A 72,089-nucleotide genomic window follows, 5' to 3' on the forward strand; every position below is an offset into this window, starting at 1 on the left:
GCTCTTTGACAGACGTGGCAAGTCCCAAACAATTGATGCACGCGTCTGTGCCGATTTGGGAAACAACAGTACAATGCTATTTTTTGTTTACATTTCTCAAGTCTCACATGCCCCCGCGCTAAGTGTATGTACCAGATGGGGTATCCTTCACGGGCTTTTGGTGTAAAAAGACGCCACGACTCGATTTCGGCATTAATACGATAGTACAAAACATTATTGTACAGCCTGTAAAATTTCGCTATCTTGTGGCTGGGCAGATGTTCAATGATCTGAATTATCTTTTTCCGTCTGAGGTCTGCGTTCTGTAAAGCACTCGTGTTTTTACACATATCAAGATAATACTTTCCACACGCTGTGTCTTTCATTACGTATATCTTACAGCCACTTGCTTGTTCTACTAGTTCAGCAAATTCGGATAGCCCTTGAGGCAAACTGCATCCGCTACGATATTTTCACTACCTTTAATGTAAACAATTTCAAAATTGGTGCTGGAAGAGGCAATATCTAGTTAACCTTTGATGAACCAAATTACAGATTAGCAGAAAACTCAAAGCTTTGTGGTCACAGAAAACTTAGGTGACGAACATAGCTTCCGTAATAGAACTTACGAAAAGACCACACGACAGCAAGTGCGTCTACTTCTGTTTCTCTTATCTTTCACTCTCAGACAACACTCTGCTCTCAAAACTAATGAAATTTATTTCTGTCTTCCCTTCATTCTTTATTATTTGAAAGAGACATGAACTGAGTCCTGAGCAGGACGCGTCTCACTCAGTACAGAAGACCTTAGTCCTGTCTGGATGGTGAAGTATATTGGAAGGTACTAACACTTTCTTTAAGTTATTAAAAGCTTTCTAGCACTTTCCTGACCATACCCTGGGAGTATTTTTCTTCGAAAAATTTAATATTTCCTGATTATCCAGCAGGTGTTTAGAAACAAATATCCTGAAAAATGACAGGAGACCATAACATCACTTTAATGGTCTTTTAATGTTACGAGGACGAAAGATTTTTATTGAACGTATTTTGTCCGTATCGGGTACATCAACAGAAGAAGATATGACATGGCCTAAAAATTTTATTTCTTCCTTGACAAATTTGGATTTGTCAACATTAGCAGTGACAATTTATTCCGAAGATTTCAAAAGCACTTTTTTCAACCAAAACACTTGCTTTTCCCATGTAGACGTAGCAATCAATGAAGCGTCAACATCTACTGTGACTTCGTCTAACAAATCACAAGATTCAAATAGTGTCAAGAGTTGCAATAAACACACCAGAACTAACGTTAATCCATAAGTTAGCACTTTGTACTGATACGAACGTCCGGATAAAAACGAACACCATACTTTCGTGATTCTTCCGACAACGGGATCCGCCGAAACGACAATCACAGATCGAACGTGGACATGTATGTTACTCCATGGAATCTCTGAAGTTGTTCTTTGAGAGGCTCTGGTCTGGTAGTAACACTTATTATGATCACATTTATACTGCGAGCGTCCAGAACCAAACCCACGCCTCCTCCTCCTTTAATTACTGTTACAGGGGAGTGCTGTATGGCGACATTGAAGTTCCTATGATGTTCCATGCTCGTATTCATCGTTATTCCTGTTTCACTGCTCCTGCTTCGCTCCCAGAATGGATTAGCCTTGTCGTGTAAAAGATTCATTTCGAACGGCGTTCATATTTATATATACGAGGGTTGTCCAGTAATTGAGTTCCAATCGGTCGCGAAATGGACACCACAGTGAAAACCGAATGAAGCTTTGCACACATGTGTCGGGTAGTGCCTATAGTATGACCGTCTATCGCATCAAGACGTTTTCAGTTGTGAGAGCACTCTGAGCGCGTAATGGAACCTAGAACAACGATGTCTCCCGCCAAGTAGGAGGGCCCGGTGAAAGGCTTCGCCTTAATGTATGCAGCCCACCTAACACAACTGCCACGCACTTCCTTCTTCACAGCCATTGTCAGCCGCACTCTGCAGGGGCAGTGAAGATGCTCCTGCAGCTTTTTCGATGGGAAGTGTTCTACACTCACAAAACAGCCCTAATTGGCTCGTCCCGAGTATCATCTCTGTTCACATGAAACGCTGGATATGAAGACAACACTTGGGCGCAGGTTACGTGCTATAGACCAGCACAGAGAATTATCGGAAGGCAAAGGCGGCTGCCTTCTATGACTGTGTTGGAAATTGGGTATAACGCTCTGACAAATGTCTAAGTCTGAGCGGCGACTATGTAGAGAAGTACCTGGAAGGTGCAGCTAAATGTGCAAAGAAAACAGTTTTGATTTTCACTGTGGTTTCCATTTAGCAACCGATCTGGACAACCCTCGTATATATGTTTTGATGACTCCAGGTCTATGGAAAAATACATTTATAAACGATAATAATAATTGAGACAGCTCAAATTTCAGCTGTTCGCTAAGGTATTGAGGTTCTTGTGCCTTAGCAAGAATCATGTAAATCTGAGTTTACATCGGTTGACACCAGTGCGCCATTACCATAGTCAATAAGATCACTGTCCGCTCACAGCACTTATTTCAGGTTCTGCCAAAATTGAAATAACTTGCCTTAGTGGGTACCAAATTCGAAATAATTCCTTCCCCCCCCCCCCCATCCAACCCCCTCCACCTCCCAGCCCCCCGACATCCACATTTAAATGCCATGCTCCACTTCTGAAGTCGACTTTAGCATTCCATCTTAGTAGAAATAACGTACCGAACAAACCGACCACAGACAAACCCTTAACTAAGGAAAATTTGCATTCTATCGCTGCAGATTCAAAAAACACGTTGACCTGTGCCTGCTGTTCAAACTTTGTGCCTGTGTCTTCTGAAACAATTTAGCACTGGCGCCAAGTCGGAGTCCTTTTTATTTCAGGTGTCTTACTGAAAAAATGTGAGATAAGAACATTTAATTTCGACACCGTGTCAACAACTATAGTGGCTGGCATTCCTCCCACTACAGCATGTACTGTTGCCTGCACTTGTTGTTCATAATATTCCACAGTTACATACGACCATTACATAATTCGTCTCTAATGTCCATCCCTTCATTGTAACGAACCATGTTCGTTACAGCGTTATTCGTTTCGCCCTTTCCCATTCCGTCACCGATATCCGGGAGCAGGATAGGACCGCCTCTAGTTTAACGCCTAATTCGTGGGTTGAGGTCTCTCTTCCGTTACCTCAGTTCAACATACTGGTTGAGTGTGTTGTTGTTTTTGTTCTTGTTGTCGATTTTGCCAGTCGAGAGGTGACTGAGAATAGTTTGTTGGTGGGGCCTCCAAAAATCTGGCTTCCACTGATTCCGTTACTGTATTGTTGTTGTCCCCAGTATCCCTGATTATAGGTAGGTATACTATTTTGATATCCAGGATGATACTGGCTATGATTATTTTTGTCTCTGCGTGCAAAACCATTACGGTTTTCGTGATGATTTCGTTGTTCGACCTGTTGTTTTAGGTCTGTTACTTGGGGATCACCTCTCGCAGCCATTCGGGTAGTTCATCTGACCACATCTGTCTTATTTGACAAAGTTAAGTGCGAACATTTTCGCCTCCATTTATTGCTTCTAATACTACTTCAGCATTCAGGCCTAGACCGCTCCACAAATATCTTTTGCCCTTTCTTTCCATAATGTCCGTGTCAGAAATAGTCTTACTAAATTTTTCAGCTTGAGCAGACATGCTTTGAGATATTGTCTGAGTTTGCTCAAGTGACAGTTTGTTAACTTAATAGGTACGATTCGTTTTTAACCTTTTTCACATCATCCGATAACTGAGGGATAATATTTGGTATTTTACGTTAAACTCGAAATTTGAGTTTTTACTCCGTCTAATGTTATAGTCATGTGCGAGCTTTTACTATGGCATCGAATTTTTCGTCCATTCCTACTGACTGTTGCTTGGAAAACTGAACAAAATTTTCTTTCCGTTTATCTGACTGTTGCTTGGAAATTGGAGCAAAATTTTCTTTCATTTTATCTGATTGCTTCACAACTAAAATTCGTTGTTACTCACATAATCAATTCATGAAGTGATATTATGACTGTGTTGGTGGCACAACTTCCTCGCAAATTTGCCGTTGTATGCTTATTTCCTTCAATACGTCGATTACATTTGGGAGGCCAGATTCTGAGACTTCAATATCGGAATGTGCATTTTCTTTATTGGGCTCGATTGCATTGTCACCATCGCCTACAATTTGCTTTTGTGTGTCGGGATCCGTCTTCATTTTCACCTCTTTCCTGATTTTTGCCATATTATTAAAAATTGATCACTGAATTTCAGTATTATTTGCAAAATGATAAAGCACTAATAACTGAATCCTCTGTAGACTTAAAAGCCTATGCACCGGAACAATATTACGTAATCTAATACGACAACATGATGTTTTGATTTAAAAGACATAAGAATTGCTAGCAATCAGTCTTGCCGCTGCCTTGCTTTATGGCGGCCATGTTGGACAGCTTCAATTTTGACAACGCTTGCTATTATAAGGCAATAAATTGATTTTCATAACCTTTAAAAAAGATGCACTCATATTAATTAATTGAAGTTTGAGAGGTCGAACACGTTAAGCGGGCTAGCTGCGCTGCAGTCCCTTTTCTTTATAGTTCGTTGTCCTATTGATAATAAATTTTCCTTCAGATACGACTCTGTCTGAGATTTTTCTTCCTTCAAATTGGATACATGAAAATGAAAGTACAACATATAGTAGATATACAAAAGTTTTATATCACTCTCCACGTTCGTGCCACATTGGGCGTTTTGCTCCGATTAAATAACGGAGCACCAAAGTTTGTAAAAATAAAGTTGTGAAATGAATCAAATTTCTCTCTTATTGAGCAATGGAGCAACTGTCATTGTTGATGGTGGCGCGTATTCTTCCCACTACATCTGACATGCATCTAAAAAATAATCCAATGATTTCAGAATCAAATTGGCTCCTGAAGATTGTACAGTAAACGAGCCGTAGTAGTATACCGTTGCCATCAGTTTTGTGAACCTGTATCGGACAAAAGCAAGAGCCGCAGTTTCAAAGTTCGGGCACAATGGGCAGATCATATGTAATTCGCACTTCTTCGAAATGCTCGCAAGTCACAGTTAAATGATTCGCAAATAATTCCAGGAACACGCTTTGCTTATAGCAGAATGAAATCAATGGCTGAACCTGAACTGAATTCAGCAAATTGTGTCTCATTACAATGATGTGTTGAGCTCACGATTCCAGCTACAATTTCTGAAACAAATATTACAAAAACCATAATCCACGTACAACTTCATAATTTCGGGGAGAATCATTACGTATAACTGAAAAGAAGAATGTAATATGTTTTTAACATATTTAATTATAAATCAAATCTATGCTACGGAGACACACAAATGCGCCTGCTCAGTTCCATAAAGACTAGAGAAAAAGTTTTGCTGAGAGAAGCTTCACTCCTCACTTTATCCTTAAAACACTTGCATATACAATTCCTCCGATTCGGTTTAGCCACAGGTGGATTTATCTGATGCCGTTGGTCTGAGTTTACAATTCACAGTCGTTTCATTACATTTTTGTCAGAAAACTTGAAATATTTCTTTAGTAAAAGAGCGTAATTTCACGCCAGATAATTTTGAAATAATTTCATCCTTAAAGATATGATCTCTCACCCTATCCAGGGACAGAGGGGGCTCGGGCTTGTCAACATCTGTGAGAGGACAGTGATCCCCTATGTCAGTACCTGTTGTGTACATAGTTCCGCGTAGTCAGCGCGTACACAACTTTCCCACTAGAGCGCGCCCCTCTAAGCACAACAGCGCAGGCGCAGCACTCGTCCGCCTCCGCTCTACGAGATGGCGCTGCCATAAAGACGGACCAAATTCTGCTTCCGCTGATGCGTATTAATATGTAACGCAGCCAATGAGATTGCTGCTAACGTTGAACCTTTTCTCCTCGCGGGTCACACTAGCGCAGTGATAGCTGAAGGCTCGAGGTATTATAACGAGTGTATAGACCTCCCATTAGTCGGTCTGCATCAGTTTGCATTAGTCTGCATTTGTCTGCATTAGTTTGTACCAGTCTATAGTCAAAAGCGTGCAAGTGGCATTTCTATCGTCTGACCTAACGGCAGAAGATAAACACGCCACGATAAGACCACGAGACATATTGCTGACACTCGCCTACTTCGCTAGAGTGACTGTCTCGAAATCTGGCAGAAAATCCAAAGAGATTCTGGTCGTATGTGAAGTATGCTAGCGGCAAGACACAATAACTGCCTTCTCTGTGTGTTAGCAATGGAGATATCATCGAAGACAGTGCTGCCTCAGCAGAGTTACTAAGCTGCCTTCCGAAATACCTTCACGAGAGAAGACGATGTAAATATTCCAGAATTCGAATCAAGAACAGCTGCCAACATAAGTAACATATAAGTAGATATCCTCGGAATTGTGAAGCAACTTAATCAAAGCAAGTCCTTTGGTCCAGACTGTATATCAATCAGGTTCCTTTCGGAGTATGCTGATGCATTAGCTCCGTACTTAACCATATACAATCGTTCGCTGAACGAAAGATCCGTACCCAAATACTGGAAAGTTGCACAGGTCACACCAATATTCAAGAAAGGTAGTAGGAGTAATCCACTAAATTGCAGGCCCATATAATTAACGTCAATGTGCAGCAGGACTCTAGAACATATATTGTGTTCGAACTTTATGAACTACCTCGAAGAAAACGGTCTATTGACACACAGTCAACATGGATTTAGGAAACATCGTTCTTGTGAAACACAACTAGCTCTTTATTCGCATGATTTGTTGATTGTTATTGACAAGGGATTTCATATCGATTACGTATTTCTGGTTTTCCGGAAGGCTTTTGATACTGCACCACAGAAGCGGCTTGTAGTGAAATTACATGCTTATGGAATTTGTCTCAGTTATGTAACTGGATTCGTGGTTTCTTGTCAGAGAGATCACAGTTCATAGTAATTGACGAAAAGTCATCGAGTAAAACAAGTGAGTTCTGGCGTTGCCATAGGTAGTGTTATAGACCCTTTGCTGTTCCTTATATATATATAAACGATTCGGGAGACAATCTGAGCAGCCGTCTTCCGTTGTTTGCAGATGACGCTGTCGTTTATCGACTAATAAAGTCATCAGAGGATCAAAAGAAACTGCAAAACAATTTAGAAAATTGACAGTTGACCCTAAATAACGAAAAGTGAGTGCTAAAATAAATCCGTTAAATTTCAGATACACGATAAATCAGCCTAATTGCTGACTAGTTCCATATTCGGATCCTGGGAGGGGACTGCCTTGAGAAAGAAGATCGAATAACCAACGAAATCGTAACGTTCTACAAGTAGGGGCGTGGAATATCAAAAGTTTCATCGTGGTAGGGAAGCAAGAAAATCAGAAAAAGGAGATGCTAAGCTCAATCTAGATATAGTGGAGATCAGTGAAGCGAAACGGAAAGACAAGGATTTCTCGTCAGACGAGTATAGGGTAATGTCAACAGCAGGAGACCACGGTACAACGGGAATAGGATTCGTTATGAATAGCAGAGTAGGAGGGTAGGTGTCGCATAACCTTTTTTCAGAAGAATGAAGTAAATTATTATGATAGTTGGAAATGAAAATGTTTTGTAAAAAATTATATTTCATGTTGGTTAAAAGCCATGGCTACTTGTTTCTCAGGGTGCTATCGCGAGAAATATCATACGTATTCAAATATGAAGACATGTGTCTTACTCACGATGGATTAAAAAAAATCTTTCTTTTATGTTATGCGATAAACAAGTTAAATAAATTGCTTAATTATTTCTTTTTCTGTGAGGTCTGATGCTCCAGTGTAGCTTTATACAGCGTATACATTAATAAAAATTATTCTTCATAAAACTATACCTCTGACCTAAAAAATGTAATGGCAATTGTTACAAGAAGCCGTTCTGTATTTATCACGATTTAATATCTTTAATCCTTCTTGAAAGAAATGACTATCAAAAGCATTTTTATGATTTTATCATTAATGGCGTCGCTACAACAATTAACTTACGAAAAATGGTTCAAATGGCTCTGACTTAACATCTGAGGTCATCAGTCCCCTAGAACTTAGAACTACTTAAAACTAACTAACCTAAGGACATCATACACATCCATGCACCAGGCAGGATTCGAACCTGCGACCGTAGCAGTCGCGCGGTTCCGGACTGAAGCGCCTAGAACCGCTCGGTCTCATCGGCCGGCAGAAGTATGTCATCCTGAGTTCCGTCAGAAAACAATCTAGTGGAACTGAACACGTTTATCATTACAGTTACCTGTTTCTCAGACCGTGACGCATATCTCACCATAAGCAGTGGAGTAGAGAACACATCCGCCGTGTCGATCTGTGGAATGCTGCGGTCACCGTGGGGACGAAGGTGCTGATATGAAATTAACTACACGGAGGACATGTGACTGAACCTGCAAATTCGTATATTAGAGATTAAAACTGTGCCGAACCGAGACTCGAACTCGGGACCTTTGCGTTTCGCGGGCAAGTGCTCTACCATCTGAGCCATCCAAGCGCGACCCACGCCCCGTCCCCACAGCTTTACTTCTGCCAGTACCTCGTCTCCTACCTTCCAAAGTTTACAGAAGCCCTCCTGCGAACCTGCCAGAACTAGCACTCCTGGAAGAAAGGAAATTGCGGAGACATGGCTTAGCCATAGCCTGGGCGATGTTTCCACTCCGCTGCAGAGTGAAAATCTCACCCTATATTAGAAGTTACTCAAGCACAGATTCCACTCAGGAGTCAAGACTACCTACGTGCACACTTGATAGGAGCTGACACTTGTCTCAAGTGCACAGCACTTCAGAATGCCTAAAGCTCCATGGAGCAGCACTAAATTGTTCCTCTCCTTACAGGAAAACAAAATGATTCTACTTCATCTGGCACAATCGGCACTTTCTCAGACAAAGTGTGAGGGTGATCACTGGACGTTTTGCCAGCAATGTCTCAAACAAATTACATGCTCTCCAGCAATGTGTGTCAGCCCACCACCCAGCAGAGAGTTCATGACACATTATATCTTGGTATTAGCAAAGTTGGTAAAAAGACGAGGGCTAGTAGAAATCCTTGGGTAACAGAAGAAATATTGAATTTAATTCATGAAAGGAGAAAGTATAAAAATGCAGTAAATGAAGCAGGCAAAAAGAGATACAAACGTCTCAATAATGAGATCGACAGGAAGTGCAAAATGGCTAAGCAGGGATGGCTAGAGGACAAATGTAAGGATGTAGAGGCTTATCTCACTAGGGGTAAGATAGATACTGCCTACAGGAAAATTAAAGAGACCTTTGGAGATAAGAGAACCACTTGTATGAACATCAAGAGCTCAGATGGAAACCCAGTTCTAAGCAAAGAAGGGAAGGCAGAAAGGTGGAAGGATTATATAGAGGGTCTATACAAGGGCGATGTACTTGAGGACAATATTATGGAAATGGAAGAGGATGTAGATGAAGATGAAATGGGAGATACGATACTGCGCGAAAACATTTTGACAGAGCACTGAAAGACCTGAGTCGAAACAAGGCCCCCGGAGTAGACAACATTCCATTGGAACTACTGACGGCCTTGGGAGAGCCAGTCCTGACAAAACTCTACCATCTGGTGAGCAAGATGTATGAAACAGGCGAAATACCCTCAGACTTCAAGAAGAATATAATAATTCCAATCCCAAAGAAAGCAGATGTTGACAGATGTGAAAATTACCGAACTATCAGTTTAATAAGCCACAGCTGCAAAATACTAACACGAATTCTTTACAGACGAATGGAAAAACTAGTAGAAGCCGACCTCGGGGAAGATCAGTTTGGATTCCGTAGAAACACTGGAACACGTGAGGCAATACTGACCTTACGACTTATCTTAGAAGAAAGATTAAGGAAAGGCAAACCTACGTTTCTAGTATTTGTAGACTTAGAGAAAGATTTTGACAATGTTGACTGGAATACTCTCTTTCAAATTCTAAAGGTGGCAGGGGTAAAATACAGGGAGCGAAAGGCTATTTACAATTTGTACAGAAACCAGATGGCAGTTATAAGAGTCGAGGGACATGAAAGGGAAGCAGTGGTTGGGAAGGGAGTAAGACAGGGTTGTAGCCTCTCCCCGATGTTATTCAATCTGTATATTGAGCAAGCAGTAAAGGAAACAAAAGAAAAATTCGGAGTAGGTATTAAAATTCATGGAGAAGAAGTAAAAACTTTGAGGTTCGCCGATGACATTGTAATTCTGTCAGAGACAGCAAAGAACTTGGAAGAGCAGTTGAACGGAATGGATGGTGTCTTGAAAGGAGGATATAAGATGAACATCAACAAAAGCAAAACGAGGATAATGGAATGTAGTCGAATTAAGTCGGGTGATGTTGAGGGTATTAGATTAGGAAATGAGACAGTTAAAGTAGTAAAGGAGTTTTGCTATTTGGGGAGCAAAATAACTGATGATGGTCGAAGTAGAGAGGATATAAAATGTAGACTGGCAATGGCAAGGAAAGCGTTTCTGAAGAAGAGAAATTTGTTAACATCGAGTATAGATTTAAGTGTCAGGAAGTCATTTCTGAAAGTATTTGTATGGAGTGTAGCCATGTATGGAAGTGAAACATGGACGGTAAATACTTTGGACAAGAAGAGAATAGAAGCTTTCGAAATGTGGTGCTACAGAAGAATGCTGAAGATTAGATGGGTAGATCACATAACTAATGAGGAGGTACTGAATAGGATTGGGGAGAAGAGGAGTTTGTGGCACAACTTGACCAGAAGAAGGGATCGGTTGGTAGGACATGTTCTGAGGCATCAAGGGATCACCAATTTAGTATTGGAGGGCAGCGTGGAGGGTAAAAATCGTAGGGGGAGACCAAGAGATGAATACACTAAGCAGATTCAGAAGGATGTAGGTTGCAGTAGGTACTGGGAGATGAAGAAGCTTGCACATGATAGAGTAACATGGAGAGCTGCATCAAACCAGTCTCAGGACTGAAGACCACAACAACAACAACAACATTAGCAAAGCTCAGACCACTACTGTGTACTCTCGACTCAGCCAAAGATCGTCTTCTTTACAACTTGATTTCCTCCCACTCTTTCTGGGCACGAAACTGGTAACCAATCCTGAGCAGTTCATGCAAAATATTGTAGGAGTTCCCTAACAGTATAAAGTGATGTCCACCTGTAGGACTCAGCCAATCACAAGGCCTCCTGGATATGGTTGTGGGAAAGCGCTACAGGTTCTTTGTGGGAAGAATTCGTAACCAATGACACCTGGGCACATGTGAGGTGACAGCAGATATATTCCGATGGGGCTGAAGAAACTGCAGGCAAATCTTGTTAGATGGCTATCTTTACTGCCCACTTTCAACTTTCGCCTACAGCCCCGACAATGGGAGACAATGCTCGTTGGGCTGCTCCACAGAATAGCTTTGCGATGGGCTATAAAATTCTGTCCTTCGATCCCTGATAAGGAACTCCCAGCTTTCCCCCGACCTGCCCGTGTCTGCCCCTTCCTCAGCCTCTCTCGCTACCCTAGCCAGCGCAGAAATTTCTTTTGTAAGGCATGCAGTGCTAGAGGTCTTAGTGTGAAGCTGCCCCTATCAGCCAGTACAATTAATAAATTGATAATCCCACCTAGCCTTCGATTCCAAATGATGTAAATATGTTAATCTAATCTATCCAACTAATTACGTTAACTCATGTAAGGAGCCAAAATACCACAGTCTTACAGAGATATTGACATATTTTGAATTTTTGTTAACTTTTGATTGTTTTTTAGTTCAGTAAGCATACCTTTTTGTTAACCTATATGTACGTCACTAAATGTAAGAATGACTATATGATTAACGAGTTACAATCAATCTCACTGAAGCACCTGTTAATACCTACATGTAGACATGCAGCAGAATGATAACTCACTTTTAGTTGCAGGTATAGAAATGAGAGGAATCGACTTGTTATTTTGATACTGGAAAACTATAGCTAGTCTAGTAGAGATGGTTTACAAAGATTTTGTATGGGCCATACTGGATTATCGATGCCGCGTGTAAGATCCGAATTGGTTAGGACTAACAAAAGATGTTGAGCTAATAAAGAAGAAGGGAAATTCGAATGGTCATAGGCTTTTTTGACTTTACATAATAGAAATCTTAAACACCTGAACTGCGAAAAAAAAAGGAATGAATTCATATGAATATACTTCAGAATTAGACTTGTGAGGTTGACTTTAGACGAATAAATTGGGCAGGAATATACAAGCAATCATTCTTTTTATGCTGTTTCCATTAATAAGTAGGAAGGATCCTCGATATCAGCATTGTCACCACCACCACCACCACCACCACCACCACCGCCCCCGCCGCCGCCGCCGCCGCCGCCGCCGCCGCCGACATTACCATGGTCATCATCACTAACATCAGCCAGATAACATCCTCTGCTCGACATGCATCTCCTCTGAACTTCAACATGTAGTATCGTTTCTGCTATGTGTCTCCATATTTCATAACTAACACCACGTCCTTAGAACTCTGACCTCAGTTGTTATAATAAATACATGTCACACTCTTAGAAAAACTCAGGTTTTATGGAATTGAAGGCTATGCACACAGCTCGTTTGAATCATACTTAATGAACAGAAAGCAAAAGGTTGTGCTGAATAGTACAAATAATGTTGAGATGGTGGTAAATTCTAGTGAATGGAGAGTTATCACAAAGGGAGTCCCACAGGGCTCAATTTTAGGTCCTCTGCTGTTCCTTATTCATTTGAATGACCTCCCACTTAACATTCAGCAAGCTGAACTAGTACTTTTTGCAGATGACACGAGTGTTATAATAAATCCCATTCCAGAAACAGCAGCTGAAGATATTGTTAAGGATGTCTTTCAAAGAATTATTAAGTGGTTCTCAGGAAATGGACTCTCCCTTAATTTTGAAAAAACTCACTATATCCAGTTCTGTACACCAATTAGTCATACCGACAACTGATGTAGCATATGAACAGGGCTCAGTTCACAGGGGTAGATTTCTCCAAATTTTTGGGTGTTCACATTGATGACAACTTGAACTGGAAGAAGCATATTACTGAGCTTCTCAAACAACTACCTTCAGTTTCGTATAATCGCTAGTCTTGGAAATAAACAGATCAGACTCCTAACGTACTTTGCGTATTTATACTTAATAATGGCTTTTGAAATAGTTTTCTGGGGTAACTAACCACTTAGACAAAGTATTAATTGCAGAAATGAGAGTAGTGAGAATAATTAGTGGTGTTCACCCAAGGACATCATGTAGGCACCTTTTCAAGGAGTTAGGTACTTTAGCTGCACCATCAAAGTACATATATTCGCTAATGAATTTTCGTTACAAACACTCCATCTCAACTCGCGAAGAACAGTGATGTTCATACGTACAACACTAGAGGGAAAAATGACCTTTCCTTTCCGTTATTGAAGCTGTTAGTTGCTCAAAAAGGAGTACATTATTCAGCACCAAAAATCTTTGATCATTCGCCCAACAACATAAAGTGTTTGGCAGTTAGCAGGCCAAGTTTTAAATCTAGCTTAAAATCATTTCTTTTGGACAACTCCTACTCCATGGACAGTTTCTGTTTCAGAAGTGGTAAATAAAAAACTGTTTGTACCTCTAAATGTAGTTGCATGTGTAGAATTAAAAATTTCAGTAATATTAATATTAGTACTATTCATGTGTGTATATGTATCTTGTAATCTGACCTGTTCCACATCATATCGATAAAATAATCGGGAAAATGATCTACGGAACATGACATAACTAAAACTAAAACGAAAAAAACTAAAAGAGCGCGGCCTGTATGAGTTTCCTTTCATTCAAGATCACTAGTATACATCTGGCATAGAGATCATGTTTAGGTCTGTGACTGACCTGAAGGTGTGTAAGTAGGCTGTTTAGGTTTTTATATTGGTAACGCCACGTAGCGGTCTGTAGGAAAATCACTGGCTGTGCTGTGTGCAGTCTGTGGCTGGTTGCATTATTGTTTGCTATTGTAGTGTTGGGAAGTTGGATGTGAACAGTGCAACAGTGCGTAGCGTTGCGCAGTTGGAGATGAGCCGCCAGCAGTGGTGGATGCGGGGAGAGAGGTGGCGGAATTTTGAGAGCGGACGATCTGGACGTGTGTCCATCAGAAAGAGTAAATTTGTAATATTGGATATCATGGACTGATATATATATATATATATATATATATATATATATATATATATAATCACTTTTGAACACTATTAAGGTAAATACATTGTTTGTTCTCTATCAAAATCTTTCATTTGCTAACTATGCCTATCAGTAGTTAGTGCCTTCAGTAGTTCGAATCTTTTATCTAGCTGGCAGTAGTGGCGCTCGCTGTATTGCAGTAGTTGGAGTAACGAAGATTTTTGTGAGGTAAGTGATTTGTGAAAGGTATAGGTTAATGTTAGTCAGGGCCATTCTTTTGTAGGGATTTTTGAAAGTCAGATTGCGTTGCGCTAAAAATATTGTGTGTCAGTTTAGTGTTGATCAAAATAAGTAAAGAGAGTAGTGTCTGAGTACGTTCAGTTTTGCTCAGCTGTTTGAAAATCAAATAATGTAAGATGATGGGATGAGAAGTTCCGCCTTATGCAAGACACCTTTTTTCTTTTGTTTCACCCATACATGTTTCAGCACCTCTCTGCCATCATCAGTGGTTTTTATTTTATTTTTAACTGTAAATTTGTTGTTAACATATTAACATTTTCGTCGTTTACAACATTATGTAAAGGTTGCATTTATAACTTAATTGGCGAAAAGTAACATACCTTACATTATATTATTGTCCTCTTGTTTTTGTAGCTGTTATGCTACACAATATACAAAATGTCAGCTGCAAACAGCAAAACGTAATTTATTTTCTATTTGTTATGTATTTACGAACGGAAATAAGACTGTATAACGTTTTCTTTCAGTAACTTACAGTTTTAAAGTTGTGGTACGTTTTCCTGTTTTGTTGGAGAAGTAAATGGGCTTACTTCTTTGCCTGTGTTCGTGTGGTAATGCAGTTTTTCGATTGCTCAAAACATAGGCTGAGTTTTCGCTGCCATTACGTGTTGTTGTGGCTGTGTGGCGTTCATTTGTTTCGTAGCGTGTTCTGCTGGCTGAGGCGCGCGAGTTTGAATTGTATTTGGTGTTAGTTGTGTGTGGTTTATGTGGGGTTGCCTGTGTGTGATGAGTACTGGGGCAGAGAGAGAGTGTATGTGTGTGTGTGTATGTGAGAGAGAGAGAGAGAGAGAGAGAGAGAGAGAGAGAGAGAGAGAGATAGAGAGAGAGTGAGACTGAAATAAAGAAAGAAAGAAAAGAGAAAGGATTTGTGTGTGTGTGTGTGTGTGTGTGTGTGTGTGTGTGTGTGTGTGTTTTACTTGTATAGTTCTTCTATTGTGGCGAAGAGAGTTTTGTTGCAGAGTGATGTGTATTCATTGAGTACTTTCTTTCCTTGGGCTATTGATTTTTGGATGTGGTAGTTTTCTTCTATAGTTAATTTTTGGTATAGGCTGCTGCTAGTTTTTAGGATGTGAAGGTCAGTTTCAATGTTTGTTGGGTGGTGGTTGTGTGCTACCAGGTGGTCTGCAAATGTTGAGTGTGTGCTGTTGCTTTTCAGTGCTCTGAGGTGTTCATTATATCTGGTTCTGAAGGTCCTGCATGTTTGGCCCACATATACAGATTGACAGCAGTTGCAAGTAAGTTGGTAGATGCCAGACTGGCTGTATTTGTCAGTGTTGGTGGTAATTCTTCCAAGTCTGCTCTGTATTGTGTTGTTGGTTCTGTATGATATGTTGAGTCCTTGTTTCTTTAGTATATTACCCACCCTGTGTGTGACTTTGTTGTTGTAAGTCATTATGTGCCATTTGTTGTTGCTTACTGTCTGCCGATTTGTTGTGTGATGAGTTGTGATTGTATGCGTGTGTGTTTCATGGTTATGTGCTGTTTGTTTTTGTATTTTGTGGTTTATTTTGTCTACTCTCTTTGCATCATATCCATTCTCCTGTGCAATTTGTTTTATTGTGTTCAGTTCTTGTGTGTAGTCATGCTTATTCATGGGTATTTTGTTCAGCCTGTGAAGTAAATATCTGAAGCTGGCTTCTTTGTGGGTTGTGGGGTGATTGGATTGGTTATGAATAATGGTGCTGGTGAGTGTGGGTTTTCTGTAGATTGTGAATTCATGTTTGTTGTTTCTCTTATGTATAGTGAGATCTAAGAAATTAAGTTTTTCATCTGTTTGTGTTTCTATGGTGAATTGTATTTGTGGGTGGATGGAGTTTATGTTATCATGAAGTTCTTTTATGCGGGACAGTGGTTCATCTATTAAGCAAATTATGTCCAAAAAACAGACTCTGAATATTGAATTATACAGATTGCATTTAGAATTAGCTAATCACATAACATACCCACCATTTTTTGACGAACTAATATACAGGGTTAGAACATACACTGAGACCATAATAGGGAGAAAACAGACAATCCAACAAAAGAAACTCACAAAAATGTTAAATCACACAAACACCCACCAATCCCACCACCAATACAACCAACACACCTTTCACAAAAGAGTGATTAATCTAACAGACATAAAATTATCCGAACAAGAAACCAGCCTACTTGAAAAGGGTCCCAAACATAACATTAACACAATGGTGTCACATAGGACAGTAGAAAATATCATAACAGAAACTGAAAACATCATAAAGCAACAAGAAACACTAAACTCACCTGAATTTAATGCAAACCTAACAAGAGAACTAGTTGCTGAGGAAATAAGAAATATAATCAAAGAGAACAAAACCACCATAAAAGAAAACACTAGGCCTCCTGAAGAAAAAACCTACATAAAACTACAAAATAAATTAACACAAGGAAATGCCATCATCACAAAATCTGACAAAGGTAATTCAATAGTAGTCATAAACAAACAGGAATACATTCACAAAACATTAGAATTCATCCAAAGCAACAACATCACAGAATTAACAAGTGACCCAACAAACCGTTACCAAAGTAAGTTACAGAAAACCCTGAGAAACATAGAAACAATTTTCACAGAAACACAGATTAAAAAAATGATACAGAAAAATCCCAAGGCCCCCACCCTAAAATCATTGCCTAAAGTTCACAAACCCGGAATACCCATACGTCCATTAATTAACTTCACCAAAGCAGCAACATACCACTTAGCCAAACACACACACACTCTGCTACAGACAGTATACAAATACACTGACAACAGAAGTCTAAAGAACTCAAGTGACTTAATAGAAAAAATTAAAAATGAAAACATTCCAAAGACAGCAACATTGGTTTCATTTGATGTAATTTCAATGTACACACACATCCCAACAGAAGAAACCATCAACATAATAGAAAGAAACCTCCAACTGCATGGAAACATACCCACAACAAACATACAAGAAATATTAGCCATACTCAGGCTCATCACAGAACAGAACTACTTCACATTCAACAGCAGATTTTACTCTCAACAAGATGGACCACCCATGGGATCCCCAATCAGTGGCCTCCTAGCTGACATTTTCCTCTACCAGATAGAAAAACAAATCTTTGACAAAATAGTAATACCAAAACAGTACAAAATAATATATTGGTACAGATACGTAGATGACACAATTTGCTTAATAGATGAACCACTGTCCCGCATAAAAGAACTTCATGATAACATAAACTCCATCCACCCACAAATACAATTCACCATAGAAACACAAACAGATGAAAAACTTAATTTCTTAGATCTCACTATACACAAGAGAAACAACAAACATGAATTCACAATCTACAGAAAACCCACACTCACCAGCACCATTATTCATAACCAATCCAATCACCCCATAACCCACAAAGAAGCCATCTTCAGATATTTACTTCACAGGCTGAACAAAATACCCATGAATAAGCATGACTACACACAAGAACTGAACACAATAAAACAAATTGCACAGGAGAATGGATATGATGCAAAGAGAGTAGACAAAATAAACCACAAAATATAAAAACAAACAGCACATAACCATGAAACACACACACATACAAACACAACTCATCACACAACAAATTGGCAGGCTGTAAGCAACAAATGGCACATAATAACTTACAACAACAAAGTCACACACAGGGTGGGTAATATACTAAAGAAACAAGGACTCAACATAGCATACAGAACCAACAACACAATACAGAGCAGACTTGGAAGAATTACCACCAACACTGACAAATACAGCCAGTCTGGCATCTACCAACTTACTTGCAACTGCTGTCAATCTGTATATGTGGGCCAAACATGCAGAACCTTCAGAACCAGATATAATGAACACCTCAGAGCACTGAAAAGCAACAGCACACACTCAACATTTGCAGACCACCTGGTAGCACACAACCACCACCCAACAAACATTGAAACTGACCTTCACATCCTAAAAACTAGCAGCAGCCTATACCAAAAATTAACTATAGAAGAAAACTACCACATCCAAAAATCAATAGCCCAAGGAAAGAAAGTACTCAATGAATACACATCACTCTGCAACAAAACTCTCTTCGCCACAATAGAAGAACTATACAAGTAAAACACACACACACACACACACACACACACACACACACACAATTCCTTTCTCTTTTCTTTCTTTCTTTCTTTATTTCTTTCTTTCAGTCTCACTCTCTCTCTTCTCTCTCTCTCTCTCTCTCTCTCTCTCTCTCTCTCTCTCTCTCTCACACACACATACACACACACACATACACTCTCTCTCTCTGCCCCAGTACTCATCACACACAGGCAACCCCACATAAACCACACACAACTAACACCAAATACAATTCAAACTCGCGCGCCTCAGCCAGCAGAACACGCTACGAAACAAATGAACACCACACAGCCACAACAACACGTAATGGCAGCGAAAACTCAGCCTATGTTTTGAGCAATCGAAAAACTGCATTACCACACGAACACAGGCAAAGAAGTAAGCCCATTTACTTCTCCAACAACTGTAAGTTACTGAAAGAAAACGTGATACAGTCTTATTTCCGTTCGTAAATACATAACAAATAGAAAATAAATTACGTTTTGCTGTTTGCAGATGACATGTTGTATATTGTGTAGCATAACAGCTACAAAAACAAGAGGACAATAATATAATGTAAGGTATGTTACTTTTCGCCAATTAAGTTATAAATGCAACCTTTACATAATGTTGTAAACGACGAAAATGTTAATATGTTAACAACAAATTTACAGTTAAAAATAAAATAAAAACCACTGATGATGGCACAGAGGTGCTGAAACATGTATGGGTGAAACAAAAGAAAAAAGGTGTCTTGCATAAGGCGGAACTTCTCATCCCATTTTCTTAGCAAGCACGGAGACAACAAGAAGAACTGCACCACAAGATGATTAATGTAAGATGTTTATCAGCACAGTAATTCATTAATTTTTCTAAGGGGACGTTTCAGGTGATCCGCAGTGCAGAACTCAACCACACTGGTTCTGCATGTTTTCTAATCCCATCTACCCACCTACCTTAGGTTGTAGTCTCGTTCTGTTCTTATCTCATGTCTCCAGTTATGAACTGCCTTGGGTCACCTGCAGTCCTTCACCAAACTGCATATCCTGTCCATGTCTATAAGTTTTCATTCAGGTCAGAATTACACATTCCACACCACTGTTTTCCCTAGCCCATTTTTTTTGTTTTTTTGTTTTTTGATTTCTCCTGGAATCTCCCAACAAGCATCGTGATCTTGCAGTAAAAGGCTGTGTCCGACTACAATGAAACAAAACTGGTAATATACACTGCTTTTACGTATCGTTTTCCGACACATTGAAAGATTATACTTGAAACTCCTAACGTCGTCGTAGCGCCACAGCCCCGACAACTAGGCGGGCGCTGCAACGCATCTTGGCCGGTGATAACGTGCAGATGTGTCGTAGATAGTACCAATCTGGCTCCATCAGAAGAGATTCTGCTGAAGCAAAGTCAAAATATTCCGAAAAGTCTTTCACTCTCAGAGAAAATGATATCAAAACGGTGGTGCAAAACGCAATACAGAGTTATTTCTATCAGAAATTTAGGATTGATACTGAGAGTAGAGGTAACTTGCGAGATAACACTCCAGAGATGTTCGGGCTTACATGCGGTTCCTCTTCGTCGAAATGTCTTGGCTCAAACTCGTCTACGAGTTGGAACCCCACGTGTCACGCCCTAAATCAGACACTTGCGACCCTGCCCGCATCTCGTGGTCGTGCGGTAGCGTTCTCGCTTCCCACGCCCGGGTTCCCGGGTTCGATTCCCGGCGGGGTCAGGGATTTTCTCTGCCTCGTGATGGCTGGGTGTTGTGTGCTGTCCTTAGGTTAGTTAGGTTTAAGTAGTTCTAAGTTCTAGGGGACTTATGACCACAGCAGTTGAGTCCCATAGTGCTCAGAGCCATTTGAACCATTTGAACTTGCGACCCTTTGGTCAAATTGTCTGGCTGCTGGCAAGTTTGCGAAATACAAAGTAAACATAACATACAACAACAGTAATATTAATATGGGGAACTTGATTAACGACCCATAAATGGTGTAAGCCACACAGTTGCGATTTGGTTAGAATAATGTTTATTCAGAAAACAAACTAATAGCGAAAGTGGTTGTATTTAGAGTTACTGTTACACTCTAGCGCATATCTATTTGACACAGTTCGATCATTCAGAATCTCACCGTGAAACACTTGTCCAGTCCTCCACCTCGTTATCTTCGCCATAAGTTAGAGTTCGCACCAGGCGCGCTGCTGCTCACCGCTCAGAGACTAAGTCCAGCGATACCACACAGCGCGACATTTTCTAAGTCCTAGCTACCTAAAGACCCACCGTCCGCTTTCACGTCTTCACCGGCACTGCACCCTTTGGTGTCTAGACCAGCATTGTCCACTGCCCGTGTCCGACCGTGTTTCCCGCGCGCCGAGCATCTTCGCTCAACTGACTAGGGCAGTTCCCTTTCCTGAAGCCGTCCATCTGATTGGCTACAGCTTCTTCTACATTACTTTACATTTTAACATATTTAGATAATCAAAGCTTGACCACTTCCACGTTCTAAATAAAGTAACAATAATAACCATTACATAATAAACGTTAAATTCTTTTACATACAACCAATACAATTTCCTTCTTAACTTTGAATGTCATGGCCAGTAACCTCGCACCAATGTACTTTCTGATAAATAAATAAAGAACAAATGTAACTATTATGCACTAAACTTTACAACAAGTATTCTATTACCTAATGATTCAATAATGTGTCATGCTGTCACCGTTCAATGTGTTTTTGAGAGGAGGAAATGATGATCTGATGCTTAACTGAACATACTAACAATTTAAATTTACTATATCTTCTAAAGAAATAAAATTACAGAATTGATATTTACAACGTCTGTAGTTTTAATGATGCGCTTCTAAATGAAATGTCGATCGTTAATATCGACTAAAGTGTTCAGATTTCAGCATTGAGGTCTTTGTTACAAAACTTGTTAATTTCACTTTAACATTAAATCCTAAACTATTATAGATATGAGCTATATTCAAGTTTTATTGGGATCACCATGAAAATTTTTGGAGGATGGCAGATTAAATTTACTGTGGCTTGATTCTGTACATTACTACAGAATTATATAGTTTTCATAAATGTTTCCCTTTATGGCCGATCTTAGGTCCACCGTATTTAACACTGCTACGTCTTCTTAGCCACAAACGGCCTCTACTGTGTTTCCCTATGACGTAGGTTCTCGTCTGTCTCACTCGCACACTACACCGCTTAGGCCTCAATGGACAATAGACGCCTGTGAGTTTCCCCATCTCGTGGTGATTCTGCGACCTTTGTGGCACGCGGTCCTGGACGACAGGGTTCGTTTCACAATTCCTGTAGGCTGACTCTTTCGGCCATATATTACAATGAGAGCGCAATACTCGTTAACTCACAAACTGTAGCTGTCATGACTGAGTGAAAATCGGACCTGAAGTCCTGGAATAGGTGTGTGAACATAATAACAGTAACTATGAAAGTGATTTTAAAACTGCTGATAAGTCGCATACTATGTGTAATTATATTAGTGGACTGTCTTTCACAAGTTTTACTGTAAACGTAAAGATGGCGCATATCAGTATGTTTGTTCTACGCAATTTGTTCTGCAGTGCCGTATTTTACGGTTTTCTTTCTTGCACAACTGCGCTGGTAAAAATGAAACAATTTTAATTACCTTTGCCTTATTTAAACATAAATAATTAAAAATATTGTGCAAATTTGCATCGGATGTGATGCCCTCCACTGAAATTGTGAACAAATCAGATAATGTGGATCTATATGCCGTTGATGTTAATGGAATGTCTTTCACTATTATACTGTATTTTACAATTGACCTTCGTACACACTAGTGCTGACTCAACTTTTATTATGTTATAATTTCTGTTTTACACGTCATAAAAAGTGCTGTCCTCTAGCGATAAGAGTTTACGCTATGGCTCCGTTAGCGGTGCCCCGACACTAACTGTAGGCAGCTGACCGGTTAGATCTACTCTCTATACGCGACAACACATGTTTTGCTTGAACTTCGTACGAACATTATTCAACGTCCTTGTCGTTCCTTGCAATAATCTTAACTCGTACGTATTTATGTTCTTAAAAATATATACAATTAATTTCACTTAGATATTTATACAGTCAGATTTCTTTGGTTATACTGCATTGTATGATATCATTATGTGTCTCCATATAATATGATGGGCTACACCCGAAACGGGTCATGAACATGGTAAAGGATTCAGTACCATATGGATCTTTATTACTCAGGCACGCACCAGCATTTTTAAGTTCATTTTCATGGCTACTGTCATGACTGAGTTAACAGACCCCCTCTGTCTGTCATCTGGCTTCTGACTGATGTGATACAGCCCGCAATAGCTTCATGTCTTTTGCCAGCTTCCTCATCCCATAGTGGCACTTAGACGCACTGTGTGCTAATGTTTGTTTGATATATTCTAATCTTCACATTCCCTTACATTTCTTACCCTTTCCGGCTCTCTCTAGTACCGTGACAGTCATTCCCTGATTTTTTTAGCACAAGTCCTATCGTGTTGTGTCTTCTTGTTTTCAGTGTTTTCAATATGTTCTTTTTCTCTTCTATTCTGCGAAGAACCTCCTTGTTCCTTATCGTAACAGTAGTCCACCTAATATTCAACACCCTTTTATAGAGGCATATTAGAAACACTTCGATTTTCTTCTTCTTGAGGATTTCATGTAGTCTAAGATTCACTTACGTACAACGTTTCCTTCATATGCAGGTTCTCAAAAATGTCTTCCACAGATTAATACCATTATTTGGTACTCACAGATTTGTTTTAACGAAGGACGTCATCTTTACCTATTCTAGTCCGTTTTTTTTTTTTTTTTTTTTTTTGCTTCCTCCTTGCTTCATCCTTCCTTTGTTATTTTGCCTCCAAAGTGGTACAACTCCTTCTCTTCAACTTCGCACTCCCAAATTTTGATGCTATTCCTTATTAGTTTCACCTTTCTTTGAGATACTCTCAGTCCATGGTGTGTGCTCAATTTGACTTTTCATTTCATTTAACATGTCCATCAACTCTTCTTCGCTTCGTCGAGAAATTCAAAAATCGTCAGTGAATCTAGTCATTGATATATTTGTACATTGTATTTTAATCTCAGTCCTGAACCTTTCATTTCTGTCATCATTTCTCTACTACACAGACTAAGCAGTAGGTGATGACTGGGTATTGTGTGATGTCCTTAGGTTAGTTAGGTTTAAGTAGTTCTAAGTTCTAGGGGACTGATGACCATAGATGTTAAGTCCCATAGAGCTCAGAGCCGTTTGAACCATTTAAGCAGCAGGGAAGAAAGACTGCGTCGCTGCTGCACATCCTTCTTACTCCGGCAACATGTTTCTTGGTCTTCCATCGTCATGGTTCCCACCTGATATTTTCACATGAAACGCAGTCAGCCATTTGGCATGTCCCTTCTCATTTGGTATGAGAGTTACACTCTACCAAGATGATAATGAGGAGCCAGAATACTATAATAAAGCACTTGCTCGTGAAAAGTCAAGGTCCCGAGTACACAGTTTTAATCTGCCACGAAGCTTCATCATAATAAAGGCTAATGGAAGCGAACTGGACAGCAGTATGTAGTGAACTCTAACTAACGTTATAAGTCTCCTTTTTCATTGCTTTCAGAGAGTGCTTGCGAACATGGTGGATGCTGGAGTTGGGACAGGCAAGGCAGTGTCTGACGTAACGAAAAAGCAGACGTGGGCAGCCAGCAGAAACTCTTGCATTTGCAGGGCAGGTACTCTGACGTGTTTCTGCATGAAAGTTGCATTTCTGGGCGAGTCCCGGGGGCAAGTGTTGTTGTTCGGTTGTGAGTCATCTCCAGCATAGCGGCGGAGCAATGCTGAGCGGAGAAAATTTTATCAGCGGGAGACCGGCGCTCTGCCGTATTCTGAACAGTGCCTTCATCAGATAATACCCCAGCGCTTTCCTAAAGAAACATGCCCATACCATAAAATAAGAGGCTAGCCAAGAGAGTAGTTTTTTTTTTTACTTTGTTAAGACCTCTAAAGTGAGTCTAGCTGCTGGAAATTAAAAAATGTGTGATTGGTAAAAATGCTTGTGACAGGAATATGGACCACAGGGAGAAGTTTTTCTTTAAAAAAAATAGGGATTGCCCGAAAAGTCATTGGAGTTTCAATACGGTATGTTTTTCTTGGTGGGAGTTTTGCAGAAGAATCTGCCATACGATTGGCGGCGTGAGTTTTCTTATACACCAATTGGCGATCATGGCAGGAATTAAACGACAGGCTGTACATTTCTACTAGAAAGTAGAATTCGTTCGAGGACAGAGAAGCATGAGCCTCGCCCTTTATCTGAGAGGGAAAGCTGTGAAGGCAACATTATACACATCTCATGCTGATAATTCATGGTGAGTATTATTACAGCACGAACACCTTATGGCAGCCGTTGGTCAGAATTTAGTCAGCTCATAGCAAGTTCAGCAGTGTTTCGGTAGATGCTGCGTTCCTCAATCCAATGGTCAGGCCAACAGTCACTGAGTTTGTTTAGTTACACTGGCACTTGTGTTCTGAACACTTTCAAGTAACTCTGAGAACCAGAAGGATCACTTGGTGTCATCCATGCACTGTAACTCTGTAGTATTAACTGAGGTTGTTACATAGCCAGATGGCTTTCATGTTCCTTTTTTAACTGAATAAATTAATGTGTTCATTTGGAACTTTTTTCTGTTAAATTCTTCAGTTAATCTAATTTTTAACATTATGCTATCCGTTTGTGCACAGTAATTCAGCTTAAGTCTTAAAGATGCATCCAGGTTTTAATTCATTTTCTGGGTCAGTGTAATCGTTTGAAACTCACGTGAGTTTTCCACATCTTATATTACCCTTCTTCACTATAGCATATACTAAGTTTTCTGAGAGCTCCAAACAACTTTTAGTTTACAACCTCTAGCATTTCATTTTTTTTTTTTTTTTTTTGTAATCGACAAATTTAATGAGTAAGTCTTTCCTTTTCTCGTTAACACGTCACAATAACATTATTTTGAGATTAAGTGCAGACGATTAACGACTTGTAAGTACTATGTAAAAACAGCAAAGAAACTGAGATTTTCTACAGGAAGTTCAATGAAAATTATTTTTGATGTGCAGGTGATTCGTAGGGTGCTGTGGAATGTGAAACTGCGGCACAGGTTTTGTGTGGAGTGGGGTGTGAACTGGAAGCCGGGCAAAGTAGGCTTGTTTTTGAATAAGCTTTATTTAAAAACCACATATTATAACACACAAGCTCAACATCAACAGAAATATCTTCGTTAACATCAGATCTAATCAATACTCTGTCTGAGAATAGTTATTACTAAAATTGGGCACTTCGAAATAACAATTAAAATTCTTATTTAAAGAAATAATAAGCAACTAGTTGCATAAAGGTATCAGGTATACAGCGCCCTTCTTCATAAGGTTACAAAATCAAATGTATGTTAAATCTTATGGGACTTAACTGCTACAGTCATCAGTCCCTAAGCTTACACACTACTTAACCTAAATTGTCCTAAGGACAAACACACACACTTATGCCCGAGGGAGGACTCGAACCTCCGCCGGGGCCAGCCGCACAGTCCATGACTGCAGCGCCTTAAACCGCTCGGCTAATCCCGCGCGGCATATAAGGTTACACCTATAGCACTATTTGCGAGTGTCAATAATAAGAGGCATGCAGCAAAATGCTGTGGTCATGTGGCTCATCGCGTAGTATAAAGTCTTTCGCTGTGTGACACGCTCATTTCATTTCCCATTGTTGACGCAGATAAAGCGATAGGTCTAGCCTTGTGGAGAAGGACACTAAGCGCCCGAAACCGGTAATCAAAATAAATTTCTTTTATGCAACTGGTTGCTTATTATTTCGTTACACAAAACTGAAGTTGCTGAGGCTGGATATAATACTAAACAAACGTATTCTAAAGAGATCCAAATATTCCTAATCTTACTCAGGACAGGTGACATTACCCTTGGGGACCAAGCAACAAATGTCACAGTATCACCCTAGAACCGCTTTACAAGCTAGCTCCCAGAATCGCACTGTATTACTGAGACGAAGATCTGCCACAGAAAGAAGATACAATCCACCAGCAGCAAACTTCACCAACTACACATACAATTCTATCGAACAACACACCTACACAGAGCTACCTGTTACACCGATAAGGAAAGCAGCATGACTCAGGAAAACTTATGGCTTCATACAATGATTAGATCACGATCTCTTACCGAGTACAATAAACTTAGTGCAATGAAATACTACTCTCTTACGTACCACAGCCACATCGTGCAACACCGAATTTCACTTCACAAAATTTATAACAGCTCTCTGTGTACGAAAACGCGACAGCCACCAGCTGATTTAACAAAGTTCAGCACATGCCGCACGGTAATTTCCTTTGACAAAATCTATCAGCTGCATACTAACAGACATAGGCCACTAAAGCAAAACGCTTGTTGCTCTGCACTATACTGCAGTGACTCACTGACTGAACTTTCCACTGATCCTCGTCTTTGGCTCTGCCTGCCGTCCTCTTCTGGACGCCGCGGAAAGACACGGTCTGCTCACCAAGCAGACGACATTCACGTACAGCTTGCTCATGCCCCGTGAATGCCGTTGCGACTACGCAAACACGCCGCCCGGCTCTACGGCGCTCAACGTTCTACTCTCTCTTGCTGACCGCAAACAAACTGCAGCTCCCTCCGCCACGCTAACCGACGGGCCCTGGCATCCATGCTCGCGCATAACAAGTGCCCTCTTGCAGAGCCACCACAAACTAGAGATGGGGGATCCGCTCCTGAACTAATTCATAGAGTTGAATCTTTCAAAGGAGTGAACAATCAGTGATTCAGAAAAAAAGAACGGTAGCTCCAAACGTTTCCCACAGCAGAGAGAGAGAGAGAGAGTCGGAGCATATCAGCGGCGCCTCTGCTGGTCAGAGCACACCACACGCCACACACCACAGCCAGCGCCGGCCTCTGCCCTGCTTCTGCCTTGGCTGCCTGCATTGTGCAGTGCCCCATTGGATTTTGTGTTTCACACATGCCGTGCCGTCCCTGTGCTTCCTCTGCCACGTGCAGTGTCTGGCGCACCTGAACTCCGTCAGCGATCGTTTCAGTCGCACGTCCTGCCCTCTGGGCGGTTGATGCGAGCAACAAGACAGAGCCTCCTAGCGGAGAACATAAGAACAACTTGCAACAACCTGCTCGCAAGAGAGCGGACGATTTGTCTCCGAGCGGGTGAGTGGTGGCTGTTCACCGCTCCCCCCACCCTCGGAACTCGCCCGCTCGACGCTCACCCCACCGTTCTCGACTCTAGCCAGAGCGTTGAGCAAAGCAACTCAGGTGTCACTCTGGTCTCTGCGCTCTTAGCTCGCGCAGCAATACAGCTCGCGGCTCGACCTGCTTGACTCAGCACATCTGCATCGGAGTTCGTCTCTACTGGATATTGTTCTTCGTAGTAATACCGCTATGTATATTACGTTATTATGTTATGTATACATCATTTGTTTTTATTTTATTTTTATTTGTTTAAACTGATCAGATTAGGTTCCTGATGGCTCCTCTTACTATAGGGTTTTTTATTATGGTCACTCGAATTTACACTTGAATTACGAGCGAACCGATAAACGTATAGCAAAAGTGATACACCAATTTTTCCTTGTTTTATTCTGCGGAAGGCTATATGCAGCACTTTGCTCTTACAGTCAAATTTATATATTTTTTTCTTATTGTAGTACGGATTTTGCGATTTTAGGCGTCTTTGGAAGGAAATGTTCACTTTAAAAATATATGGCTTGCGATGTATTTGTACGAGGTTAATGAAATTTTAATACATTATAGCCAAATATATTGTTAATGTAATTCTCAAGTTACAACATTTTCCGATCACCCAAAAAACCACGATAGTGCAAAATAAATCAATAAATCAAAAACTTTGTCATATCGTGGAAATTTCAATAAACAATACAAAATTCTTACTCATTATCTGTGTTACTTCAAAATTGGATCAAATAAGATCAAAATACAGGTATAGTACTGGAATAAACCAAGTTTAAAGGGCAGTGTGCCTTCCATTTCTTTTCTGTTGTGAATGAGTGGTGAGTCATGAAAAAGAGCTAATTCATTTCAGGGAGTGAACAGTTCTGATCCGATCTCTGAAAAGAACAGTTTTGCCCATCTCTACCACAAACCGCCAAAAATCTATGCGCTGGTGGCGGGAAGTATAACTGTGCCACTTCGCACAGCACACATATTTCACAATGTATTATGGTTGACTGAAAAGTAAGGCCTCCACCTTCGTAACTGTTCAAAGTTGGCAGCATTGGTATGTGGCAGGTACTGGCTTGTTCCGTAGCCTCTTCTCTACAGCTCCAGTTGGCGGGAAGCTTCAGCATTGAACGGTTGGGTTGGCACAGTGTGAAGTATGGAACCGTGATCAGACGGTCGGTCAGTGCGATTTAAGCAACGTGCAGTCATTGAATTCTTAACAGCAGAAGGTGTCACCCCAAAGGAGATCCATCAGCGAATGAAAGCAGTTTATGGTGATTGTGTTGATGTGAGTACTGTGCGTCGTTGGGCGAGTAAGTTTGAAGATGGCGATGCGGGAACGTATGACATGCGTGACAAACCAATAGTTGGATGTACTGTACCAGAGCCACCGAGTTTCACAAACAAAATGTTGACATATTGATTCCGGATGATTGTCGTACTACTCAGAGCGAAACTGCAAGCACAATCGGCATTTCACAAGAACGTGTGGGTCACATTATTGATTTTCTTGGCTATCGGAAGATCTGTGCATGATGGCTACCCCGGATGCTGACTCCTGAAATTAAAGTGCTCAGAGTTGAAATTTCGCAGCAATTCCTCTCGCGTTACAAGAATGAAGGTGACGCATTTCTCCATTCAATTGTGACAGGAGACGAAACGTGGGTACACCATTACGACCCGGAGGCAACACGTATATCGACACAAACACTCGCCCCAGAAAAAGAAATTCAAGACGCAGCCCTCAGCTGGAAAAATCATGGCCACAGTGTTCTGGGACGCAGATGGTGTTATCCATGTTGATTTCCTTGATCGTGGAACAACAATAAATTCAGAGCGTTACCTCACAACGCTGCTCACTCTGAAACAACGGCTAACAAGGGTCCGAAAGGAAAAGGGAAATGTTTTCCTGCAGCGGGACAATGCCAAACCACACCCTTCACGTGCCACCACTGCATAACTTCAGAGACTGAATCTCACCACCGTACGGCATGCTCCATATAGTCCAGATTTAGCACCGTCTGACTTCCATCTGTTCCCGATAATGAAAGACGATCTGCGGGGACATAATTATGCTTCTGATGAAGACGTTGAGAGAAATGTGACACTGTGGTTGCGGAGACAGTGTCGACGTCTTCCGTGACGGCTTCAGAAAAATTGATCATCGTTGGCAGAAACGTATCCAATTGGCTGGTGATTATGTGGAAAATTGAGTATTGGTAACTAAAGATCACATTCTAAGGATTATTTCTGGGTTTGATTTATTTAAATATTCTCATCCAAACCAAATTAACGAAGATGGTGGCATTAATTTTCATTCAACCCTCGTATTTTGACATTGAAGCTGGTCATATAGCATGGTTCATATTTTATTTCAACCTTACACTTATCAGTTTCCTTTCAACGTTTCGTAATGGTTTTACTGCGATTGTCGGAATGTTCTGTATTTCTGCAGCGTTTTTTTCACAAGGTAAAGTAATTACATTTAACACAAATAAAGCAGCGTTAAAACTGAAGTTCGAATTTTGAGCATTCATATGAACTGGAGAAATACGTATTTTGCAACTAACTTCCAGCCTTTGTCGCTTCTTTTTGCATGTTGTGATGGTTACATATTACATGTTTTATAAAGAAGCAGTCACCACTTTAGGTTACAAAAATACTTGGCGTTTGCAGATACTCTTACAATTATTTCCGACTGTCTTGACGAAGCTGCTAAACAGGTCAATCAGCTTCAAATGTAAGTTGCAAATGCTGGTCTGCAGTTCTACCGTCGTAAAACGTATTTCATAGCGAACACCAAGCAGAGACTTACTGATGAATCACGGAAAAATAAAATAGCTGAAGTACGTAACCGAGTGACTAGAAATCAAAGTCACTGACATCAGGGATAAAGATCAAAAAGATGAAAGTGGCATGCAGCCTTAACGAAGATGTTTACAGCAGACTAACAGTGACATAAAACGTCAAGCTGAAAAACTGTTAAGTCATTTAACTGGAAGCTCTATTTGCAGCAAAATGCAGCATAAAAAATAAAATTATCCGGCACAACAACTGAGGTCTTGGGCCCAATCAAAGAAAAGGGAAAGTATAGAACAAGAGATTACCTCGAGCAACTTTCAGTTGTGGATAGAATTAAAGACACTCTTTGGAAAATAGGATTTTTTCTATGTTCATCAGATTTAACGGAGTTGAGCTAGCGCTTGTTGAAAAATAATAAAAACAGGAACCTAGATCACACTAGTGGAAAAAGTGCTGCAGGAGCTGGGAATGGCCGGCCGCGGTGGTCTCGCGGTTCTAGGCGCGCAGTCCGGAACCGTGCGACTGCTGCAGTCGCAGGTTCGAATCCTGCCTCGGGCATGGATGTGTGTGATGTCCTTAGGTTAGTTAGGTTTAAGTAGTTCTAAGTTCTAGGGGACTGATGACCATAGCAGTTGAGTCCCATAGTGCTCAGAGCCATTTGAACCATTTTGAGCTGGGAACGACACCTCAGTGTTAGGATGCATTTTTTTGATTGTCTCGTTACGATAACGTAGAGTATACGGAATAGATTGTTAGATATATATGTGAGTAGCTCGGAGGCTCTTTAAGTAACAGAACACGGTATGTTGTGCTGGACGGTGAGTTTTCATCAGAGACAAGAAAATCGTTTTGGAGGGCCCCGAGGAAGAGTGATAGCGCCACACTTATTGTCTATACAGAGTAAAGGAGCTAAGAAAGGCCACCCAAATATAATAATGAATAAATATATTAAGGTTCAGTTTTCACCACGTTGTAGCGGCCAACACGGTGAATTTCATGACGTTCGCAATGAATTTTTATCGTTTATAGCCGTCAAATTACGACACCGACTTCTTTTGTGACTATGTAGACTATCCCGGCGTATTGGTATATCAAATTCTTGTCTGGTTTCCAGCCGGATCAAACTGTGATCTGAACACAATATTTCAGCGGTCCACCTGGCCGCCATAATCAGGTGAGAAAAGCTACGCTGCTCTCGCCGATAACAGACTTCTTTTGTTTGTAATTAAACTATATTATTGTTTCAATGGCATTTGGAATAAGCTTCTAGTGGAATTCCAAGGCCATAACATGTATGAGACTTGATCAAGTAGTATCAGGATAACTGCTCTGCGCCGGTCGGTGTGGCCGAGCGGTTCTAGGCGCTACAGTGTGGAACCGCGCGACCGCTACGGTCGCAGGTTCGAATCCTGCCTTGGGCATGGATGTGTGTGATGTCCTTAGGTTAGTTAGGTTTAAGTACTTCTAAGTTCTAGAGGACTGATGACCTCAGAAGTTGAGTCCCATAGTGCTCAGAGCCATTTGAACCATTCCACAGCTCCGCAACCTACTGGTCGCTATCGGGAGAAGAAGTTCCACAAACGTCCGTCCCATATACCAAATGTACGTAAACACGGAACTCAGGTACGGTTCTTGTCTTTATCTGTGCGCCTGAACCCCATCAGTTCGTTTTCTGCTGTTGCAACAATCAGATAACTTGCTCATAAAGCTACTGAGATACAATTTATGCGAGTATCGAGAAAGTAAATATCGCTTATTATTAATGTCGCCAAACCACCAGAGCAGCAGTGCTGTTGTATGTCTAAGACTATCCAGATCTTGCCGAACACTCACGAGCTGTCTTTGCAGGGATTATGAAAAAAGTTCTAGAAACTGGATGTACGGATAATAAAATACGCCTAGGAGAACGAATAGCAACTCATGCAAGAAATGAAACCAATATTTTAGCAGCAACAACACACAATGCAAATGTGACTAAGAGGCACCTCCAAAGTACGAGAGGGTTCAACCAAACCACTCTTCTGTGAATACTGCTTTCCATCGCATGTAATCCTTTTTAGATATCGCTGCATCGACAGTTTCATGGCAATGACTTCCAAAATTGGTTACAGTTTTCCCATTGTTATATACGATAAGTGCAAAGTGACGCGGCGTATCTATGCGACATTTTATGTAAGGAAAGCTCATCGTTTACAAACTAAGGGCAAGTCAATCTTCGCAATATGCACTAATCGTCAGCTGAAAATTTACGCTAACTCAAAGAAGTGGACAGAAACAACGCTCTTGGTGTAACAAAGTTGTGGTTCGTTTCATTCTCGCGTCACTGGTCCCTGTTTTATTATTGGAAATCTAAAATAGGTCAGGTATTTCGGGATCCTAACATCTGTTGTTGCCGCAGTTACTTGAAAGACATCCCACTCGTCATAAGGCAATCAGTGTAGTACTAACATGACGGATGTCCCTCCCGTTCCACACATGTAAACGTACACCCACGGTCGTACACGAGATGCAAAATGGTCTCCGCACTCACCAAACTTAACACTTCTATAGTTTTATCTGTGGCACAAATTTAAACAAGAAGTCTATTAGGGAACACCGACGACTCCCGAAGAAATGGAATGAATTTCAGCAGGGATTCTGTGCTGTCGTTAACTCCAGACAAAATTCAACGTGCAGTATTGTGTCTTCATAATCACTCTATGGGTTGTAGCATTGCTCGAGGTCAACATTTTGAACACTTGGTATGTCAGACGTGATAAAAAACACACGAAACCTACTTGAGCTAGGTGTTCGTTCTTGATGCTATTTTATCAAGTTCAATCCATGTATGCTGCTCGATTTCTCTTAGACTCTTATTTCAAATGACACAGCAAATATTATGTACCTCCATTAGAAATAAAAACGTCGGTGTCATAATTCGACGAACATAAACGATAAAATTACTCGCGAACGACCGGAAATTCGCCGTATTGTCCGCTATAGCTTGGTGGAAACCGCACCTTGATATTAACTCCTGGAAATGGAAAAAAGAACACATTGAAACCGGTGTGTCAGACCCACCATACTTGCTCCGGACACTGCGAGAGGGCTGTACAAGCAATGATCACACGCACGGCACAGCGGACACACCAGGAACCGCGGTGTTGGCCGTCGAATGGCGCTAGCTGCGCAGCATTTGTGCACCGCCGCCGTCAGTGTCAGCCAGTTTGCCGTGGCATACGGAGCTCCATCGCAGTCTTTAACACTGGTAGCATGCCGCGACAGCGTGGACGTGAGACGTATGTGCAGTTGACGGACTTTGAGCGAGGGCGTATAGTGGGCATGCGGGAGGCCGGGTGGACGTACCGCCGAATTGCTCAACACGTGGGGCGTGAGGTCTCCACAGTACATCGATGTTGTCGCCAGTGGTCGGCGGAAGGTGCACGTGCCCGTCGACCTGGGACCGGACCGCAGCGACGCACGGATGCACGCCAAGACCGTAGGATCCTAGGCAGTGCCGTAGGGGACCGCACCGCCACTTCCCAGCAAATTAGGGACACTGTTGCTCCTGGGGTATCGGCGAGGACCATTCGCAACCGTCTCCATGAAGCTGGGCTACGGTCCCGCACACCGTTAGGCCGTCTTCCGCTCACGCCCCAACATCGTGCAGCCCGCCTCCAGTGGTGTCGCGACAGGCGTGAATGGAGGGACGAATGGAGACGTGTCGTCTTCAGCGATGAGAGTCGCTTCTGCCTTGGTGCCAATGATGGTCGTATGCGTGTTTGGCGCCGTGCAGGTGAGCGCCACAATCAGGACTGCATACGACCGAGGCACACAGGGCCAACACCCGGCATCATGGTGTGGGGAGCGATCTCCTACACTGGCCGTACACCACTGGTGATCGTCGAGGGGACACTGAATAGTGCACGGTACATCCAAACCGTCATCGAACCCATCGTTCTACCATTCCTAGACCGGCAAGGGAACTTGCTGTTCCAACAGGACAATGCACGTCCGCATGTATCCCGTGCCACCCAACGTGCTCTAGAAGGTGTAAGTCAACTACCCTGGCCAGCAAGATCTCCGGATCTGTCCCTCATTGAGCATGTTTCGGACTGGATGAAGCGTCGTCTCACGCGGTCTGCACGTCCAGCACGAACGCTGGTCCAACTGAGGCGCCAGGTGGAAATGGCATGGCAAGCCGTTCCACAGGACTACATCCAGCATCTCTACGATCGTCTCCATGGGAGAATAGCAGCCTGCATTGCTGCGAATGGTGGATATACACTGTACTAGTGCCGACATTGTGCATGCTCTGTTGCCTGTGTCTATGTGCCTGTGGTTCTGCCAGTGTGATTATGTGATGTATCTGACCCCAGGAATGTGTCAATAAAGTTTCCCCTTCCTGGGACAATGAATTCACGGTGTTCTTATTTCAATTTCCAGGAGTGTATTTATTAATCCTGGGTGTATCTGGGGTGGCCAATCTTTGCTGCCTCACCCTCTACACATGAAACAGCTGACGGATAGGGTGCGCAGCAAACTGAGAATGTTAACTGATGACACTGTAGTGTGTGGAAATGTGTCCCAGATGAGTCACTATATGACGATGCAGGGTTAATGGGACAGGATTTCTACTGTATGATAAATGGTAGCTTATTCAAAACATGTAAAAATGTAAGGTAACATAGACAAGTAGGGAAAAACTATCCTGTAATGTTAGAATATAAAATATTAGGGGTGTACTGCTTGACACACACACACGTCGATAAAATATACAGACGTAACGTTGCAAAGTTACGTAAATTCAGTTGTAGAGACTGGTCGATTTCTGTTCGTGGAGAGAAATCTAGGAAAGTGCAGCAGATCTATAAAGGAGACTGCATACAGAGCAGTTGTACTACACGTTCTTGAGTATCGTTCGAGTGTCTGATATCCTCATCAGATCAGATTAAAGGAAGTCATCGAAGTAATTCAAAGTCGTCCCGCTAAATTCGTTATCGTTAGCGAGAATCACGGACTAGAGTAGCTCTCTACCACAACTGCGGTTTGGAAGTTTTGGTACCCTCATAAATGATGTAGTAAAGCGTAGGATTACCGGTAGTATTCTTAGAATTTGTAGGGAAAGAAACATAAATGACTGTGTAAGAGACGCATTGGGAGCGGATGACTTCTCGTTGCTTTATGTTCAGTTGTTAGTTTTACCCATAATGAGAACCGCACATCATTCGCTGTTATCCCATTATGTATTTTTTACCCTTAGAGAATATCAGTTTTTATGATTACTATTATCTCGTACGAGATAGAACTTTCTTCAAGGTGATCAAATGCAAGTGCTTCCTGTTTTATTGATAAATGCGAAAGTCGCTTATGAATAACAGAAACATGTTTCATATATGTTCAACGAAATATTGAAGCGATGTCTGATATATTTTTGTTTCGAGTTTCTTTTTTATTTTACCGTTTTGTCGAGAAAATAGCATTTTCTAGTGCTGCATGATAAATTTGTATTGTTTTCTTCGTTTTTACTGCAGCTTGCCTCTGTTTCACGTTATATATCAACTATTTTCGAATAAAACCATAATTAAACATTGTTTCAGTTGTTCTATAAATACTGCTCACTCTTAAGTAACAGACTCAAGGATAACTATGTAGAACAAATCTTTACACAGGCCAGCAGAGCCTATTTATAATCTCACTCAGTTTCTAAATGGTTCACCGATTCATGTTGTTAGTGGAATTTAGTAAGACATTGATCGCATACGTAAAGAAAGCGTTTACATACGTAATGAGAGTGGTCCTTATGAGGTAATGCCTAATATGCATGTAAAACATCCAACATATAGGTAATGTGGGCACTAGCTGAACTGACCAAAGCTACTAGGAAAACTGCCTTTGTCTACGCTTAGGTTTGGTAGTCTACAGTGCAAGCCGTTCGCTTGCTTTAATCATAAATATGTGCCCAAGTGATACTAAATATTATCATCTTTACACAAAGGAAAGTCTATCTTCTCAGTAACCTTCAAATCGTGAGCTACACCCTTAATTTTTATATATTAAATTAGTGAATTTAGGCATGGCAATTTTGTTGCCTACGTCTGCGGTAACTTTCAGAATACAAATTAATGATCAAATTAACTAATTTATTTTGACTGAGTTGTTAATTGCTGGTGCATCCATGTATCACCACAATAAAATAAAAACACTGAATAGCTGAGGGAGTATGAATGAGAATAGTGCCATATTTAAGTTTACAAAAAGAATGACAAGTTTTTATTAATCCTTTTATACTTACAATGAGATGATAAATCTTATGAAAAAAGTAAGATAAATCAGAAAAGGGTGGGTGCTTGATTGGCAAAGCGTTAATTGGAGTAGAAACTATACAAATTCTCCCTGAATTAATCCCTTCTACAACGCAATCTGACTTTATTTACATGAACCCACTGTGAGGTCCAATCGACTACGACCAAGTACACTGCAAACTATGATTAACAGAGAACAGTGACCTGTGAGTATCATTTAACAACCCTACGCCTTTGCAGCAATACTTTACCCTTTCACCTTGATTCAGGCGTCAGCAGAAGGCGGTACGTTGTGAGAGAGGAGCGGTGCGCTGTGGCAGCTGCAATATTCTATCGCGTACACGAAAATTTGCAAACGATGCGGACTGGCGTTCTGATTATTAGAACGCGGCAAACCTCCCGATCAGAACCACGAAATCCCAGTGCATTTCAGTGTGAGGTGCATCCGTTCGCTGGTCTGGCCAAATCAATTTGCCTCACAGGCACGAGGTGTGCGCTGGATTTGTCAAACGTCTGACACCTGACTCAGGACAAGTAAGTTCGACTTAATGACATACGATGTATCCGAGATGATGCAGTTCCACCGTCGATACACTTATGGAACAGTTATAATCTGCCATTGACTCTTAGTCCTCCACAAGTTGCAGACCACAAGTCTCACCCACTGGGGAAAGACCTTAACTTCTCCACCAGGACATGACCAGAAGACGACAAAGGCAAAGAATCACCATCACTTCCCACCAATCCTTGGTACGGGAGCAGAATTGACAAATAATTTAAAAAAACGCCTCCGCGTTATACATACCAATTGCACTATACTATATTCATTGAACCTACCCTCTTGGCTGTTCTGCTGGCCTGGTAGGCAGTCCAGATACAGCACCGTGGTTCCCACGCTAGAGGAGCAAGCCTCTGCTTTGGATACAAAAGAGGAGCCAATCAGCGACTCAAAATCTCTCTTTTCTGAAAAACGAAGATTTTAGACTAGGGAGGCGTTATTCTCACGGTAAGCATGGCTAGGTTTCCGCGAGAAAACGTCTACTTAGACGGACCACAGTCCCTCATTTATGGAGAGATCTAATCTTTCCAGGCCGACCATTTCCAATTTCTGAAAGAAGGCTGTTAATCTTCCCAGACAGTGGCGCCCATGAAATATACGTTTTTTCACTCGCCAGAAGAACCTGGACTCTTCCTGGCATCAGGAGAGTTACAGTGTTGCCTTCTCTAAACACGTGCACCAGCCACTCTGTCCGTATCGTCCCAGATTCCAACATGATAATGCTTGGAGCTTTATGACCGTCCCACGTTCACATAAATTACAGCAGTTCTCTTAAATGGCTTCCTCCATTCATTTTCCGCCAAGTTGCCGCCTCCGGTACAGGCTGTTGCGCGGCCCAGGTAAAATGTTTTGTGAATCAGCGCTCTCCTGCTCTAGCCCTGAGTGGGAAGAGGGGAGTGCAGCGACCCAAAGTCCCTCTTCAGGTACAATCCACAGAATGCTGCTTCCCAGAATCACTCGCACAGCCAGGTCGCTGGAAACCGCATTTATAGCTCACAATCCGTCTTTCTCCTGTTATCCATTGCCTCCACTACAGCCCCTCGGGTACAAGTTCTCTACAGGCTACATATGCAGCTACATGTACATTCTGCCCAAAATTTCCTTATGTAAAAAAGTCATAAACTACACATACCAAATGTAAGACCGAGATCATGACCTAAAATAAGAATATTAATCTGTCTGACAGTGTTGTTTAAGTGAGAGAGTGGCGAGCCACCTCTCAACTGTAGCCCACAGTACTTTTATAACTGCATGCGGGACGCAGGAGGAAAGTATTGGAGGAAAGATAAATTTTTCGCGAAACACTGTTTAGAAAGTATAGAGAACCCGCATTTATGAAGGACAGCAGAACCATTCCACTGCCACTAACTTACATCTAGCATCAGGCACACGAAGTTAAGTGAAACGGAGGGCGGCTTGCGGGGAGGGGGTAGGGGGGGGGAGGGAAGAAGTGGGTGGGAGGGGTCGTACAGATCCACTCGCAAGTCAACCAGGAAAGAGAGTAACTAGTAGCTGTACAAGGTGCCCTCCGCCGTGCACTGTTATTCCTGAATATAGAATGAGACACCCTGCTAAGCCCGCAGCACAGGACAGGTAGTTTAAGTTGTGGAAACAGGCCAAAATAAGCGTCTGTCAGTTATACATACAACCTCTTATTTGATCAAACATTACAAGATCCAAAAAAATTTTGTTTTAAAAAAACACAGCTTTAGTTGTGGAACTTAATTAGCAGCTGAATTCGCCATACAACCTCATGTCTTAAGGGCAAGACCACTTTAATTTAAAAACAGCTTAAAGCCAATAACTTAAAGCTCAACCAGAATCATAAATTTAAAAGGCAAAGTCTTGTCTTAAAACAGTTCCTTATTTAGGCTGAAGGCCCAAAGAATCTGACACTTTAAGAGCAAAACAACTTAAATTCAAAATCAGCTGACGGCCCAACACTTAAGACTGAATAACATTAATTGTAAAAATGCCAAAGGCTTTACGTAAGACAATTCTTAAATTAGGCTGAAAGCCAAAACCATCTGACGCCTTAAGAGCAAAACAACCTTAATGTAAAAATCGACTAGAAGCCATACAAGTACAAAGAACAAGAACAAACAAGAAAAGGCAGCGTACCCAAGGACGCTCAGAAGTTCCAAGGGTCGGCCTGGATTTCAAACACTAACGCCTGCTTAGGTGAGACAGGCAGGCGGCTTAACCATTGTTGATCCGACAACAACCCAACTGACAGACAGTCAATGGACCCACCGACAAGTTATCCTTCGCTTCACCCGACCAGCACACAACAAGGAGTTCAATGGAACAACGTATAAGGTATTGGCGCCCACAACCAGTTATACATTGAGCTGTCAAACTACACACCATGCTGGACGGCGACAACACGATGAGGAATATACTCTGCCTGAACGGCCAGGGCAGGTAACTGGAATGTTGACGGCCACAAGGCAGAAGATTCCGCTGGTGCACATTAATTCAAATAACCAAGCATAGTTAAACTCCATAGGAGGGTGGCTAAAATTTGCCAATGTGAAAACACACATTGTTCCTCGCGGGAACATCCCAACAGCCGACAACGAACTCCAAACGACACAATGTGCACAGTCGTGACTTGCTGGTAGATTAGGTCGAAACTCAACTTTCATGTCCAGGATCGGTGAGAAACGAACCTCGTAGCATTGAGAACAGCTCCACACACTCCGATACCGCATAGAGGCCGCCAGTGGACCCAGCCAAACTACGCGCCGCGGAGATTTCGTTGCTACTCCACGCCAACCGACCAACTGCTCCCAGGCCTGGAAACGGTGAAAGGACCAAATACACGTCGGCCGATGAGACGACCACCCGGACGACCAACCAACGGTCGTCCCGCTCCAGTCTCCCTCCATCGGACAGTTCATGTTTGCGAGCACTGGCTGTCAGCCCCTCACCGGCGCTCCATCCCCCGACTTCACTGCTGCTGCGTCCCGACTGCACTGCTGGGTCCGTCCCGAACTGACTGCCAGACACACGACGACCCGGAAATACCATCGGTCGCTCCAGAGATGTTACGACAGTCCACTTATCGATACGCGCTGCAGCTGCCGCCCACGGGCAAGTAAGGCAGGAAGTTAGTGACGCCAGTAAATGGAATAAGAAAACGAGGCGGCAGTACCGTAATAGAAGATGACAAACAATAAATGAGATAAACACGAGCCTTGCATGGCTCAGAGAATCTATTTTTAAATAGGTATAAATTGATTTCCAATAGGATCAGATCAAGTGCTGTCAGTCGTCAATAGAGAGAACTCAGCGTATGTTATGTCCGAATTAAAAGGAAGCAGAGATACGGCACCGTATCATGCCGCTCTCTGTGTATGCCGCCGTATCCCTCGCTGCTCTGGTAGAGAATCGACGCCTTCGGCACAGTTCTAGTGCCGGCTTTTCCCGGACCACTGTGCAGGCACCCCCTTGAGCCGCGACTCGGACCTCGCCCCCACCCTCCCCCACCCCGGCGCCTATTATCGCTGCGTTGCCCCTCCAGCGAGGTCGCAAAGCGACGCGGACGCAGAGGCCGGCGCGACAAGGCGAGATAAGGGCGTGGCGCGGCCATTGTGTGCCCTGTCTGGCGCTCTGTCGCTATCTGGGCCGCGCCCGCTGACACCTGCTGACGGCCGCTGACCCGCCACCCGCTACTAATGGGGCCCGCGGCGCCGCAGCAACGCGACAACGCAGTCGGAGTCGCACAGCATCGTTCGTAACCTGCGAAACAGGCACACCACGGCGTCCGAAGGTGACTAATGAATCTGGATCACCATTGGTCCGAGGAAACTGATCGAGAAAATGACAATGTAGTCACTGGCGGAACTGTATTGTATAGCGAGAACGAAGTTTTTCAGTATGGATATGAAAGCCAAATGTTAGGGGATGTTTTTGAGTAGTCTCCTTGAGCTCAACCAAATGTAATGCTTTTAAACTACAATTTATTGTTGCCTTTATCTTAAAAAAATGGTTCAAATGGCTCTGAGCACTATGGGACTCAACTGCTGTGGTTATCAGTCCCCTAGAACTTAGAACTACTTAAACCTAACTAACCTAAGGACATCACACACATCCATGCCCGAGGCCTTTATCTTAAAATTTATTACTAGTTTAAGGAAGCTACGCACAACACAAGGAACTGACAAGTTGCTCTGGAGGCCGCAAAGCGACACGGACTAAGAGGCCGGAACGACGACGCGAGATAAGCGCGTGGCGCGGCCATTATGTGCGAAAAGTGGCAAATGGTGCGAAAAGTGTCAGTGCTTATGGAATATCGTCTCAGTTATGTGACTGGATCTGTGATTTCCTGTCAGAGAGGTCACAGTTCGTAGTAATTGACGGAAAGTCATCGAGTAAAACAGAAGTGATTTCTGGCGTTCCCCAATGTTGTGTTATAGGCCCTTTGCTGTTCCTTATCTATATAACCGATTTGGGAGACAATCTGAGCAGCCGTCTTCGGTTGTTTACAGATGACGCTGTCGTTTATCGACTAATAACGTCATCAGAAGATCAAAACAAACTGCAAAATGGTGCGAAAAATGGCAGTTGACGCTAAATAACGAAAAGTGTGAGGTTATCCACATGAGTGCTAGAAGGAACTCAAACTTCGGTTACACGATAAATCAGTTTAATCTAAAAACCGTAAATTCAACTAAGTACATAGGTATTACAATTACGAACAACTTAAATTGGAAGGAACACACAGAAAATTTGTGGAGAAGGCTAACCGAAGACAGAACACTTAGAAAATGTCACAGACCTACTAAGGAGACTGCCTACACTACGCTTCTCCGTCCTATTTTAGAATACTGCTGCGCGGTGTGGGATCCTTACCAGACAGGACTCACGGAGTACATCCAAAAACGTTCAAAGAAAGGCAGCACGTTTTTTACTATCGCGAAATATGCCAAAGAGTGTCACAGAAATGATGCAGGAATTGGGCTGGATATCATTAAAAGAAAGGCGTTTTTCGTTGCCACGGAATCTTCTCACGAAATTCCGGTCACCAACTTTCTCCTCCGGATGCGAAAATATTTTGTTGACACCGACCTAAATAGGGAGGAACGATCACCAAGATAAAATAACGGAAATCAGAGCTCGTACGGAAAGATATAGGTGTTCATTCTTTCCGCTCGCAATACGAGATTCGAATAATAGAGAATTGTGAAAGTTGTTCGATGAACCCTCTGCCAGCCACTTAAATGTGATTTGCAGAGTATCCAGGTAGATGTAGATGCAGATGTCCGGCGCTATCTTGGCCACGCCCGCTGACACCTGGTCACGGCCGTTGATCCGGCACCCGGTACTAATGGGATGTTCGGAGTTTAAACGAAACCACTAGTCATTGTGAAGAAAACTGTGACGATAGACAGTAATAACAAAAATATTAGAATAATAATGAATTGTCGCAGATATACACGATCTAGTCATATAATGGAACCACCACCTATGTCCGACGTTAATGTGCAATAACCAATTACAGACGACAGATGTATATGAAGCGCGTAGGGAAAGAGGGGTGGGGGTGGGCTGCACGGAAATCAGGGCAGTCGTTGTACGGTGTGGAAACAGTGCAATATATAGGACATAGAAAGTGCTTAATCATAGACTTTCGGGCCAAGGGTGGTGTAAGGTGGCAAGATTTCGCACCTTACAAGCAGTCATCCACATACTGTATTGGAGTTGATCAAATAGCATCAACATTGATTTATTGCTCTGAGCACTATGGGACTTAACTTCTGAGGTCATCAGTCTCCTAGAACTTAGAACTACTTAAACCTAACTAACCTAAGGACATCACACACATCCATGCCCGAGGCAGGATGCGAACCTGCGACCGTAGCGATCTCGCGGTTCCAGACTGTAGCGCCTAGAACCGCTCGGCCACCTCGGCCGGCCCACATACTTTGACGTGATCCACAACCACATTTTGTATTATTTGATGGTAGTACATCGTATATATGAATATTTAAAGGAGACTGACATTGTGACGTACGCCTTGTAAATAATTGTTAACGCTTATTGCATGGAATGTGACTGAGTGTCTTTATTATTATACTAGTAGAGGTTGGAACGACAGTGGAAAGGAAACGGCAGACGGAACTCAAGCCCTGGGTGGAAGGCCCACACAGGTGTGTTGGTCCTGCTTAAACACATGAAGTAGGAGGCGGACGTTGTGGCACGTAAGCGCTGGAGCACGATAGAGTCGTCACCGGCCAGTGTTGTAGCCGAACCGGAAGGATTATACTTCGGAAACTACGGAAATATTGGACGCAGTTGAGAGGAACGAAGAAGCAGCACCTCGGAAACCACGCAGGCTGGTTTATTTCCAAGGATTTTTACCCAGAAGCGTACCATTGTACGAGTATAGGAATTTCTTCGCAAACTTTCCGCGCTGGATGACAAAAGACTAAAATATGATTGGTCGGCGTTCGGAAGAATCTGTACAGAGGGAGAATATTCCGTGGTATCGGAAAAATTATTCGTTTTCGGAATTACGGGGGTGGGGAGCCGAGTCTAGCTGGGAAGACAGCAGTGGAGAGACGAGGTCTTCTGTTTTGAGCGCCCGTGTGTGACGGTCGCTCGATATCAGCTTTGTTGAGACAGACGGACTTGCTGTCTTTGCTCTCAGGAGAGTTTATAGTTAGAACAGTTAGGCACTGTACTGTTGCGAACTTATACGTTTCTGGACTTCGCCTATGGGTTGGAAGTCGTCGTTGAGTACACAGCGTTCAGTGATTGAGAGCACTTCTTCTGCCTATACTTATGTTGGGACGTTATCTGAACTCCGTCCTTGTGGCTGGGAGTTCGCGTTTCTCGTCTGTAGAACAAAGAGAGGAGAAGGCAGTATTAGAGTATATTAGTCAGAGGTCCGCCTTCTGCCGTCCTAGTGTTTGAAAGAGTTTTATTTCTGTGGCTGGAGTTCTTCCATCGACGCAGACGTGTACGAGAACCAGCACACCGAAGCACCAGACGCAGTGCAAACGGTGATATCGCAAAATGCTTCGGCTAATTAGGGCTACAAAGCTAAACAGCTGTGATCACGTTAGTTCATTTCCACTGAGGTTCCACATCACTGTAGATCATCTTTGAAAGTAGTGTCTTCTATCGTTTAGTACGTATAAGACGTCAGTCATTTCGCGTTATTTATGTTAGATCGCGTGGCCATAAAAGGGGGCACAGTTGGGCAATTGAGCAATAATTTTACTTAGGAAATTTGTCAGAAAGGATTTTTTTATGTGCAATAAACGTATAATAAGAAACAGTGTTTATCATTTAGTAGTATTAGTTGCCTTCATCATTTATTTTTGTTTAGATTGTAATTTATGGAATTAAGAGATTCTAAGATCTGCTTCAGGGGGTAGTCAGACAGGGCCAAATCATCATTTTAGCGCTTATTATTTTCCGTTGCACACATTCATTTTACACCCGCCTGGAGTAGCATCTTGGAGTGGAAGCTGGGTTCGTAAACAGTTCGCGTGCCGCCAGGGTTAAAATATACCATGCATGGCAAAATATTGCTATCCAAAACAGACGCCGGGGTAACTGTGGTGCACCATGGTCTATAGATGACAGGGGTGAACTACGGCTGTGGAGATGTGTAAATGCGAATAGACGTGGTAATGTTAAGCAAAGACAGCCTATATGAACGAAGGCGCTCCCCTGAGAGACCGTTCAGCGAACGTTGCTGCGTATCGGTCTCCTCAGCATGCAACCACGCTGACTGCTGTCCATCAGCGGCGAAGGCTGGAATTTGCACGCCAGCACCGCAGCTGCACATCCACTGTGGGGTAATAAGTGGCCTCTCCAGATGAATCGCGTTTTAGGTTCCATCGAAGAAAAGGCCGTTATCCTATACGGCGTGAAAAGTCTGCAACAATCGTCGGAAAGATCCAGGCCAGAAGTTATTTACTGAATGTGCTTGTCATTCTGGAGGGCACGATGATCAACACAAGTATTGAGGCGTAGCGCCATATACCGATCCTGCCACGGATTCGTGAGTGTGGTTAAAGGTTAATATGAAGATAATTGTTTAACGAATTGTGTAGTAGGATTTAGTGTGGGAACATTTCGAAGAAGTATGGATATCAACAAAGGGGATTTTTGTAGAATAGATTTGTAAAGTAAGTTTATGGTAAAGGGAAAGTTAATTCAGGTATAAATAACAATATTAAATAACTGTATGCATAAGCAAAACTTCAGCATATTAGATAATTACGTTGGTAAAAAGTGCAGTCGTTAGGTTTACTATTTTGCGATTGGTTATTGATTAAAAGTGCGGACTGACGCAGGAGAATGTTGTTTTGCTATTGGCTGTTGAGTAAACTGACCAGTGGTAAATCAATATTCTTCGCGCGCCTTTCTCTGCTGGAAAAGAAGACTTAGAGTATTCTATAGAAGAGTGGAAGCCTAGTCATGAAACAGTTCGGACGTGTGTAGTAGTAGTTCCGATGGAAACGTAAAGTTGCTGGATCTAGCAGTGTTTCATACATCAAAAGTGTGGTAAAGTGACGGCATAATTATTCCGATGGTCGTGTAGAAATTTCGTAGTTTTTAAGTGAATTTTGTGACGAGAAGAGACACATATTCCGCGTGGCGCATTGAGCAGGTCGGTGGCTAAAAACTGTGACTACATTTGGTACCGACAGACTTAATATTTGGTGAGCATTATCAATCAACAACAATCAGTATTTTTGTAGCTATTACGTTTTCGGGAAATGCAACACCATAAACTTGCTAACGTGAGTGAAAGGAATTGTGAGTGACTGTGTTAAGACTAGCACGGGCTTGGCAATGATACTTGTTCACCTAAGTTTCAGAATATATTAATTGAGGACAAAATTTCCAACCTTTCATTTCGTGTGAAAACTTTCTCCCGAAACGTAGATTAGTGACTTTAATTGCAGCCTGATTCACGTCGAAGTACAGTAGGTTTCACTCGGCTTTCCTACTGATGATATGCTGAAACAATGTCAACAGGTAGGTGCAGGTCTGTCGTAAAGGGACGGAAAGAACCGCGCCGCCGCAGTATGTATCTATCCTTGAGGACCACATCCATCGCTACATGCAGTTAGATTTTCCTCGGCACTATATCATCTACCAGCAGGACAATTGAACGTGTGACACAGCGCAACGTGTGTGGGTCGAAGAGCACCAGGATGAATTTATCGTACTCCCCTGTCAACCAAACTTCCTGGGTTTAAACCCAATCGGGAACGGGAACTTTTTCAGATATTAGTCTAGCACACGACACGTCGTGTTGCGGCACTTCTGCGTGCTCGCGGGTGCCCTACACGATATTAGGCAGGTGTACCAGTTCCTTTGGTTCTTCAGCATATCTGGTCAGTAAGTTTTGCAGAGCAGTGTAGGTAGGCGTCAGTATAGGCAAGCCCGCAACGCACTGCGCGGCTGCCGGCGGCCTAATACACTTAGGGCAGGCGGTCCCGCGCACTCGAGCTAATGACGCCGGCCGCTGGGGCGGTGTTCGCTCCCAGCTACCTCCAGCAGCGGCCTGCAGATTGCCAGTCCGAGCGTGGCTGACGGCTCGAAACGACCACTTCACCAGCAGCTGCGAGCGCTGTGAGCACCCTGCAGCGTGCAGAAAGCTGGTTTTTGGAAAATGGGAAAATTCACAAATTGAGAAGGAGTGGTACACGTTTATAAACTCATAAGTACTCTTTCCATTTACTTTTGTCTCTAATCACTTTGTGACGAACATGGAGATAATTAGGCCTATTAGATTTTCTCTAGTTAAATTTTTAAATATTACGGAATTACACTATTTTATCGATCGGTACCTCATAAAGCTACATAATTGTTGCAGGAGGCTGTTCCCTCAACCGTAGAGATTTAGAGCATCACATATGTGACATAGCAGGCCAGTCGTCTGAGGAGCGACTGGCTATGTAAGAAAATATCTGGCACGCAGACGTGTAGATCAGTGATAACCTAGAGAATGTGCGCCAAATAGTCGTAATGTTAATTACAGATGTTAATAATAATAAGTCATTTATTATATGGAGTGTCTGCGTGGTTGGAGACGCCATGTCCTAATCGTGCAGACCCTCCCGCCGGAGGTTGGAGTCCTCCCTCGGGCATGGGTGTGAGTGTTGTCCTTAGCGGCAAGGGGGGGTAGGACGTCAAACGAGCCGGCTTGGAGCAGGAGAGGCACCACAGGCGATTTTAATTTCCAGTGCCTATACTTTTACAAATAAATTCATAAAACTTTGTCAGCATGACCAGGAAGAATTCAGGATTCACACTCATAGGAGTGGAAGTTCAAAAACTCAACAAAATAATTTTTTTTACATGTGAAATTTCAACATTTTTTCACTTACTAGTGGCTGCATTTGTTGCTATAGGTGCATTTTTCTTCACAAGTAAGAGAGATTCTTTGATGAATTTTGCACAGAATACAAACCATACATACAGGTCTATGAAACTCTAGAATTTTCCAAATCTATTAAAAACTATGGTAAAAATTGAGATAATTAACTACAAAATTTAATTTACTTCTGAACATAAAGCTTAAAACGTAAGAGCTCATTTATTTTTTCATAAATTAAATATATTCTAGAGTTTCAGATACCTATACGTATGGTTTGTACGCTGTGCAAAATTCATCGAACGCTCTCTCTTACTTATGAAGAAGCGTGTACCTATAGCAACAAATGCAGCTAATAATAAGTGAAAAGTGATGAAATTTCACACGTAAAAAAATTATTTTTTTTATGTTTTTGAACTTCCGGTGTTATGAGTGTGAATCCTGAATCCCTCCTGGTCATGCTGACAAAGTTTTATGAATTTACTTGTAAAAGTATAGGCAGTGGAAATTAAAATATCCTGTGGTGCCTCTCCTGCTCCAAGTCGGCCCGTTTGACGTCCCACCCCCCTTAAGTTTAAGTAGTGTGTAAGTCTAGGGACCGATGACCTCAGCAGTTTGGTCCCTTAGGAATTGACACACATTTGAACAACGTAACTCCGTCCGAAGTGGCCTAGGTGGGTCCAACAGTACCAACCAACCGCCGTATCATCCTCTGACGACTGGCGTCATCAGTTTAGGATGTGGAGTGGCATGTGGTCAGCACACCACTCTCTAGCCGTTGTCAGTTTTCGTGAATGGAGCTGCAACTTCTCACTCAAGTAGCTCGCCCATCTAAGTACTAACGAAGCCCAACAGGGCTTATGGCTCTGAGCACTATGCGACTTAACTTCGGAGGTCATCAGTCGCCTAAAACTTAGAACTAATTAAACCTAACTTAGAACTAATTAAACCTAACTAACCTAAGGACATCACACATATCCATGCCCGAGGCAGGATACGAACCTGCGACCGTAGCGGTCGCTCTGTTCCAGACTGTAGCGAACAGCGCTTAACTTCGGTGATCTGATGGGAACCGATGTTACTACTGGGGAAACGTCATTTTATATATCTACCAGAGGCTGTCCGAGGTATGCATAAAAGTGTCGGACAGCCTATGGGGGACATAGAAAATGGTTTTGTTATCCATGTACTACGTCAAGGCTCTGGACCCACCCATGAAGAAACTAGTATTTTTGTTTCATTTTAGGAGGAAATATTTTTCTAATTTTATTTTTGTGGCATGTTATGCCGATCTGATGGACATCCATAATTATGGCGACATCTTCTAATAAAGAGCATAGGTTTGGAAACTGCCTAGGGAAGAATAACTTATAGCACTTTTCGGCTTGTCGAGCATCCAGGTAATTCCAGAGGTGAATAAGTTGCTGAGGTATTTTTACCGACACTAGAATCTCGCGAAAAACTATTGCTGTGGAGTTTCCTTACAGTCTAGCAATGGACAACGGATAGCATGTAAACCATGACTCACCAGGAAACAGAATCAGTAATTTTTAACATTTTGCTTAATTTTTAACATTTTTTTGCAGCGACAGCAACTGAAATTGTTTATATAAGAATATACAGCCTACAGTTGCAGGTTAACTTTATCGTTTACCTAAGTTTCAACGTTATTAATAACGTCTTCTTCAGAACATAAATTATTATTTAAATGTTTGCTTAAAACAGGCGATGTCCTAAGTCAACTTCATAAAACTTTATGCATAACCATAAGGTTTTGTCACTTCAATTAAACCAACTGTAGAAATTCACTTTAAGCCCGTTGTATGGGCCTCGTCATGTGACTAGAGACACAACTGTAGGCTGTATATTCTTATATAAACAGCATCAGTCCAAGATACTTAGTCCTTGAATGTGCAATGTTTAAGATTGTGTACTCGCCTTTACATGGAGCTGGATTCGAATTTTGTCTAGTCATTCAAATTTAGGATTTCCGCGGTTATCCTGAAATAAATTAACGAAATGCCATAACGGTTTCTGGAAACGTGTAGGACTTATTTGTTTCCTCTTCGTTTTCAAATACGAGCGTCTGGATCCATAATCACCTCAGCGTAAAAGAAACGTTAAACCGTAATAATTCTTCTTTCTTCCTTCCACAGAGAACGGATTTATGTTCTTTAGATATCCCTTTATCCCTTAGTTGCAAGAAAATCCGTTAGACCCGTCGTTGTCACGTAGGAAAGGAGGAAGGTTAGGGTCCTGTCAACGATGAAGTCATTAAGACAGCTTATAAGCTGATATTGTACAAAATTGAAAGAAGTAATATCACGTAGCCTTTTCTGAGGAACCACCCAGGCATTTACTTGAAACGATTTAGAGCAACCACAAACACGAAAAAACATGAATCAGTATGGCTAAACGGTGACATGAACCCAATTTCTCATCAAATTATGGTCCAAGCTGGTATTATAAGCGCCCAGACAGTAATGAACAATGCCGAAACCCCTACACTAGGTTCGTGAAGAGTTATCATTCGTCCAATCAACTTTTTTGTTGTAGAATAATTTAACTTCAGCGTATATACTAATGAGCCAAAGAGTAAATTTGTATCACATTCAAGAATACCGCGTGGGTAATTGCCCACAATGCGAAAATTTCTGATTTGTGACCTCAGTAACTGTATAGCCATAATAAACGGATAAAGCGGTTCCAGATAGTGTCTTTCCGGGTACAAGTCTTGCATATTCAGGCGGTCAGGCGACTTCCCAAACATTCCTGTTAATTAACTGCTTCAGCTATAAAGCAGCAAGGTGAAGTTCCGCAGCGTAATTACACTACGCTTTGCGATTAAGCTGTAGATGATATCAGGATCTGCGCAGGTGGCTGTACACAGCAGAAACATGCTCAATCTCGGCAGTTTACGGTCTCACATGATTAATGAACAGCAGTCTGAGGTCAACTAGTTAGAGCAATGAAACCTTCTAGTTAGAGCAATGAAACCTGAATACCAATACTCCCAGCCAACGCAACGAGGGGTTGTGAAATGAAGTAACACATCACTTTCACACATTCTCAGACTTTAAGCAATACTGCGTATTGCGTGATCTTCAGAAGTGAAAGTGTCTGATGGAAAGATTAATGCCACTCATTCACCCAAAAATTTTACACACAGAACAAAGGAGAATTACAGTGATAAAAATTAGTGTATCATTTATAGTTGGATGAACCAAGACTCATAACATCAGATCGACGTGCGATCTTGTAACGCCGCCACTCTCGGACCCGTTAATTACTCTGCCGCTTAATAATATCCCTACGGTTTTGAGCGAATAAAGTATTCTGTTCTTAAAGTAGCTAAATGGGGAACGTTTGAAGTACACTCTCAAGAATAAAAATTCCTCTGTACTCAAAATATAGAATAGCATGTTTTAGATTATTTGTTAACTACAGTGTTAATCATGAGTGAACTGGAAAAGTTCAAAATGTAAATAATTTCAGAATGTGCATAATGAGACAGATACTTCGCTGACAGAAAGCGAAATGGGGAAAACGGTAACGCCAGATTTAGATTTTTTGCACTTGATCATGTTTCCTATTAATTTAGAGAAAAGTATCTGAATATTCACAGTAGTTACTGAGTTCTTAAAATAGCAAACGATAAAGCACCGACGTTGCTACACAAACTTTTACTACCAGAAGGTTAATCTTCGCTGCCAGATTTAATTTTATTTCAATATTGTTGTTTGAAAACACTGGGTAAAAGAAAAACAACGAACAAATGATGAAATACAAGAAGTGAGAAACGAGGTAACAATATACCTCTAAATACAAATATGTCAAATAAGAAAAAATTGGGCTAAATAGTGCCCGATATTTGATTTTCAACTGAAATAAAATTTATTGCTCTTCATTTAATGGCGCAGCAAGCTTAATACCTGTTACTGCGGAAAACTGAAACCGAGCCCAGATTTTTCCTTTTTCTCAACCAGTTTTGCAACTTTAATGTAAAACCGACGACTTGTACTGCAAAACAATTATTTCAACATTTTCTTTGAAATAAAGAATTCCCGGTCGTGTAAATAGGAAATAAGAAAACGAGAATTTATCCCGGGCAATATTGCCTCAGGTCAATGATGTACAAAATAATGAGCAAACTGCAATTCACGAAAATTTTGTATTCTCCATATAACTTCATAAACGGTGAGTACTGTGTTTAGTGGTACACAAAATCCCGATACATGAAACTATGGTCTCCTTTATGAATATTCGTGACCCAATATTCTGTTTGTAAAAGCTGTCTGATCACAAGCAAGTAAAGGAATTTGTCATAATAACACACACGCTTACGTAAATCTGTGCAACGAAATATGAAAACTATGTGCATTCAGGAGACAGCATCCTAGCTTACCTTACTGTAGATGGAATTACTCACGCACAGAGAGGAATATTTATTATTAAGTGGGAGAGCTGTATGCAATTGAACTGTTTGATTACATGGACACTGAATGAACGTCTAAAAGACAGAGGGCGATTTCAGCAACAGGTGACGGTAAGATGACATCACCAAATGAATGCATCTACTGTATATTACGCTCCCGAAATAACTGATGGCTTAGGGAGATCAAAAACAATTAGCAGTCTGAAAGAGTTGAAAGTAAATACGTTATCAGGTCCTGGTGGAATCCCAATTCGGTTTTGCAATGAGTACTCTACAGCACTGGCCCCTTACGTAGCTCGAATTTATCGCGGATCTCTTGCCCTGAGCAAAGTTCCGAACGACTGGAAAAAATCTCAAATGACTACTGCTTATATGAAGGGTAAAAGAACGGACCCGTGAACTAAAAGACCAATGTCCTTAATACTGGTTTGTTGCAGAATCCTCGAACATATTCTTAGCTCGAATAAAATACGACGGCAGTAATGCAACACATTTTTTTCTGAAACAGGGGTTGTTTTATTCAGCATTGAAATACACCAGGTTATTCCCCAATCTTTTAGCTACACAACACCATTTTTCAACGTAATCTCCATTCAATGCTACGGCCTTACGCCACCTTGAAATGAGGGCCTGTATACCTGCACGGTACCATTCCACTGGTCGATGTCGGAGCCAACGTCGTACTGCATCAATAACTTCTTCATCATCCGCGTAGTGCGTCCCACGCATTGCGTCCTGCATTGGGCCAAACATACGGAAATCCGACGGTGCGAGATCGGGGCTGTAGGGTGCATGAGGAAGAACAGTCCACTGAAGTTTTGTGAGCTCCTCTCGGGTGCGAAGACTTGTGTGAGGTCTTGCGTTGTCATCAAGAAGGAGAAGTTCTTTCTGATTTTTGTGCCTACGAACACGCTGAAGTCGTTTCTTCAATTTCTGAAGAGTAGCACAATACACTTCAGAGTTGATCGTTTGACCATGGGGAAGGATATCGAACAGAATAACCCCTTCAGCGTCCCAGAAGACTGTAACCATGACTTTACCGGCTGAGGGTATGGCTTTAAACTTTTTCTTGGTAGGGGAGTGGGTGTGGCGCCACTCCATTGATTGCCGTTTTGTTTCAGGTTCGAAGTGATGGACCCATGTTTCATCGCCTGTAACAATCTTTGACACATGACGAGCAAGCAATTCCGCACAGATGGTTCTCCTTTGCTCTTTATGGTGTTCGGTTAGACAACGACGGACCCAGCGGGAACAAACCTTTGAATATCCCAACTGGTGAACAATTGTGACAGCACTACCAACAGAGATGTCAAGTTGAGCACTGAGTTCTTTGATGGTGATCCGTGAATCATCTCGAACGAGTGTGTTCGCACGCTCCGCCATTGCAGGAGTCACAGCTGTGCACCGCCGGCCCGTACGCGGGAGATCAGGCAGTCTTGCTTGACCTTGCGGCGATAATGACACACGCTTTGCCCAACGACTCACCGTGCTTTTGTCCACTGCCAGATCACCGTAGACATTCTGCAAGCGCCTATGAATATCTGAGATGCCCTGGTTTTCCGCCAAAAGAAACTCGATCACTGCCCGTTGTTTGCAACGCACATCCGTTACAGACGCCATTTTAACAGCTCCGTACAGGGCTGCCACCGGTCGGAAGTCAATGAAACTACACGAGACGAAGCGGGAATGTTTGAAAATATTCCACAAGAAATTTCCGGTTTTTTCAACCAAAATTGGCCGAGAAAAAAATGTGTTGCATTACTTATTGAACTGCCCTCGTACAATTCCTTCAAAGGGAAAAGATTCTGTCCACAGATCAGCACGGTTTTAGAAAGCACCGTTCGTGCGAAGCTCAGCTTGCCCTTTTCTCATATGATATCCTGGGAACCATCGATGATGGACATATTGCTAAAATTATTTGACAGCGCGCCACACTGCCGACTGTTAAAGAAGATACAAGCATACGGTGTAGGTTTCTTATATGTGAGTGGTTCGAAGACTTCTTAAGTAACACAAGCCACTACGGTGATCTCGACGGCGAGTGTCCACAGACAATGGTATCGACAGAAGTGCCCCAGGGAAGTGTGATAGGACCGCTGTTATTTTTTATATACACTCATGCACATAAATTAAGGATAATTGCAGAACGTGGTGCTACACAACGTGTACTACACAAAACTGGCGCTAACAGCATAGGCACATAGGTAACACACACGACACGATCAGTAAGACTACGGTGTTGGTGATAAGTTGAGAAAACCGTCCCGAAACACGTGTACTAGAAAACGCCACTGTTTCCTGCGCATGTACCCCAACATGAATGTGGGATTGATCACCATGCACACGTACACAGGCCGCACAACGGGTTGTCATACTCCGGATCAAGTGGTCGAGCAGCTGCTGGGGTATAGCATTCCATTCTTGCACCAGTGCCTGTCGAAGCTCCTGAAGTGTCGTAAGGGTTTGAAGACGTGCAGCGATACGTCGACCGAGAGCATCCCAGACGTGCTCGATGGGGTTTACGTCTGGAGAACAGGCAGGCCACTCCATTCGCCTGATATCTTCTGTTTCAAGGTACTTCTCCACGATGGTAGCACGGTGGGGCCGTGCGTTATCATCCATCAGGAGGAAGGCGGGACCCCCTGCACCTCTGAAACGGCAGACATACTGGTGCAAAATGAAGTCCCGATACACCTGACCTGTTACAGTTCCTCTGTCAAAGACATGCAGGGGTGTACGTGCACCAATCATAATCCCACGTCACACCATCAAACCTCGATCTCCATACCGGTCCCTTTCAAGGACATTAAGGGGTTGGTATCTGGTTCCCGGTTCACGCCAGATGAAAACCCGTTGAGAATCATTGTTCAGACTATACCTGTACTCGTCCCTGAACATAACCTGGGACCACTATTCGAATGACCATGTACTGTGTTCTTGACACCAGTCTTCACGGGCTCTCCCGTGACCATGGGTCAGTGGAATGCACCTTGCAGGTCTCCGGGCGAATAAACCGTGTCTGTTCAGTCTTCTGTAGACCGTGTGTCTGGAGACAACTGTTCCAGTGGCTGCGTTACGGTCCCGAGCAAGGGTACTTGCAGTACTCCGTGGCGGTCTGCGGGTACTGATGGTGAGATATCGGGCTTCTTGTGGTGTTGTACACTGTGGACATCCCGTACTGTAGCGCCTGGATACGTTTCCTGTCTGCTGGAATCGTTGCCATAATCTTGAGATCACACTTTGTGGCACACGGAGGGCCCGTGCTACGACCTGCCGTGTTTAACCAGCCTCCAGTCGCCTTACTATTCTACCCCTCATAACGTCTTCAATGTGTGTTCTTTGAGCCATTTTCAACACGCAGTCAACATTAGCACGTCTGAAAACGTCTGCACTTACTCGCTGCACCGTACTCTGACATGCACCAACACACCTCTGCGTAAGTGGACTGCTGCCAGCGCCACCTTGCGACGACCGCAGGTCAAATGCACAGCATGGTCACACCCCGAGGTGATTTAAACCCGCAATCCGCCCACCAGAGCGTTGTTTCGCCATGTATCAGCATTATCCTTAATTTATGAGCATGAGTGTACATAAAAGATATGGCGGGTAGGGTAGACAGCAGCCGGCGGCTCTTTTCTGCTAATGCTGTGGTGTATGGGAAGCGTCGTCATTGCGTGACTATGACTTAACCCTTTCACTGCTCCAGACGTAAATATACGCTAATCGTTTCAGTGCTCCAGACGTATATATACACTCCTGGAAATTGAAATAAGAACACCGTGAATTCATTGTCCCAGGAAGGGGAAACTTTATTGACACATTCCTGGGGTCAGATACATCACATGATCACACTGACAGAACCACAGGCACATAGACACAGGCAACAGAGCATGCACAATGTCGGCACTAGTACAGTGTATATCCACCTTTCGCAGCAATACAGGCTGCTATTCTCCAATGGAGACGATCGTAGAGATGATGGATGTAGTCCTGTGGAACGGCTTGCCATGCCATTTCCACCTGGCGCCTCAGTTGGACCAGCGTTCGTGCTGGACGTGCACACCGCGTGAGACGACGCTTCATCCAGTCCCAAACATGCTCAATGGGGGACAGATCCGGAGATCTTGCTGGCCAGGGTAGTTGACTTACACCTTCTAGAGCACGTTGGGTGGCACGGGATACATGCGGACGTGCATTGTCCTGTTGGAACAGCAAGTTCCCTTGCCGGTCTAGGAATGGTAGAACGATGGGTTCGATGACGGTTTGGATGTACCGTGCACTATTCAGTGTCCCCTCGACCATCACCAGTGGTGTACGGCCAGTGTAGGAGATCGCTCCCCACACCATGATGCCGGGTGTTGGCCCTGTGTGCCTCGGTCGTATGCAGTCCTGATTGTGGCGCTCACCTGCACGGCGCCAAACACGCATACGACCATCATTGGCACCAAGGCAGAAGCGACTCTCATCGCTGAAGACGACACGTCTCCATTCGTCCCTCCATTCACGCCTGTCGCGACACCACTGGAGGCGGGCTGCACGATGTTGGGGCGTGAGCGGAAGACGGCCTAACGGTGTGCGGGACCGTAGCCCAGCTTCACGGAGACAGTTGCGAATGGTCCTCGCCGATACCCCAGGAGCAACAGTGTCCCTAATTTGCTGGGAAGTGGCGGTGCGGTCCCCTACGGCACTGCGTAGGATCCTACGGTCTTGGCTTGCATCCGTGCGTCGCTGCGGTCCGGTCCCAGGTCGACGGGCACGTGCACCTTCCGCCGACCACTGGCGACAACATCGATGTACTGTGGAGACCTCACGCCCCACGTGTTGAGCAATTCGGTGGTACGTCCACCCGGCCTCCCGCATGTCCACTATACGCCCTCGCTCAAAGTCCGTCAACTGCACATACGGTTCACGTCCACGCTGTCGCGGCATGCTACCAGTGTTAAAGACTGCGATGGAGCTCCGTATGCACGGCAAACTGGCTGACACTGACGGCGGCGGTGCACAAATGCTGCGCAGCTAGCGCCATTCGACGGCCAACACCGTGGGTCCTGGTGTGTCCGCTGTGCCGTGCGTGTGATCATTGCTTGTACAGCCCTCTCGCAGTGTCCGGAGCAAGTATGGTGAGTCTGACACACCGGTGTCAATGTGTTCTTTTTTCCATTTCCAGGAGTGTACTATTTGCTATAAAAAATACAGCGGTTCCCTGCAGCAGTAGTACGGTTACGTATAACGCCGGCAATCGGGCCAGCGAGTCGGAGGTAATTGTTGCGCAAGTATGCAGTTTAATTGTTGGAATACTAGGAAATACCTGAACGACTATTGAATGCTGAATTCTGTTTCTGATGAGTTCATTCGTATCGCTATATTACCTAGATTGTGTGCGGCCGTTTCCGCGTTACCGAATAAAATGACGCGACGTTACCGTCCGTTTACAGACGATGAGCTGCTGAGTATTCTAAACCAAAGTGACGACGAGGACATCATCGTGCCAAATCCAGCTGATTATGGGTGGACAGGTAATGACGACGACGAGCTGGCGGATAAATCTGTCACCACAAATATAAAAAAATATTTGTGAACCAACAAACGTTGAACCAGTAAACGCAGATCCAGATTTTGATGTTATCGTCGATTCTTTCTCAGATTCCGAAGAAGAGCCTGAGCGTATGCCTGAAAAATCACCTAAGAGACTCAGTTGATTGTAGATGGAATGCCTCTGATTTGGACCCTAAAGTGTATAATTTCGATAACAGTGGTTCCGGTTGCAAAATCGTCAATTTAGATGATTTATGTACTGTATACTACTGCTTCCAATTTTTTTAACCAAGAAATTGTTAGCTACATAGCTGAGCAAGGTAATTTATATTATGAACACCTTTGCAATGATGCCAGTGAAAAATCAAGACTGCGACGTTGGAAAAACACAAACAGTGACGAAGTTTACTGTTTCCTTGCTGTAAATTTTCTGATGGCCCAAGTAAGAAAAAATGAAATAAACAATTATTGGACCAATGATCAATTACTGTCTATTCCATTGTTTGCGCAAACCATGCCGAGAGATAGATACCTTCTGTTACTTAGAATGCTACATTTTGCTGATAACAGTAAGGACCCTGGAGATGACAAAATCTGGAAATTACGTCGAATTGTGGATCACTTAAGAAAAGTATTTCCAGGTGTTTTCCATGCTTTTAAAAATTTGTGCAGGACGAAAGTTTAGTTCTCTTCAAAGGTCGTGTCTTCTTCAAGCAGCACATTTCGTCCTAACGCCACAGATTTGGTGTAAAATTTTTTGTGTTATGTGATTGTGAAACTGGTTATATTCTTGACTATTATTTATGTGGGTGCAGCAACAGACGTAAAATAAAAAAACAACTGACTTTGGTGTAAATGTTGGAATACCTGGAAGCATTGTTCTCACTTTACTTGAACGTTACCTTGGTAAAGGTCACACATTATATGTTGACAATTGCTACACTAGCGCAACTAGGCATGCCTGCTTTACCAAAAAAACTTAGAAAAGGGGAGATCGAGTTTATGTCAACAGATAAACTTCTTGCTCTGAAGTGGCAGGACAAGCGGGAAGTGAGGATGCTTTCAACTCTTCATACAAGCGAAATTACAGCGACTGACAAAATTGACAGAATCACGAATGAACCAAAAACAAAACCAGCTTGCATCGTAAGCTACACTGGAAATATGGGAGCCGTCGACAGGAGCGACATGATGCTAAGTTCAGCAGAATGTGTACGAAAAACTGTAAAATGGTATAAAAAAAGTATTTTTTCATGTGGTGGATCTGTCTCTGCTCAGTGTGCATGCATTATATAATACTCAAACGGGACGAATATTTCAGTATCTCATTTTCAACAGAAACGTATCAAGGAGATCCTAGAGATTCACCACCAAACGCAAACAGAGGGACGTCGTGGAGGGAGATCGGCTGATGGTGACAATCCCTTAAGCCTAACCGAGCGCCACTTATCTCGCTAATCCCAGGAACTTCAAAGTAGGAGGCCGCCCAGAGAAGGTGTATTGTATATGCAAAACATGATAAACGAAGTGACACAAGATACATTTGTGTAAAACGTAATGTGCCTTTATGTTTGAATTTTTGTTTCGAGATATATCACACTTCGAAGTATTACTGATGTAATATGTTTTGTATTTTTTTCTCCTAATAAACTACCTTTTTTGAACAAAATAAGACTTTCTGAACAAAGATTTAAAAAAGGAAACGATTTACACCGACAATACTGGATTTTGCGTCTCATTTTTATCTCAATAATAACGGTAGACTGCTACAGTCGTATATATACGCACCGGGTGAAAATAATGCGCACAGCGTGGGAGCCATTGAGAGTAAATGCGCAGTGAAAGGGTTAAAACTTCTAGTTTGTGTGACGAATGACAGCCAGCTCTTGGTGGAGAAAAATTAAAGTTAATGCAGATGAGTAGGAAAAACAAACCCCTAATATTCGAATACAGCCTTAATAGTACCCTGCTTACCACAGTCACGTCGATTATATATTTAAGCGTAAGGCTGCAGATCAATATGAAATGGCATCAGCATGCTAAGACTGTAGAAGGAAAGGCGGATGTTCGACTACGGTGTGTTGGGAGAATTTTAGGAAACTGTGGTTCATCTGTACAGGGTACCGCATCTTGGACACTAATGCAACCCACTGTTGAGTACCGTTCGAGTGTTCGGGGTCGGAGTAAAGGACGACATTGAAGCAATTCAGAGACAGGCCGCTTTATTCGTTACCAGTAGGTTCGAGAAACACGCAAGCATTACGGAGATGCTTTGGGAATTTAAATGGAAATTCCTGGAGGGAAGGCGACGTTATTTCCGGGGAGCGCTACTGAGAAAGTTCAGAGAACAGGCATTTGAGGCTGACTGGAGAATAATTCTGCTGCAACCAATGTACATTTTGCGTAAGGACCACAAAAATAAGGTCAGAGAGATTAGGGCTCGTACAGAGGCGTATAGAGAGTAGTTTTCCCCTTGCTCTATTTGCGACTGAAAGAGGAAAAGTGGTAGTGATAGGATATCCTCCCCCACGCACCATGCGGTAGCTTGAGGAATATGTTTACCGATGTAATGTAGTTATCGAATTGAATAAAAGCGACTCGATCCCGTAATCATTTTCCGTCTTATGGGAAACGAGCTAACTCTGAGCATTTATAACACTTCGCACTTGTTACCAGGTTACAGTTCAAGTTGTGAACGAGGAATGGGTACAAAAGAACTGTTCAGATATTTATATCACACAATTGTAATGATCTAAACGTTATCTAAGGCAAAATAACTGAAGTCGTATCACTAAATTCTCCAACACTGCAGACGTCGCCTCCAAAGTGCTTCGACTCCCAGGACACACCACGAATTCAAATACACACGGCAACGCGGCCCAATCGACCGCGTGCATCTCTGATAGGCTGAAGAGAAAGCGGCTCACCAAAGGTCGAAACATGTGACAGAAAAGCGTCAAAGAGAGAACTCAGAATGTTTACACGATTAATCGACACTGATTACAGGAGGAGTTTCCTGAACATTGAAAGTGCTATTTTGCGATTTAAACAAAATCAAAACTGTTTAACTCACAACTTTATATTCGGTTGAAAATTCAGCTGGTTTAGCAATTGGAATGTGGTTTACGTAAACGCCGATATTACAGACTGTTGACGATGGTGTCAGAGAAGCCAGATTTTGTGATGTAGGGTTTTGGCGACGATGATTCTGTTTTACAAAATTTCTGTCAACTTTCTGATTTCGTTGTCAGGCATAGACTCAAGACTCAAGTTTTATACCGCCCCCCCCCCCCCACCCTTCTCATTGCACTCCGTAAAGTACCACAGACTAAGTCACTCTTCTGTGACAACAAGCATTGTATCGGTGCGGGGAAAGGAACTGTCTGCTGTCCTGCTGTCTTAAAAGAAGAAGAAATGAACGTTGTTTCTGAAGACATAGGGGAATAAATAGCGCAGAGGAAACAGGTAACACTCTGATGAAATTTTTAAAATCATTGGTGGAAGTGTTAATCAAACTATTATTCAAGTTAGTGTGTGTAATATATGAGACTGGAGACACACCCTCCGACTTTCGGTGAAATATCATCCGCACAACCCCGATGGTAGTCAGGCAAGGCTAGATACGTACGAGAACTGCGGCAAAATCCGTTTAACAGCTCAGGCATCAAAGTTGCTACCATGAATAACACGAAGGAAAATGGAAAAGAAAATCGCGGATCTGTTAAACTACGAACCTTTTGGATTCACATATAGTAAAGGCTCGAGGGAGACGGTTCTGATGTTGCACTTGTCAACCGAGTATTGGACAGGGATGTGTTCGCATTAAAAACAGGCACGGCAGGAATGCGGAACCAATACTGTTCAACATGTACATGGACGAATTAATGATGAAATTTAAGGAAACATTCAGAAGTATGATAAAAATCCAGGAGGAAAAGTTAACAATGGTAAGAGTCTCTCATATATTGTTAATCTCAGTTATAGTGAGGGAGAAATACAGAACTTGTGAATACAATGGACAGTTTGATATGTAAGGCACTGAGTGGAAAAAAGAAAGAAATGCAAAAGCAAAAGAAAAGAAAAAAATGAACAGCAGAAATATTTGATATAAAAATTGGGGCCACATAGTAGACGAAGTGAAAAACTTTTGCTCTCTTCGAAGAAAAACTACATATGACAGACAAAGTAAGGAGAAAGTAATAATTATACTAACATAAGCAGAGAGGGTATGCCTTGCTCAAAGAAGTTTACAATAATCTTATGTAAGGGAAGGTGCTGTAAAGTGGTCAGGGAGGGGGGGGGGGGGGGTTGCTGTGAAGTGGTCGTTTCAAATTTCGAGAAGTAGTCATGCTAGTTCATGTATATACCATTATTCTTCTTAGTGAGTCTAACAGAGGAAATATTTTCTATTATTTTCTTAATAAAAACTTTCACATTTTCAGTCATATTGAGAGGTGGCATGAGCCCTCTCTCATATTTCTATCTTACTCTCAGTAATTCGATTTTCCTCTCTAATTGCATGCGGTGAAAAGTCGCTATTCCTTCACACGCGGACTTCCCACGCAGCATCTCTCGTCGCCCGGGTGGTCCGGTGACAGGCGCGTTCTGCTGATCTTGAAAGGGTTAGGCCGACAGGTGTGAGGGAGTCGAGTGAATGCTTTCCAGACGCCGACATTGTCATAATAGCGGCGGAGACACGCCCGCAGGGGCCTGAAGGAGCGGCTGGGCTAGAGGTTCCGTTACTTCGCAGAAACTTAGCAGAAACACTTTCTGGCGGGATACCAACGAGGCTTGGGAATGACTTGTGTTCCCAGGCAGTCTTGGCGGGCAAATTCCCGCGTTTTCTGCAAAATCGTAACTGTAATTGGCTTGCTCATGGAATAGCTCCGTGACGTAGCAAAATCGGCGCAGAAATTGGCGCCAAGTATCTCCATTGGTGGAATAGTACTGCGTTGGCAATAGGGGGGGATTTTCCGCCGATTTTCGAGTTGAGGATTGGAACGTTTAACCACGATCACTGTCGTGGGGGTGAGAATGTTCTGTGTTCGGCTCGTACGTGTGCTCTTGAGAGAGTTGGCTCTCACCTTTTGGTCGGAGCAGGTTACAAGACTGAGCTATCGCTGCTCTGGACAGCCTGCCTTCCGTTGGCTGTCTAATATACTTTTATTTAACTGTAACTTTTTGACAAAATTGCTGAAGTTTCGACTTCAATGTAACTTTCCGAGTACAGTTGGCAATTGAGCGTTTTGTATATAAGCGGCCTATGTTGTCTGTCTTGAGCAGTTTTGGCTAAAGTTGACTGTATCGGATTTGCTGTGTGACTTTCCTTGTTAAAATCAATCACTGTACCCGCAGTGATTGTGTGGTGGGCCTTCTTCGTCTCCCTCAGAGGCGCATTTGTATTGATAGGAAGTCTTTAGTCTGGAACAACCAGACCCGGATAATTTGTTTTGGGCTATACTCGCGACACTATCATTACCACGACGGGACGTCGAAACAACCAGCCATCGCTTCCGGTACGCCAGATCATGTCCTTGCAGTTAAGAAGACAGCTTGGTAATGTATGTCCGCAGCATCGGCAGATTTGGGAATTTGCTCTATGATAATCAGAGCTCAGCAGAGCGCGCCTGTTCCCGTCTTTTCTTAGTGGTTCTGTCTTGGATGTTCATTGTCTGAGTTCTCACTACTGTAACAGCAATTAATGTTGGGTTGGCTGGGTGTTTCTCTTAAGATTTGAGTTTCAAGGAATTGGCTCCACATACCACTTCGTCATAAATGTCACAATCTAGTTTATGGACAACTTCACCTTCACAGCATTTATTTGAGTATCCAATTTGATCCAGTTTGATGTATTGTAAATGTTTCATGTGTTTTGTTTATGATTTTGAGTTTAGTCATAATAAATAAAATTGTTATTTTGGGCAGAACTTTCATTGTGTTAATCGGTAGAGCAACCATTTCAAATTCTCACTACGTTAATGAAACTTTCCTTTATTTAATTAATTTCTATCAAATTAAATTGTTGCAGGTGCCAAACTCTTTTCTACTCCACTTGCAGGGTCCATTACAGTCAGTTCGCGTTTCCTCTTAATCCATGTGCAACAGCAAAAGTCGGAGTTAGAATAGGGGGGGGGGGCTTAGAACATCATTTACGTATGAAGATTCTAGAAGAATTTAGTGTTAAATACACTGCTAGCTCCGGTACCTCGCAATATGATGGAAAGTAAGTAATTTGTATTGTTCTTGTTATCGCACTTAAAAGTAGAGCAATACTTTTTAAAATATTATAGTTTCACAAACATATTTTGGTTTACAGACGCAATTCCTTGTTCCTTTTGCTTTGAGCTTACATCTACGAGCCATGTTTAGCATAATAAGCTGAAAAGAAGAGTTCTAGGAAAAAAGTAGAGCTGTAGTAGAGGTAAAAAGTTATGGGAAGCTTATGGAGAACAAGAAACTCTGATTATGTTTCTGAAAAGGAAAAATAACCTATGCCGGTCTATATGGCGTATGGTAGTAGCGTCCTTGATTCACAATCAAAACGTCCTCGATACCCCGTTCAAAACACGCCATCGCTTAAGTTTTGATTAATAATCGACAGTGGCGCCCGAAGACATCTGCCATAAGAAGTGGTGGTGGTGGTGGTGGTTAGTGTTTAACGTCCCGTCGACAACGAGGTCATTAGAGACGGAGCGCAAGCTCGGGCTAGGGAAGGATTGGGAAGGAAATCGGCCGTGCCCTTTCAAAGGAACCATCCCGGCATTTGCCTGAAACGATTTAGGAAAATCACGGAAAACCTAAATCGGCATGGCTGGAGACGGGATTGAACCGTCGTCCTCCCGAATGCGAGTCCAGTGTGCTAACCACTGCGCCACCTCGCTCGGTGCCATAAGAAGTCACCCTCATTCTACCAACGGCTTTGTCAAAGAGGGCGGAGGAGCGGACAGAGGTTCAGGGCACTCTCTTGTCCTAGGAGTGGGAAACTGCTCCTAAAGGCGGAAGAATCAACGATGATCAACGGCATGAGGATACAGAAGACATAGAAACCACTGCATTAAAGACACAAAGTGTATCCACAGGACATGTGGCTATAATTGAAAAGGTGTCATGATCATCTCTCCATTGGCAAAAGGTTCCGGAATAGTCGCCCATCCGAATCTCTGGGAGGGGGTTACTAAGGAGGTGACCATGCGAAAAAGATTGAATAAACAACGAAAGGATAACGATCTACGAGTCACAGTATGGAATTTCAGAAGCTTGTACGTGGTAGGGAAGCTAGAAATTCTGAATAGAGAAATGTAAAGGCTAAATCTAGATGTAGTAGGCGTTAGTGAAGTGAAAGTCCGCCCCCGGTAGCTGAGTGGTCAGCAAGACAGAATGTCAATCCTAAGGGCCCAGGTTCGATTCCCGGCTGGGTAGGAGATTTTCTCCACTCAGGGACTGGGTGTTGAGTTGTCCTAATCATCATCATTTCATCCCCATCAACGCGCAAGTCGCCGAAGTGGCGTCAAATCGAAAGCCACGCGGCAACGGTCTACCCGACGGGAGGCCCTAGTCACACGACATTTACATTTAGTGAAGTGTAATGGAAAGAAGACAAGGATTTACTGTCTGATGAATATCGGGCAATATCAACAGCAGCAAAAAATGGTATAACGGGAGTAGGATTCGTTATGAATTGGAAGGTAGGGCGAGAGTGTGTTACTGTTAACGGTTCAATTATAGGGTTATTACTATCAGAATCGACAGCAAACGAACACCGATAACGATAGTTCAGGTATACATGCCGACATCGCAAGCTGGTAATGAAGAGATAGAGATAGTATATGAGGATACTGAAACGGTGATACGATACCCAAAGGGAGATGAAAATCATATAGTCATGGGGACTGGAAAGCAGTTGTAGGGGAAGGAACAGAATAAAAGGTTAAGGGAGAATATGGGCTTCAGACAAGGGACGTGAGAAGGAAAAGACTGAGTTCTGTAGCAAATTTCAGCTAGTAATAGCGAATAGTCTGTTCAATAATCACAAGAGGAAGAGGTATACTTGGAAAAGGCCTGGTGATACGAGAAGATTTCAGTTAGATCACATCATTATGAAGCAGCGATTCCGAAATGAGATTCTGGATTGTGAGCCGTGCCCAGGGGCAGATACAGACTCAGATCACAATGGGGTACTGATGATGAGCAGGCTGAAGTTTAAGAGATCAGTCAGGATAAATCAATAGGTGAAGAAGGGGGATACGGAAGTACAAAGGAATGACGAGATACGCTTCAAGTTGTCTAAGGCTGTAGATACACCAATAAAGAATAATCCAGTAGGCAGTACAGTTGAAGAGAAATGGACATCTTTAAAAATGGCAGTCACAAAATATGAAAAGAAAAACACAGGTACAAATAAGATAACTGTAAATAAACCGTGGGTAGCGGAAGAAATACTTCGGCTGATCGATGAAAGAAAGAAGTACAAAAATGTTCAGCGAAATTCAGGAAAACAGAAATATAAGTCGCTGTGAAAAGAAATAAATTGGAGTTGCAGGAAAATTAAGATGAAATAGCTGCATGAAAAATGTGATAAAATCAAAAGAGAAATGGCAGTCTGAAAAACTGATTCAGCATATAGGAAAGTCAAAAGAACCTTCGGTGAAATTAAAAGCAAGGGTGGTACCATTAAGAGTGCAATCGGAATTCCATTTTTAAATGCACAGGAGAGAGCGGATAGGTAGAACTAGTATATTGAAGTCCTCTATGAGGGGAAAGACTTGCCTCATGTAATAGAAGAAGAAGAGTCGATTTAGAAGAGATAGCGGATCCTGTACTAGAATCAGAATTCAAGAGACCTGTGGTAGAAGGGATCGATAACATTCCATCAGAATTTCTAAAATCATTAGGCGAAATGGCAACAAAACTACCATTCACGTTGGTGTGTAGAATGTATGAGTCTGGCAATATCATCCACACAATTCCGAAGACCACAAGAGCCGGCAAGTGCGAGAATTATCGCACAATCAGCATAACAGCTCATGCATCCAAATTGCTGCTAAGAAAAATATACAGCAGAATGGGATAGAAAATTGAGAGCTGGTAGATAACAATTACTTTGGCTTTAGGAAAGATTAAAGGCACCAGAGAGGCAATTCTGGCGTTGCGGTTGACAGTGAATGCAAGACCAAAGAAAAATCAAGACACGTTCATAGGATTTGTCGGATTGAAAAAAGCCTTCGACAATGTAAAATGGTGCAAGATGTTCGAAATTTTGAGAAAAATAGGGATAAGCTATAGGGAGAGGCGGATAATATGCAATACGTACAAGAGCCAAGAGCTAATAATAAGAGTGGACGACCAAGAACGAAGTGCTCGGATTAAAAAGGGTGTAAGACAGGGATGTAATCTTTCCCCCCTGCTGTTCAATCTGCAATGATGGAAATAAAAGAAAGATTCGAGAGTGAAATTAAAATTCAAACTGAAAGGGCATCAACGATACGATTCGCTGGTGACGTTTCTAGCCTGAGTGAAAGTGGAGAAGAATTACACGATCTGCTGAATGGAATGAACAGTCGAGTGAGTACAGAAATCTGATTGAGAATAAATCGAAGAAAGGTGAAAATAATGAGAAGTAGCAGAAATGAAATCAGCAAGAAACTTGACATTCGAATTGTTGACCACTAAGCAGATAAAGTTAAAGAATTCTGCTACCTAGGCAGCAAAATAACACAGGGTGGACGGAGCAAGGAGGACATAAAAAGCTAGCACTGGCGAAAAGGGCATTCCTGGCCAAGAATAGTCTACTGGTATCAAACATAAGCTCTAATTTCAGAAAGAAATTTCTGGGAATGCTCGTTTGGAGCACAGCACTGCATGGTAGTAGAACATGGACTGAAGGAAATTGGGAGATAAGAAAATCGAATAATTTCAGATGTGGTGCTGCAGTAGTACAAGGTGGCCTCATAAGGTAATGAACGAGGAGGTTCTCCGGGAACTAGACGAGGAAATGCATATATGGAAAAAACTGACAAGAAGAAGGGACAGTATGGTAGGACGACTGTTAAGACATCAGGAAATTACTTTCATGGTACTAGAGGGAGTTGTAGATGGAGAAAACTGTAGAGTAAGAGATTCGAAGACATCCATCAAATATTTGAGGATGTAGGTCCAGATGGTATTCTAAGACGAAAAGGTTGGCAGAGGACAGGGATTCGTGGCGGACAGCATCTAACCAGTTGGAAACATGACGCAGCACCCACCAATGAAATAACTCGTTTGCATTATGCAACTATATATTGTCTGGCCTGGCGGTCGTGCAGACTAGTTGGTCCTCAGCGGTTGTACCCGTCAAACACACGGTTGTTTACTGCATTGTATTTACAAGTGTTCGAGCTCGTAATTCATTAATGTTCTTGTAGCTTTGAGTTAAAATTAGCAATACGCTGTTCAGAAGATTACACTAGCCAAAATCCTTTTTTTTGTAACTGGCATAAAACAGCTAATCTTTGTGTTTTCAGGTGTGCTGACAATGAAAATCTTGATTAAAATGCAAGATTGGCTCTCGTTTTGAAGTTATGATGACTTTATGATATTGCCTATGTAAACGTACTCATGTATTTGCTTTGTTGTTACGCCTACGAGGTAAGTCACTGAAGGCGTAACCGCTTTGTCTGCGATTTGTTGTTTGTGCTCCTGATTCCTAGATTAGTGTCCAGCGGTAATCGGCGGACATTGATGCATTTCAGCCGGCCAGGGCGGCCGAGCGGTTCTAGGCGCTACAGTCTGGAACCGTGCGACCGCTACGGTCGCAGGTTCGAATCCTGCCTCGGGGATGGATATGTGTGTTGTCCTTAGGTTAGTTAGGTTTAAGTAGTTCTAAGTTCTAGGGGACTGATGACCTCAGAAGTTGAGTCCCATAGTGCTCAGAGCCATTTGAACCATTTTTTGATGCATTTCACTTACCCTGTTATCTCATTTCCCTGTCCGAAACTTGCTGGTGGAAGGGTTCTCCTCGCTCTTCGGTTACAGCATCATAGTTGCGAGAAAAGAATTCCAACTGAGAATCTAGAAATGTAACTTTAAGGTTATGTTGCACGCTAATCTATTGTAAAAGTGTAGAACATTTAACATAAGCCCCTTATAGTGTTCTGTTATCTTATTTCCTAGAAGGTTTGTTGACACTTGAAGAAAGGGATTCCAAGCTAACTCTTTATTACGTGTCAGTATGGTGTCGAAATGCACTCCTTTGTACAATTTTCGGGTCTGGGGACCAACGAAAATTTCCTCTTTTATTTTAGCTCCATTAAGAAATGGAAATTTATCGTGCAAACTGAGAAATGCTTCCCCATGGCTTGAACGAAGTTTTTAGGCTGAATTTTATATGAAGACTGTGGTGTCACCGCCAGACACCACTCTTGCTAGGTGGTAACCTTTAAATCGGCCGTCGTCCGTTAGTACACGTCGGACCCGCGTGTCGCCACTATCAGTGATTGCAGACCGAGCGCTGCCACACGGCAGGTCTAGCCTAGAGAGACTCCCTAGCACTCGCCCCAGTTGTACAGCCGACTTTGCTAGCGATGGTTCACTGTTTGCATACGCTCTCATTTGCAGAGACGACAGTTTAGCATAGCCTTCAGCTACGTCATTTGCTACTCTTCTGAACTCTACATGTCATGTGTGGTCTGGCGTTTCCTTACCAGCAACAGCTCCCAGGTTCAAACTAGTCAATTCCCTAAAAAACACTCTCAGAGCGTCGTTGCGCGAAAGTGGTAGGGAGACACGACTTAGAACTAACAGACACCACGCAGAATGTTAGAAACGAACCTCCTTAAAACGAGAAAGCTATTTTCTTGCCGTGTTCTGTCCAGCGGCATTATCCTCATGCACTGCGCGAATGTTTCCGGCTGCCCCCGCTGCAGTCACCCTTCTATTAAATCTATTGAACACAAGCAGTGAAACTTCTTAATAAAAATTTTACTTAATAATAATAATAATAATAACAATAGCTTTATTCAACATCGAATGCTACACTGCACATGTACAAAGAAACAGTAATGATTGAAGTTATTTGTGCAATACACAAGACACATTCTTCTGAATACGTCATTAATTTACAACAAAATTACAATAAGATGCTTACTGATTTCTATTCACATAATTTCACAAAGCATTTGTTGTTCTTCATATAAGTATGGTACTCTTCTAATGTGTAGAAAGGGTGTTTTACTAAAAATTTCTTAAGCTGATGTTTCGGTTTAATTGCAGGAAGTGCCATGACTACACAAGGCAGTGCATTAGCTAATTTTATACCTGCGTACTGAGGCCCCATTTCGTAAAGTGCTGTTCTGCGGCTGCCAACGTAAACTCTTTCTTAGAATGTATGTGTTTATAACAGTTAACATCTCTGTTTTTGGAAACAAGTTGCGACAAGATTCCTTATATTTTGCTTCACATATTATTCTCACACCTCTTTTTTGAAGAATGAGTAACTTATTTAGATTAGCTTTGGTTGTTGCCCTCCAATTTTCAATACTGTAGTTCAAGTGAGAGGAGTATTGAAATTTAAAAACTGCTTTCTCTTTACTTATTCTTATCATTTCAACACTGACCCACAATATTCTAGCGCAACGCAATCTGACTGCTGAAAAAATGATAACCTGACTTCAAACAATTACTACAAAAGAATGGCCCTCAATTAGAAGAAATCCTAACAATAACCCATACGTATCATAAGTCACTTACCTCACAGAAAATCTTCATGACACGAACTACAGCGCTGCCAGAGTTATTAATGCAGAGCGCTACATAGCACTGCCATCATACAAGCACATAAACAGCCTACTTACAACTGGAGACTATGTCGGAAATGTTCCAATTTCTCCACTTGGCACTCATTTTCTAGTGTCCACAGCTCCAACCATTAACTCAGACTGACAGAATGAAAACATCTAAACTCAAATAGAACAGTGAACTACAAATAAAACATGACAATCGATAAATAAACCGATAGCAACCAGAATACCAACATGCAAGACAAAAACGCTACAAACTTATGCAGCAAGGTAACACATTTCCGCGGGACCGCTAGGGTCGCAGGTTCGAATCCTGCCTCGGGAATGGGTGTGTTATGTCCTTAGGTTAGTTAGGTTTAAGTAGTTCTAAGTTCTAGGGGACTGCTCAGAGCCATTTGAACCATTTGAATACATTTCCGCTTGATTCTACTTAACCATTCCACTTCCACTTTCTGTTTCAAACCCTACTGCAATTGTTTCCAAGTATGTTAATTGTGGTAGGATTTTAGTGTGGTGCGTAACTGTGTTTCATAAGCAAAAAGCAGTTCCTCCTCCACATCTGGTGTATTGCTATAAAATCTTGGAGCCTACTCAGAGGTAATTTCGTTTGCATACTGTTCCGTGACATGATTACATCCTTCATTTACTCGCAACAATACGTAGACAAATGTTGTTCAGATTCAAACATTGCTTTATCTTCAGTCCCACTTTTCCCTCGATCGCCGCTGCACGTTAATATGGAACTTGGTGGTAGTTGCCGGTATATGGAATCAAAATGTTTGCTGGATAGATCGTATTGGTCACTAAAGACAAGATCGATTTTTTAATTTCGATGTTGATGTATCTTAGTCCATTTGGGACAGGGAAGGCATAGAAATCTGTCCAGATTTTGGAAAAAATTTAGATACTTGTGGTAAGGATTATGGGACCAAACCGCTGAGGTCATCGGTCCGTAGGCATACACTCTAATTAATCTAACTTAACCTAACTTACACTAAGGACAACAGACACACCCATGCCCGAGGGAGGAGTCGAACCTCCGACGAGGGGAGCCGTGACAAGACGTCTCACACCGAATCTGCCCTGACCTCGTTCTGATTTGCACGTACGTTTTCACGTGACTGCAGTTTCCTTTTTGTCGCTTCGTTTGAAACTTCCTTCAGAATGCTAACACATTCATATTTGTCAAGTTGCCTTCGCCTTGACGAACGCGAACACTAGCGAACAGTGGAAACGCAACTGGGGTGAGATAAACAATATCACACACGCTAACGAAAACGGCAATTAAAAGCTCGAATTAGCTCTCGTTTCCAAGTTAAATACGGGTGCCTTGATAATAATTACATGGTATTAGCATTCATTGTCAATGCCTTCCCATATAGGCTTCGAAATCCCCGCTGATGGTAGACAGTGTGACGAAGTTTCAGGT

This window comes from Schistocerca nitens, chromosome 2, assembly GCF_023898315.1.
Source record: "Schistocerca nitens isolate TAMUIC-IGC-003100 chromosome 2, iqSchNite1.1, whole genome shotgun sequence".
Taxonomy (NCBI): Eukaryota; Metazoa; Arthropoda; class Insecta; order Orthoptera; family Acrididae; genus Schistocerca; species Schistocerca nitens.